This window comes from Physeter macrocephalus, chromosome 19 (genome assembly GCF_002837175.3).
Source record: "Physeter macrocephalus isolate SW-GA chromosome 19, ASM283717v5, whole genome shotgun sequence".
Classification (NCBI taxonomy): Eukaryota; Metazoa; Chordata; class Mammalia; order Artiodactyla; family Physeteridae; genus Physeter; species Physeter macrocephalus.
The window spans coordinates 4,983,549-5,053,130 of NC_041232.1; the positions used below are offsets into that span (position 1 = coordinate 4,983,549).

The window sequence follows — 69,582 nt, forward strand, 5'->3', positions numbered from 1 at the left end:
TATAACTCCTTATTTGCAGAATTGTCATCCAACATCCATCTGGTTACTGCCCAGAATGCACGGTCCATGGGGCAGGGACCCATTCATACCAGGTGCTCAGTTAACGAGCATTGCATGTCACTGAGTGCCACAAAGACAGCCCCCCTGCCCTGCCACTTCAAGCAGGGTAAATGGGGTTAGTTAATCAAGGAAAAGATTCTGGGGTGGAGTGGATGTGTGTCCCGGGGAGAGGGAAAGGGCCACCATTAGGATAACCATACATCCCAGTTTGCCCAGGATAGAGGGGTTTCCTGGGATAGGGGACATCTAGTGCCCAAACTGGGAAGGTCTGGGGTAAACTGGAATGAGCTAATCACCCTAGCTGGGGTGGGGGTGGAGATCTCGAAGCTGAATTTCCAGTGAGCCAGCCGCACTGGTTCACATGGCCTGGGTATGGAGACTCATCTCCCATCTCTCCCGGTCAGGGGTGAGACTGTGCTCCCAGAGGACCTAGTTTGATCCTCCTATCCCACTCGAATAGGGGGAGATGGGAAGACCATCTTAGAAATGCCTAGACCAGTGTGAGGAGGCTGCAGGTCAGCCCTCCCTTGTTTTCTCCAGCAGAGGTGGCCAGGAACACCAAGAATTTTTTGAGGACTCTCACCCTAGACCAGGAGGGCCAGCCCTTCCCTGTCCAGGGGTCCTGGCTTCCTGTGGCTTGATTGCCAAATGCCCTCCACCACATGGCCAATAAGTTGCAGTGCAGCCTCTGTTGGCACAATCCAGTGACAGGTCACCAAGGCTGCCCACTCCATTGTTAGGAAAGTATTCCTTGTACTGAGAGAGAAGATGCCTCCACATCATCTCCACCCTCTGATGACATGCGATGGTGCTGAACAATCCAAACCCATTCCTTCCTGGGGGCCCTTTCGTGTACTGTGCACACATTGCTTCCTCTGCCTGAGGTCTCCTTGCCCTGCTCCCTTCTGGCCCACTCTCCCTGCTTAGCCTTTAAAGCTTAGGTCTAAAATCAGGCCACCTGTGAGGCCCGATCAAGATGGTCACACCCACCTCTACACGCCTGCCACACCTGGTTCCTCCACCGCATGACACCAGTGACACGTTACTTGCTACACCTCCATCTACCCATCAGGGCTTTTCCTGAGTGGCTGTGTCTGGGAACCCTCCAATCATGCTGACTTCCAGAATGAGGAGCTCACTCTCTTTTTGTCCCTCTGATAAACCCAAGGAGCAACTGGGCCCAGCTGTGTCTTCTTTGTTAACACAGAGAGCAGGCCCCAGGCTCATGGCCCTCTGCCTTACCTACAAGGTACCGGTGATACTCTTATCTGTTGCAGTATCTGTTGCAAATACTTTTGCATTTATTTTGATGGTTCTGCCTGTGTTTAACAGTTGATTTCAGTTTTTAATTTATCATGATGATATACAGTATCCTTTTAAAATAAATCATGCAAAGAATACATGTTCATTGTAGCAACTTTAGAAAACACAAGAAAAAAAATCATAGTTCAAGGCTCACTTCCTTATAGAAGTTATCATTGACCCTCAAAGTCTATATAGGACCTCGAATTTTCTCTTTCCCACTCCCCATTATAAGTCCTCATAGCTCCACATACTTCTTCATAGCCTCTATCACAGTTGGCAAAAAATATGTTTGTGTATATTTTTCACTTATTCAGTAAATATTTAGTATGTCAGGCAGGAGAGGGGAGGGGAGGGGTAGGCCTAAGGCCTTTGCCCAGGAGGTTAGTACCAGTTTGATTTTGTCTCCCTGGCCAGGCCTTAAGTTCCAAGAGGGCTGGGGGCTTGTTCTGGACGCCTTTGGTGTCTCAGAGCTAACCACATGGCCTAGCCACGTGGACTCAATATTTGCTGAAGGAATCACAGAATCAAATCCTGTCCTCACTCCTCCACCCCAGGCACACCACGCTGACCGTCAGCGTCAGCCTCAGCGGGTGGACATTCTTTTAGGCACACATCCAGTCTCTCTGGAAGTTATTGGGCTCCTGGGCCTCCCTGTGGGGTCTGCAGGCCCTCTGCTCCTGCTGAGGTCTGTGACCTGGGGGACTGTGGGCCAAGAGGAGACTAGTTTGGAAGTTAGGCACAAGACCTGGGCAGAGCAGGAGAAGGGCGTGGGGCCCCAGGAGGCCCAGGCAGCGATGGTAGGGGGGATGGAAAGGGAAAAGGAGATGATGGAGAGAAAGTGTCCCTGCAACCCAGAGCCTTGTCCAGCTGTCTTAAATTGTTAGGGGTTTTTCCTTTCATAATGTGATAAACGCTATCTGTGCCGCCCCCCCACCCCCCGCCCAGGAACGCACAGGCGCACATAACTGTATACGATTTCAGGGGGCTTACTCACCCTCTGCCGCTCATCCTTGAGTTGCCCCGTTAAGAACCCCTGGTATTATTGTTCAACGCTCCCATTTTACCGGGGTGGACACTGAGGCCCAGAGTGGGCAAAGGGTTTGCTCCAGGTCATAGACCAAGTCTGTAGCAGAGCTGCAGAGGCTCAGAGGACAAGAATCCGGACTTCTGCCCAGCATCTAAATTGCTGAATGCACAGGAATTACACCCACCTGTCTGGGTGGAGAGGGGGCGGGCGACCAGGTGGGGCGGGGCTTACTAACGTTCCACCTCCTTTGCCGGGTTCGGGGGCGGGGCCTTCCTCTAACCAGCAGCGCTCCAACATGGCTCCGCGTCTGTGCAGCATCTCTGCGGCGGCTCGGCGGCTGCTGGGGCGCCCGGGGCCCGGGGGCCGGGACGTTGCGCCTGTGGCTGCAGCGCGGTATGAGCCGGGCCGGGCCAGGCCAGGCGGGGGCGGCGCGCGTGGGGGGTGCACGCGTGGGGGCCAGGGTCTGGGCTTGGGGGATGGGCAGAGACTCGCGCTTGTAATCTAGTGGTTAGAGGCGGAGCCATGGATAGGAGGTCTGGTCAAAGAACGGGGGAGGTGGGAAAGGTATGCGCAGGGTCTTTGTCCTACTGGGTGCCTGGCTCTGGGCTGAGAATGAAGGATAGGGTGAATGAGAGGGGCAGGTCCTGGGCCCTGGGGAGTGGGAGCTGTCAGAGGGCAGGAGGAGTGGCCCCTTCCCAGGCCTTTGCGGTGATTGTGAGACAGTTCCCCTGGGGGCTTCTAGGAGAGGCAGCACCTCCTTCCGGAAGTTCTGGGGGTAAGAGATATGGGGAGCAATGGGAGATCTCTAAAGGCCGTGGCTGCACAGATCCTTTGCTCCCCAACCCTGAACAGTAGAAGTGGGGCAAAGGAGGCCTGAGAAAGGATGGGAGTTGCCCAAGGTCACTCCCCCTGCCATTCTGTGGCGGCACTGGGTCTAGACCCAGGCCTCCTGACACCCCTGTGCTCTTTGCACCACAGCTGGTGGCCTCCTGGGAGAGGGAGGCTGGCTGGGCCATGGGCTGGGCCTGGGCTTTTTTTTGGTCCCTGCTCTGGGCTGAGGCAGGGCTGGACCTCCCTGACTGGCCCTGGGTGGCCCCTCCCTTCTCCGTCTCTAGCACTCTGTACTTCCCCCATCTCTGCTCTTACCACCCTGTACACACTTGTCTGTCCCTGCCACTAGAGCATCACCTCATATTTCTGTTTCCCCAACCCCTGGCATAGGGCTCACAACAGTGTATGCTCAAGAACATTGGCCAAAGAAGTGAGGACACCTGTCCCCCCACCTGTGGAAAGGAGGGGTCTGTCCTGCCCAGCAGCGCAGGCATGAAGCTGCAGACTTCTGTTAGGCTTTGCTGTGAGATGTTCTAGAGTGCTGTGCAGTGGGGGTCAGGGGAGGCTGGGAAAGAGGAGCCAGGCATGTGCCCCCAACCTGACTGCCCAGTAATTGGGGAGAAAGCTGATAACATGGAGAGAGCCTAGAGTTTGCCCAGCACCAGCACATCTAACTCAGCCTTTTTCAGTGGGGTGACCTTGCATGAGTCATTTGGCCTCTTGAAGTCTCAGATTCCTAATCTGTAAAATGGGGGTGATAAAGTAGGATGTATTTCATAGAGTTGTTGAGGATTAACAAGGCCATGCGACTTACCTAGCCCCTGGTGAATTTGCTGCAAATGTTGCCCCTCCCCCAAACCTGTGTCTCAAGCAATTTCTTCATGAGCCCCCAAGATGTCAGGGCTGAAGGGGCTTCTGGGAGATCACCTCCTTTGAGCCCCTTGTTTTCCAGATAAGGAAATGGAAGCTGGGGGCAGGACCACACTTCCCCCGGGTTACAAAATTGGTTGGTGGTAAAGCCATTTGTGTGGTGAATAGCCAGAGGCCACAAAAGGAGCATGGGACATGAAGGCAGTCTGCTGCTCCTCACTTATCTACTCTTTAACCTTGGATGGGGCACTGAACCTCCATGATCCTTGCTTTCCTTCTCTGTAAAGTGGGGATGGGGATCCCTGCCTGGTGTTTTTCGTAGGATTGCTGTGCAGGTACTTGGATTAATAATTATGAAGTCCCTAAAGGACTGCTTCAAAGTTACTTACTCCCTGGTCCCACCTTGGATACCTGGGAATCCTGCCGACCCTCCATCTGCCCCGTATCTCTCTGGAGTCACTAGAGGGGCCATCTGGCCTCTGAGCTTTGGAGTCCGCTGGGGTATAGACACAGTGTGGGCTTTGAAATCGGATAGACCTGGATTGGAATCCTCTTGGCCATTGATTAATTGTTCTCGAATAAGGCCTGGTACATCTCTGAGCCTCATTTTTCTCTATTTTGTTTTTGAGCCTCATTTTTCTCAACATATTGTGAGGATCAGTTCTCAGCACATAGAAAGTGCTCAGTACACAGCAGTTGCTACCGCTGCATCAGTAATGCTCTCATTAACAGAACTTTAGTTCTTCCGGTTTGTCTTCTAAAGACACACTTCAGGAACAATAAGCAGAAATGTGGCCCCTTTCTTTTTTAAAAAAAATTTTATTTATTATTTTTCGCTGCATTGGGTCTTCGTTGCTATGCACGGGCTTTCTCTAGTTGTGGCGAGCAGGGGCTGCTCTTCGTTGCAGTGTGCGGACTTCATTGCCATCGCTTCTCTCGATGTGGAGCACAGGCTCTAGGCACGTGGGCTTCAGTAGTTGCAGCATGTGGGCTCAGTAGTTGCGGCGCACAGGCTCTAGGGCACATGGGCTTCAGTAGTTGTGGCACGCTGGCTCAGTAGTTGTGGTACACAGGCTTAGTTGCTCCACAGCATGTGGAATCTTCCCAGACCAGGGCTCGAACCCATGTCCCCTGCATTGGCAGGCAGATTCTTTTTTTTTTTTTTTTTTTTAATTTATTTATTTATTTATTTTTGACTGTGTTGGGTCTTCATTGCTGCGTGTGGGCCCTCTCTAGTTGCAGTGAGCGGGGTCTACTCTTCATTGTGGTGTGTGGGCTTCTTATTGCTGTGGCTTCTCTTGTTGTGGAGCACAAGCTCTAGGCACGTGGGCCTCAGTAGTTCTGGCATGTGAGCTCAGTAGTTGTGGCTCGCAGGCTCAGTAGTTGTGGCGCATGGGCTTAATTGCTCCGCAGCATGTGGGATCTTCCTGGACCAGGTATCGAACCAGTGTCCCCTGCATTGGCAGGCAGATTCTTAACCAGTGTGCCACCAGGAAAGTCCTGTGGCCCCTTTCAGCCAACTCAAAACAGAAGAGTGTTTCAGGAATGTGCACAGAGCCAAACTTCCTAGCATATCGATCTAAAACATTCCAGAGCATTTTCATGTGGTGAGGCACCAGACCGTTGATCCCTATTGAGAGTGCAAATTTGTCTCAAGAGTTCTCATCTGGGACAGATATTTACTGAGCAACTCCCATGCTAAAAGCATTGTGCTGGTACCCTGAGGGGTGGAGAACGTCAGCTCTGGGCTTCCGGTGTGGCTAGGGAGACTGGCTAGGGAGATGAGGGCGAAATAGGAGAGGTTTTTTGTTTTTTTTTTTTTTTTTTTTTTTTTTGGCCGAACCCCACATGTGGGATATAGTTTCCCTGACCAGGGATCTAACCTGTGCCCCCTGCAGTGGAAGCACAGAGTCTTTTTTTTTTTAATTGGAGTATAATTGCTTTACAATATTGTGTTAGTTTCTACTGTACAGTGAAGTGAATCAGCTATATGTATACATATATCCCCTCCCTCTTGGACCTCCCTCCCTGCCCCCCCTCCAGCCCCTGAGCCACCCTACCCATCTAGGTCATCACAGAGCACCGAGCTGAGCTCCCTGAAGCACAGAGTCTTAACCACTGGACCCCCAGGGAAGTCCCAGGAGAGATGTGTTTATGGATGGGGGTTGAACTGGTTTTTCTAGGCCTAAGGGGCATTCTTCTTTTTTTTTTTTTTTAATTTATTTAATTTATTTTATTTTTTGGCTGCATTGGGTCTTCATTGCTGCGCGCAGGCTTTCTCTAGTCGCGGTGAGCGGGGGCTACTCTTCATTGCGGTGCACAGGCTTCTCATTGCGGTGGCTTCTCTTTGTTGCAGAGCTCGGGCTCTGGGCGCGCAGGCTTCAATAGTTGTGGCATGAGGGCTCAGTAGTTGTGGCTCGCGGGCTCTAGAGCACAGGCTCAGCAGTTGTGGCACACGGGCTTACTTGCTCCGCGGCATGTGGGATCTTTCTGGACCGGGGCTCGAACCCGTGTCCTCTGCATTGGCAGGCGGGTTCTTTATCACTGCCACCAGGGAAGCTCCACTCTTGGGGCTTAATATATTCTTAATATAGTTTAGATACCAGAATCTTTGGTGTTTCTGGGATGATTTACTGAGATTACATGAAAAAAAGAAGGAAAGAAAGTAAGTTGGGACTGCCTTAGAGCAGTGATTCTTGGGCCTGAGTGTGCATCATAATCCCTTGGCAGGCTTGTTAAAACCCAGATTGCTAGGCCCACCCCCAGAGTTTCTGTTGCATTGGGTCTGGGATGGGGCCTGAAAACTTCTAACATGTTCTCAGGTGTTGCTAACGATAGGGAATCTTGGCTCTGTGGTCACCAAATTTAAGAGGGAATTGGGGACTTCCCCGGCAGTCCAGTGGTTAAGACTCCACACTTCCACTGCTGGGGGCATGGGTTCAGTCCCTGGTCGGGGAACTAAGATCCCACATGCTGCATGGGGCGGCCAAAAAAATAAATAAATAAAAATTTTAAAAAAGGGGAATTGACTATGGAAAGCTTGGCAAAATAGATTAGAACTAGAATCCCAAGTGGAGACATCCAGCCTTGTTTTATGGGCAGTAGGGATCCATAGAAGATTTTCAAGTGGACGAATAGCATCACAACCATGGTGCATTACAAAATTGATGGCAGGTTAGGAAAAAAGGGAAAGAATGGGAGCCAGGAGTTCAGTTAGGAAGTTAAGTAGGAAGAGTGATATTAGCTGCACCGCCATGTCGGCCCCATTCTCTACAAGGAGATCTTATTGCTCGTATTTTATGGATGAGGTAAATGAGGCTCAGAGAGATGACGCTGGGCTGGGATTAGTCCTGCATTTGTCCAGAACCTGTGTCCTTAAGTACTAATTCTGCTGGTGGTGGTGGGGATGGAAAGGGCCCCTGAGTCCCGAGTCCACACTCTGAGCTAAGGTCCACACTTTCTCTCCTTTCTTACCTCTCAGATTTCATCATTTTCATGCACCTCTGTCTTAGCTCCCCCCACACGCCTGCACTCATTCCCCAAACGTGGTCTGAGCATGTGCCACATCCCCAGCACTGTTCTAGGCACTGGGAATACAGCAGGGATACACGAGACAGACAAGATCCCTATCCTCCTGGGGGTCTGCTTCTAGTGGGAGACAATAAACAAGGCACATAATAAGCAAAAAAATTCTATAATGTGTTAGAAGGAGCTACAGAAAAATAGAGAGCAGGGTGAGAAGAGTTGGGGAGTTCAGGGACAGGAGAATGTTGTGATTTCACTGAGAAAGTGAAATTTGAACTCTTGAAAATGTGAGCCCTCGGATGCTAGCTTCAAGTTCAGACCCTGCCCTGGGATATTCTTGGGGCCTGTAGAAAAGATCTTTAGAGATAGGCTGCTCTACCCTGCTCTTTTGACACGTGGGGAAACGGAGACCCAGAGGCAGGAAAGATTAGACAGTGGTGGGAGGAGATGGGAGCCCATCAGAGCTCCTGGACCCCCTCACTCCCCAGCCCCTGGGGTCCCAGGCTCTCTTTTCAGGGCCGGACACTTGGCTGTTTATCTTGGTCAGTGCTGATGTTAATAAATTACTCAAAGCCCAGTCCTTGAGCAAAGGTCTTGGTTGACATATAGTAGGAATGGCTGCCTTCCCTGTCACCACCCCTTCCAGTGGAAGCAGCCTCTCTACATTCAAACCAAAGGTCAGGTCCCTCTGCCAGTGGCTTTGTTAAAAACACCTGGTTCTTCACAGTATCTACCTGATGCTAGTTCCCGAGATTGGTGCCAGACCTGAGGTGGGGCTGACTTTAGAGGAAAGAGCTCTGGGTTCTTTCCTGAGCTCTCTGCCCCTGATTTGCTATGTGACCTGGGGACAAGTTTCTTAACCCTCCCACCTCCGACCTTCTATTTTCTCATCTTGAAAATGGGGGCATTAATAATATCAACATTATGATATCCTTACATAGATTCAGCAGGATCATGTTAAGCTGATCACAGGTCCCTGGCACAGAGGATATCCTCAGCCAACATTAGCCATAGTGAGGCTCCCTTATTCTGGTCCCAAATTTTTCACAGACTACATCGACCATCTGATGATAACTGTCTGTTTTTTGTTAATGAAGCAAATACACACAAAATGATAGAAAGCCTATGAATCTGGAAATACTTTAAACAGGTTTTTTTTACCTTTACAAAAAATTATAATGAATAACGAAAAGTGTAACCATCTTCCTCTTCCCTCTCCCAGGTAAGCAGTATTAACAGTTTGGGACTGGGAGTTCCTGGGCAGTTCAGTGGTTGGGACTCGGCACTTTCACTGCTGTGGCCCGGGTTCAGTCCCTGGTAGGGGAACTAGGATCCCACAGGCTGCTTGGCGTGGCCAAAAACCAACCAACCAACCAACAAACAAAAAGCAGTCTGGGACAGATTGTTACTTATCTTACTCTATGTTTATATAAATATTTCACCACTTTAAGATGCTTTTTAAATTTTATCAATCCCAGTACTTGCTCCATATTTTGGAGAAAAGCAGTACTTTGATTTGCAAAACGTTTATCCTAGCCACAGAAAAGGCTTGAAAAAGGAGAGGACTTGCTGATGGGGCCCCCACTGCCAGACTCCTTGGCTAGAAATCATCCAGCGGGAGGCTAATGTTTCAGACCTGGCTACAAGCTGTACCTTGCTGTTAAGTAAGATGATTTACCACCTCTGGCAGCCTAAAAGTAATCCCCACCCCTGCTGGGACCTTGTATGGGGAGTGCAGTTATGATCTGGCAGGACCTGGTGGTTGGACCCCCTGCTCTGAACAAGGCACGTCATTCATTCATTCATTCTCACAGCAACATAGCAATGTGCACAGGGCAGATATTTGTCAATTAAGTGTTGGCTGGATGAGTGAATGAATCTTGCCTTGTGATGCCTTTGACCCCCTCTACCTGCCTTTATCTGCCAAATCAGCCCTGGAGATTTGGAGACTGGCCAGATCACATCCTCTGGAGAGCCAGCCCAGACTTCCAGAGGCCAAGTTCAGGCTCACACATCTGGGCTCTCCCAGAGACCTCTGGCTGTAACTGTGTTCCAAGGTCCACTTCTCCCAGCAGACTGTGACCTCCTCAAGGACAAAGTGTGCTTGTCTTGGGCTCTCCATTTGTGGGGCTGGGATTGGGCACAGGCCAGGTGTAGTGTGAGCACCAGGGAGGACGGTGAGTGCAGCCCTCTCGTCAGAAGGGACAGAAATTGCAAAGAAAGCACAGAGTGAAAGAGCCTAGTATGTTCAGGGAGAAGCATAGCTGGAGAGCAGGATACACAGGTGGGGGATGGACAGGATGGGAGGCTGCCAAGGTAGGTTGGGCTGTCATGGGCTTAGGACATCAGGCAAGATGGGTGCGGGGTTGATCCTCTTGGCAAGGGATGCAGTTGTGTGGTCCAAGTGGAGGACCTCTTGGAAAGGGGTGAAGCGGAGGCAGGCTGGAGAGAGAGGCGGGAGGTGGGGCTGCCTCTCCTGGCCTCCTGAGGCTCCGCAGAGCTTCACGAAGCGAACTGGGCAGCCAGGATCTCTGTAGAAAGGACCAGCTGTGCTCAGCTGGCTCCAATGACATGACATCTTCTGGAGCTGCCATGGGATTCTGTGGCTGCATTCCCAGAAATGTGTGTCACTAGCCTTGGGGAGCAAGGCGTCTGAGCAGATGTAAGCAGGTCTCCCCCGAACTCCTCTGTCCTGCAGCTTCTATTCCAAGGACAATGAAGGCAGCTGGTTCCGTTCTCTGTTCGTACACAAGGTGGATCCCCGGAAGGACGCCCACTCCACCCTGCTGTCCAAGAAGGAGACCAGCAACCTCTACAAGATCCAGTGTGAGTGGCTGCTGAGTTGGCCAGCCCTCCCTCCCTGGGCCTCTGGGGGCCTGCAAGGCTCTGGCTGGGACTTGAGAGGGTCTGGGACATCCTGAGCTGTCCTGGGAGCCCAGGCCCTGTGGGGCTACCCCAGCACAGCTCCCCACAGACACCCTGCTCCCCCTCGCTTCACCTCCTGCTCTCTGTCCTCTGTTGCAGTTCACAATGTGAAGCCCGAGTGTCTGGATGCCTACAACAGCCTGACGTGAGCTGACCCTAACCCTAACCCTCCTGTCCCAGTCCCTGCTTGGGTGGGGGCCTCTATCCCCGCCCTGTTCTCCATGCAGAAATCCCGGGGGGTGTAGATTTCAGAGCCACAAGTCCTCTCATGCAGCCTCTGCATCTTAGAGATGGGGAGACTGAGGCCCAACTCTGCGGGCCTGAGTTGGAAGCCTCATCTCAGGGGCTCTGGTGGCTGATGTGAGCCCTCCCCCTTCTCTGTGCCCCTCCCACAGGGAGGCTGTGCTGCCCAAGCTGCACCTGGATGAGGATTACCCCTGCTCGCTCGTGGGCAACTGGAACACATGGTACGGGGAGCAGGACCAGGCAGGTGAGATGCCCACCCCCCAGCGCCACTGCTGCCCAGCCCAGGTGGCTGCCCTCCACTCCCTCTGCAGCGGCACCCCGAGGGGTCTTTCTAAGTGCAGCCCCCGTCAGCTCACTCCCCTGCCAAACATCTCTGGTGGCTCCCTCTGCCCTTGGGGTGCCCCCACGAGTCTCTCGAGCCCTTCCCTGCCCAGCGTCAAGCCTTGTCTCGCCACGTCCTCCTGCTCGCTGCACCATCCCACCCAGGACTTCTTTCTGTTTTTCAGATGGATAGTTTTTCCCTCTAGTTCCACGCTCTTGTTCATGCTGTTTCGTCAGCCTGAAGCATTCTTTCTCCCTTGCCTCCTCTACCTGGCTCACTCCTCTACTCACCTTTTATTTTGGTGTAGCTATCACCTCCTCCTGGAGGCCTCCCCTGATTCCCTCCACCCCAGCTGGGTGAGGCACCTCTCCTGGCTCCCCAGCCCCCAGGACTTGCCTCTTCACAGCCCTGATCATGTGCCCTGTTCTGTGTGTCTCCCCATGGAGGTGGTGAGTTCCAGGAGGGCGGGGGCCCTGCCTTTCTTCACCACTGAACCCCCGGTATGCCGTACATATTTGTGGAATAAAAGGGACTCTTGTCTGAGCGGGTTCCTTACAGCTTCCCAGCGGTACCCCAAGCACGCCCCATCCCACCCCAACATGCCCACCTCAGTTGGCACCAGCTGTGAGGACCCACACATGAATTTGGTTTACTCACAGCATCCCAGCCACTTACAGGGGCCTTGGCATTTAGATCTGCACTGTCCAGGAAAGTAACCACTAACCACATGTAGCTACTTAAATTTAAATTGGGTAAAGTTAAACAAAATGAAAAATTCAGTTCCTCAGTCACACTAGCCACATTTCAAGTGCCCATTGATAGAAATATGTGTCTCGTGGCTACCATCTTGGATGGCATAGCTGTAGAACTTTCCCATCATAGTAGAAAGTCCTTTTGGACAGTGCTGATTAGACTGCGTACAGCACAGGGAGCTCCTCTGGTGCAGCCCTGATAGAGGGTCCTCTATGCTTCCCTTGAACACTCACAGCTATGGGGAGCTCACTACCTCATAAGCCAACTTATCTCATCCTTCAACTGCCCTGATAATTGTATGTGTTTTGTTTGTTTGTTTGTTTTTTAAATCTGTGATCTGCAGTTAGGTAGATTCTCTTCATCATTTATTCTGTTTCAGTAGCAGTCACTGACTCATTGTTAGTGGGGTAAGAGAAAAGCTGTCTTCCGTTCCAGCCCCTACAGTTTTCCCATTTTAGGTACAACCTAATCAGTTCCAGCAGTACTTCTTGGATTCTTCTAAGTATCTGCTAATTGAGAAATGAACTTTGAGGAATGGGAGCGTGAATTTTAAAGCATGTCCTATATTTTGTGTATCTTGAGGGGTTGTCCCCTATGTAGAATCATCTGGGGAGCAGATCCACTGAGCCACCCCCTGGGAGTAGGGCTCAGGAATCTACATTTTAATGAATTTGTAGATTCGTTTTTTTTGTAAAAAAACCTCCAATCCATCTTCTAGATGGAACACTATCGTTAGAAAATTCTTTCTTCTCATGGGCCTTGGATGCCCTCCTTGTAACTTTTACCTCTTGGCCCCTAGAATTAGGCTAATGCCTCTTCCACAGGTCAGCATTCCTGGTCTTAATAGACTGCCATCCATACAGTACTTTTGCTGTTTCCCTTGGGAAAGAGGTCTTTAAACCACAGGGTCAGACCATTTTGCAGATGGGAAAATCAAGGCAGAGATGGAGTCAAAAGGCAGGTGAGCGACCAGCTGGGGATAAGTAACAAGAGTCTGAAATGCCAAGCCACTGGCCAGCCCAATGCTCTCAGCCTTAGCCTGCCCAATTGACCTTTTGGGGACCTTGCTCCCTTGGCCCCAGCCATGCTCCCAAGCATGATAAGACTGTTCCTTCTCTTGCACACAGACTAGGTTTCTTTATTACTGGAAGGTGTATCAGGGTTTTCCTGGGGCTGCTGTAAAAAGTACCAACTACTGGTGGGCTTAAAACAACAGAAATCTATTCTTTCAAATCCTGGAGCCCAGAAGTCTGAAATCAAGGTGTCGGCAGGGGCATGCTCCCTCCAAAAGCTCTTGGCGAGAATCTTTTCTTGCCTTTTCCAGCTTCTAGTGGTGGCTAGAAATCCTTGGCACTCCTTGGCTCACAGATGCATTGCTCCAATCTCTGCCTCCTTAGTCACATGGTGTTCTCCCTGGGTGTCTGTCTTCACGTGGTGTTGCCCTCTGTGTCCAAGTCTCCCTCTTCTTATAAGGACATCAGTCATTGAATTTAGGGCCCACCCAATATGACCTCACCTTAGCTTGACTACGACTAGAAGGACCCTATTTCAAATAAGGTCACATTCTGAGGTTCTGGGTTGGCATGAATTTGGGGGTGGGGGTGGAGGACACTATTTAACCCAGTACAGAGACTGTGATAAAAAATGCAAACGGTTCAAAGAGTTTGCAATGAAAAGTAAGCCTCCCTCCTGCCTGTGAACCCCAGGCCTCAGTTCTTTGCCCCAAGAGCATCTCCTGTCACAATCTCGATGGCTCTCCATCGAGACGTGGTGCATAGACCAGCATCTCTGGATATGTTCCTCCCCATCTAAACACATGTGGTACCATACCTCACATGCTGTTCTGTTCCTTAGTTTTCTTCCTTTAATTCAGTGTTTTGGAGGCATCCATCTCTGCCCATCAGACCTACCCCTTCCTTTGGCCCAGCCTGTCCCTCACAGGCCTGGTGCTCTGCTTTATGCATGCGCAGCTCCTAGGGTACAAGTTCACGTCTGATCCTCTTGTTGCTACTTAAAGAATTTTGGGTGGGAGCGTTATTCTCATTTTCAAGATGAGGACATTGAGGCCTAGAGGGGTCAAAGGCCACCTGGCAGAGCTGCAGCTCAAACCTAGGTCTCCGGGGCTTGTGTCTGGCTTTTCCCCCTTCCTAGAGCTGCCCCCGCCAAGGCAGAGGGAACTCAGAGAGTCCTGGTGCTATAGGGAACCAGGCTGGAGCCTCCCCTTTTACATACACACCTAACCAGCCTCGGGGTAAGCAGGGCAGGGTCCCCGCAGCCCCCTGACCTGTACCCTCCTCCCTGCCCCCCAACAGTGCACCTGTGGCGATTCTCAGGTGGCTACCCAGCCCTCATGGACTGCATGAACAAGCTCAAAAACAACAAGGTATGTTGGCATCCACTCGGCAAACCTCTCTGGGTGCTGGTTCTGGCTCAGCCCTGTGCTGGGGGGCTGCCTCCGTCACCCTGTGGGACACACCAATGGGGCCGAGGCACTTCCTGGCTGCCGTGCCCAAACCACCATGCCCGCAGGAGTACCTGGAGTTCCGAAAGGAGCGGAGCCAGATGCTGCTGTCCAGGAGGAACCAGCTGCTCCTCGAGTTCAGCTTCTGGAACGAGCCACAGCCTAGAGCCGGCCCCAACATCTACGAGCTGAGGACGTACAAGCTCAAGGTGCCTCCCCCGCCAGCTCCCCGCCTGTCTCCCACCCTTCCTGCAGCAGCGCTGCTTTCCTGATACCCTGAGGTGGGCAGGCCTGGTGCCCCAGCAACTAGATTGGGGCTTCTGGCCCCAGAACAGAGGTGTGTGTGCATGTGTGCACATGTGCACACCCAGGCGTGAGTCAGGGCCCCATGAATAAGGTGAAGCGGCTCCAGGAGCTGCAGAGACATGACAGTTTCCCATCCCCACCCAACAGTGATGCTTGAAATAGCAGAAGGGGGCTCATTCGCCTCCTCTGCTCTGGTTCTCTTTCAGCCGGGAACCATGATCGAATGGGGGAACAACTGGTGAGTGGTGGTTCTGGGGAGTTGGGGGAACCCTGCCCACCTGCCCCATCAAGGCCCCTAGTGGGCCACCTTTCCTAGGGCCCTGTAGCAGTGAACCTGTCATCCTCCATGCCATCTCCAGGAGATGGTGATGATCCAACCAGGGGGGTGAGGATCCTCTAGACCACTGTGGTAGAACACCCAGCCAGCGGCTACACCTCTGTCACCCTGGTCCCTGATCATTTCTGAGAGCCAAGGGCCCTACCTCAGGCTCCTCCCTTGATGTGTAACTGAGAAACACATCAAACACAGCCTGGGAACACCCCGGAGGGCCCTTTGCACCGGCCCTGGCCTCTGCCCCACACTTTTCTGCCATCCCCAGGGCTCGGGCCATCAAGTACCGGCAGGAGAACCAGGAGGCAGTGGGCGGCTTCTTCTCGCAGATAGGAGAGCTCTACGTTGTGCACCATCTCTGGGGTAGGCTGGGGACCCTCCAGGACCCTCTGTGGCCCCCTTTCTCCGCTCTCAGTCCATGTCAACAATGCGAATACATTAGTGCCCTTGTGGAGCTTACATTCCAGCAGAGGGAGACACCACCTCAGACATAAAGTAACAAAAAAGATAATTTCGGATTATTACAAATCATAAAGAGAGAGGGAGAAATAATGAAGAAAAATATGGGAAGCTTCATTGGCTTAGATAGACTAGAACACCTCTCTAAGGAGGTGAAATGTAAGCTCAGCTAAAGAATGAGGAGTCAGCTGTGAATTGCCAGGGAAGGGTATTCCAAGTAGAGAGAACAACATGTGCAAAGGCCCTGCGGTGGGGAAAGGCCTTCAGGGTTTTGAGGAGTGCAAAGGAGGCCTGTGTGGAGGGAGTGGGGAAGAGAGTGGGAAGATGTGGATCGGCCAGGTTAGACTGGGTCTTGGCAGGCTATGGGGATGAGATGAGTTGGGATTTATTCTTTTTCTTTTTCTCTTTTTTTTTTTTTTTTTGGCTGCACTGCGAGGCTTGAGGGATCTTAGTTCCCCAACCAGAGATCGAACCCAATCGCCCTGCACTGGAAGTGCAGAGTCCTAACCACTGGACCATCAGGGAATTCCCGGGGTTTATTCTAACTTCAGCGGCCGACTGCTGCAGCATTTCAAGCAGCATGAAATGACCTGATTTGTGTTCTAATGGTTCCTCTGGCTGCCATGTGCTTTGTTGGGAGCACTTTGTAGGGGAGCAAGAGAGGATGTGGGGCATCAGGAGATGGTTATAGTAGCTCAAGGGGGAGAGGATGGTGGCCTGGCCTAAGGTGGTGACAATGAGGATGCTGAGAAGTCCACAGATTCATTGGTCTGGAGGTGGAACCAATGGGACTGGTGGATGAATTGTCTGTCTGGGGTGGGGGAGGAAGAGAGAACCCCAGGACTCCAAGACTCCTGTTTGAGCAGCTCTGTGTTGCTTACTGAGACCCTTGGAGGAGCAGGTTGGAGAGTCAGGAGTGTACTTTTGGTCCTTAGAAGTGTTACCTTTGAGACACTGACACATCTGAGTGGAAATGTCAAGTGGACACTGGATAGTCGAGTTTAGAGCTCAAGGGAGAGTTCTGGGCTGGAAATACACAAGAAATGTACTGATTGGATGAGATTGTCAAAGCAGACAGTGTTTGCTAACAATTGGAGGCATCTGGGGAGGAAGAGACAGCAGGGCAGGGTTTGGGGCAACAGAAGGAGGGCCTTGTGCTGCGTACAGGCTCAGATCCTCTGTGCCTCAGGAATGAGCCTATGCCTTCCCCACAGCCTATAAAGACCTGCAGTCTCGGGAGGAGACCAGAAATGCTGCCTGGAGGAAGAGGGGCTGGGACGAAAATGTCTACTACACAGGTGAGCACCTCCTCTGAGGTCATCTGCCAAGAGGCCTATCTGAGGATGGAATCCCCTCTGCAAGTAGATCTGACCTCGTCTGATTACCTCTCGTGACGGAGAACTCACTTTCAGGACAATGAGTTAGTAGGTTCCTGTCCTGGCGGCATGCTCCCTGGGATGCAGGCTGTCCTTCGTGAGTGCTCTAAGGGGCAGTAACACAGCCAGGTGGTCCCTGCTTCAGAGAAGTGTTGTAGTTGAGCACACAGTGTGACCTTGGGCCTGGTTCTTCACCTCACTGATGCTGTTTTCAATCTGTAAGGTGGCAGTGGTGAGAATGCCTCCCTCAGAGGGCTGGAGGGAGGGTTCCAGGAGCTAATTTATGAAAAGTGCTTGGCCTAGACTCTGGCGCAGAGGAGGCGCACAGTCAATTTTTTCGAGCAAGTTTTTTGCCTATAGCATTTGCCACTTTGCCAGGACCCCTGGGAACCACCTGGAGTCAGTAGGTGCTGGGTGAGCACTCACTGTGTACCAGGGACTGTGGTGGACGGGAGTTGGAAGGCAGAGAATGCCCTGCCCTTAAGGAACTTTCAGCTGAGCTTCCACACTTACCAGCTGGTGTGTGGGAGAATGCATCTCCTGAAGGAGTTAGCGGGAGCCTCGCTCTTCCAAGTGTGGTCCCAAATGACAGTGTCAGCATCCCCTGGAAGCTTGTTAGAAATGCCCAATCTCAACCCCCTCCCTCCCTGCACTGAATCAAGATCTGCACTTGAACGAGAACTGTAGGTAATTTGTAAGCACGGTAAAGTTTAACTGCACTGAGCAGGAGGAAAGAGTCTGACCTTCTGGGTGACCTTGAGCTGACCCGCTCTGGGCTGCAGCGTCCCCACCTGTAAAATGAGTCAGTTGAACTAAATCAGTGTTTTTCAAACCTTAGCCCCTTGAGGACACCCTCATAGCTTTTGTCCTGCCAGTTTTCTTCTGCTACAATTATTTTCTTGACCTCTTCCTTTAAATCCCCCTGCTTTGTTCTTCACCTAGATTTGTCCTAAGCAATAATATCTGTGAAATCACTTTTAAGCTATGCTGGTTGTTTTTTCACATACATAGGAAATAAATATATAATTACGAAAAATTTTTTTAAATAAATTTATTTATTTATTTTTGGCTGTGTTGGGTCTTTGTTGCTGCACGCAGGCTTTCTCTGGTTGCGGCGAGCCGGGGCTACTCTTTGTTGCAGTGCGCGGGCTTCTTATTGCAGTGGTTTCTCTTGTTGTGGAGGACAGGCTCTAGGCATGTGGGCTTCAGTAGTTGCAGCACGCAGGCTCAGTAGTTGTGGCGCACGGGCTTAGTTGCTACACAGCATGTGGGATCTTCCCGGACCAGGGCTCAAACCCGTGTCCCCTGCATTGGCAGGCAGATTCTTAACTACTGCACCACCAGAGAAGTCCCAATTATGAAAAATTTTAAAAGCTGCCTTTCATCACAGCCTAAGTCCCCTCATATCCCACAGTTTGGGAGATGTGGTGCTCTCCATGGGCCATACCAGGAGAGCAGTGGGGTTTCCCTGTCTCAGCATCCCAGGCCTCCTCCTCCTTCAGGGGCTAGTTTTTCGGGGTTGGCTCACCTCAGCCCCCTCGTGACCTCTGCCTCTCTCTCTGCAGTCCCCCTGGTTCGACACATGGAGTCTCGGATCATGATCCCTTTGAAGATCTCACCTCTCCAGTGATGCTGCTGCTGCCTCCACCTCCTCCCACCTCTCCCTCAGGGTAGCCATGGACAGAGGAGATCCCAGCCCTGATGTCTTGGTTTTCTCTCAGACTCTGTGGACTCTGGGGGTAGTGCTCAGCTCAGAGAAGGGGGAGCTGAAGGATGATGGGGTTCTGAGGACTCACAGCCCTGTCCAGACCCTTCCCACCTTCCCCCCTCACCCGTTCCCCTTGCTGGAAGCAGTTGTTAATTTCTCTGAATGAAGAACAGCAACCTTTTGTGTCTTTTCACATTTTCCCCTAAGATTCCTCATCTCAAGGCCACCAGTCCATAATCATCACCATGGAAATCCTCAGCTTTGCTTAAGTTGCACAAAAGGTAGTGTGTCCAGTGGTTAGAGGTGGGGTGGAAAGGTCAGACCAGGCCAGGCTCTCAGGAATTCCCTGGCCTCTACTGGGCCACCCACTTGCTGGACAGTCTGAGGCAAGTCCTTTCTGCTGGAGAAAAGCCTAGAACTGCCTCAAGAAGCAAAAGGGAAAACCCTCAAGTTAGCTAAGTCAGCAGGACATCCACATATTCCACCCAGAAAGGCTGGGAAAAGGGATGGGAGCTGGGAAGGACCTGGGGGAGGGAAACAGAATGGAACAGGAACCCAGAAGGTAGAACTTAGAACTCAGAACTTGGGTTTGAACTGAAGAATTTGGAATACAGAATTGGGAAGATAGAACAGAGATGACAGAAGACCACTTGGGGAGGGGTTCCTAATACAAGACAGTTGGAGAGAGGTGCATCTCTTTCTTCCCACATAATGAGGTTGAGAACTTGAACAAGTTGTTCCAGCCCTTCTGTGCAGGGAGTGTCTTCTGCCCTCCCTACTGCCCTCCTGCAAGCAGAGTTACGGGCTAGGTCCCGTATTTCCCTCACCCCGCATTCCTTTTCTCCCTCTTCACATTCTTTCAGCCCAACCCTCATTCCACTGGGCCATCAGGTGTGTTGAGTGGGGTCAGTGACTTTGGGGACCTCCTCAGTGACCCCCACACCTCATGAACTTCTGAGTAGCTTGATTCTGCCTCCGTTTCAGGAAAACTAGTGCTGGAGTCACTGATGGAACCAGTTAAATATTTACTATAACCATGGTGTCTTTTCTTCATCTGCAAGGAAATTTGGCAGGTGCCCCAGGCAGGGCCAGCTTCTCAGGTCCACCTGGCTGATCTACCCCACTGGAGGCTATTGCGTTCCCTGAGCTACTTTTGGGGAGTGCCTCCTTCTACGGCAGAAGGAAATACACTGCATAACCAGGGATTCAGGACATCAGTGTTTCTACCTTCAGTTGAGTAGGATTTACTGAACCTCATCAGTACGATTCGTACCAGGGGTAGAAAATACTTGAAGCTGTCAAATGCTGCATTAGATTTCTGACTCTGCCCTAGGGCAAATCGGGCCTAAAATGGGGATGAACTTGTGGGGGAAAAGAGGCCGGATAAGATGGGATTAATGCCCACCTTGACTTGCTGCTCTCGCTAGTGTGGGATGTTCGGGTGAGTATGACAGTGGTTAAGAATCCAGGTTATGGAAGCAAATTCACAAGTGTCCAAATCATGGCACTACTACATTCTTGCGTTATCCTGGGCTCTCGACAATTCATTTAACAAATACTTGGCTGAGCACCTACTTGTTGCTGGGCATTGCTTTAGGCGCTGGGGAAAGAATGAACGAGGCACATAGTCTTTGCCCTTGCAACTTCGGTTTCCTGCTTTCAGAGGGCAGCGTGAGGTTGCTGGCCGGCTGGGACCCGCCCAGACAACCCAGGTGCCAGCATCTCCTTGTCCCCTCGCAGCCCAGCAGCAGCTCGCACCGCTTGGTGCCTGCGTCTGGACCCTTCGCGCTCCGCTTCCTGCCTCCGCGCCTCACTTCCGGTCGGCCGCTCCTTCCTTCCGCTTCTCTATGGTGCGCGAGCCGCGGGAAGTGGCTTGCTGGCCGGGGCAGGTCGGGCCTGCAGTGTGGTGAGGAGAGGAGCGGGGTGGGGCTGGGCGCTGGTGTGCGGACCTCCCGAGGGCGTCCCCGGGCTGGGGTCTGACCCGGGTTCTCCGTCCTCATTCTCCGGGGACCCCGGCCGCTCGGCGCCGCACTCTCAATTTCCTCCTGTAGAAAATGGTGGCTGCAGCATCGTCAGGCCTTACAGGGCAGATTCTAGATAACGACCACCACGGTGGTGGTGATATCAGCTCACATTTATTATGCGCTTGTGTGTGCCAGGCACTGTCTACTGTCTTGCCAAAGTCAGGATTTCCCACACTTAACGTTTTTCGGGTCCCTCTGTGAAAAATCAACTTACCTTGTACGATTGTTTACTAAAGGCTTTTAATTGAGTCACTTTTAAAATTTAAATTCACTTTAAAAGAAAAATTTAAATCTTTACTATAAATAGAAAACTTTTCTCACTTGTCCTATGCAGAAGGTAGTGATAAAAATTAATGTATTTAATATGTAAAGGTTAATAATTGTGGCTAGATTTCATTGTCTAAGGATCTGAGATAGAGTCATTTTGTTAACAAAAGGACGTTGGCATTCATAGATGTTCAAGACTAACTAGGGAAATGACACGTTCTCCTTGAAGCAATCAGAAATTTCTAAAAAGAAAGGGATTAACTTTCTCCATAGGTGTTTAACATTATTAACCACTCGTGTACCATCTAAAGCCCTGCTCTCAGATCATCTTCATCGCCTGCCCCAGTGGAGCGCCTCCTGCATTAATGTCCACAACCACCTCTGAGGTAGGGATGGCTGTTTTCATTTGATCTGGGAGGAAGTAGATGCAGAGAAAAGTGAAGTGACTTGTCCCAGGACTCATAGCCATGAAATAGAGGACTGGAGACTCCAGCCCAGGGTTTCTCTGACTCGACTCTGTTGAGGCATTGGCTCCCTCAATAAGTGTTGGTGACAGATTCACTGGGGTAGGGGGGTTAGTGCTGCCCACCTCAGGGGCTGCTGGTGACAGTCAATAGAGGTAACAGAGAGAGGATGCTTTGTGATGGTAGAGGCCCATGAATGTATGTTCTGTTCTTTTAAATTTTTTATTTTCTATTTTATTTTATTTTATTTGTATTATCTTCTTGGCTGTGTTGGGTCTTCGTTGCTGTGCGCGGGCTTTCTCTAGTTGCGGTGAGCAGGGGCTACTCTTCGTGGATTCTCTTGTTGTGGAGTATGGGCTCTAGGTGTGTGGGCTCGGTAGTTGTGCCTCGCGGGCTCTAGAGCTCAGGCTCAGTAGCTGTGACGCATGGGCTTAGTTGCTGCACGGCATGTGGGATCTTCCCGGTCCAGGGCTCAAACCCGTGTCCCCTGCACTGGCAGGCAGATTCTTAACCGCTGCGCCACCAGGGAAGTTCCTGTTCTGTTCTTTTAAATTTTTGCGTCAACCAGGGAGTTGATGGCATCGCCAGATGACATGGTGGCAACACTACAAGATACGGTAATGTAGTTGTCAGGAGCACTGCTGTGGCATGGGTTGGACCCTAGCTTTAGCACACTAGCTGTGTGACCTTGGGCAAGTCATTCACCTTTCTGACCCTCAGTGTTCTCACCTGTAAAATGGTGCTTGTTCATATCTGAGAGGATCCTTGTTATAAGAACCAAATGAGAACATACCCTTGAAGTGCTTAGATCAAGGTCCAGCACACAACGATCAATCGGTAGTGTTGAGAATGGGCTTATATGCCTGGCTGAGGAGTTTGGTTAGTGGGGTGGTGGTGGTGCCTTTAAAGGAGGTTGAGATCATTTTGAACAGGCTGAGGGATGATTCCGCTTTTTTTTTTTTTTTTTTTTTGTGGTATGCGGGCCTTCCTCTGTTGTGGCCTCTCCCGTTGCGGAGCACAGGCTCCGGACGCGCAGGCTCAGCGGCCATGCCTCACGGGCCCAGCCGCTCCGCGGCATGTGGGATCTTCCCATACCGGGGCGCGAACTCGGTTCCCCTGCATCGGCAGGCGGACGCGCAACCACTGCGCCACCAGGGAAGCCCCGATTCCGCTTTTTACAGAGAATTAAATTGAGGCTTTGGAGGGTTGATGACTTTTCTTGAGTTACCAAGAGTGTAAGCAGGCACAACTGCTAGTTAGACTTCAGTATTCTGACTCTAGGAAAATCTCCAGTTCCAACTATGGAAAAGCTCAGAAGCTTTTTCCTCTTAACAGGTCTCTGCTGTTTCCTCCTGACTTCACCAAACAACCATGTCATCCGAATCGAGCAAAAAACGAAAGCCCAAAGTGATCCGAAGTGATGGAGCTCCAGCTGAAGGGAAGCGTAATCGTTCTGACACTGAACAGGTAAGATCAGCCAGGGCTGCTCTGCTGCTGATAAATTGCAGCTCGTGGCCAAACACCTGGTTGTGGGTTTGCAGTAGCCGAGGGTCATAGGCACAACCTCCCAGGAGGCCTCTGTTTGACCAGGTGCCTGGAATTCCCTTGGCTCTTCAAGACCTGAGTATCCACATCAGATTTAGCTGCAGCATCCCAAGAACCAACAAGCCTGTATTGGACACGATTAGTGCCTGAACAGAGAATGCATTCTAGTATGGTGTGTGTCTCCAGCTTTCCTGATGGTCAGCAGAAGGCAGTCCATCCGCAGCAGGCCCCTAAGGTTTTGGAGATGTGACATCCCTGGTCTGCTACCAAGACAGTACCAGAACCATGTAGCTAAAGAACGTCTTCTGAGGCCTGAATGCTCTTGTAGTCAGCAGGTTCTTCTTGTGCTGTTTCTCTGTCCTTGAATCTGTCAAGCTAATTTATGACTTAACTATTTTTTTCTTCTCCATTATGGTTTATTACAGAATCTTGAATATAGTTCCTTGTGCAATGCAGTAGAACCTTGTTGTTTATCCATTCTATATATAATAGTTTGCATCTGCTAATCCCAAACTCCCAATCCATCCTTCCCCTTGGCAACCACAAATCTGTTCTCTGTGTCTGTGAACCTGTTTTGTAAGTAAGTTCATTTGTGTCATATTTTAGATTCCACATGTAAGTGGTATCATATGATATTTGTTTTTCTCTTTATGACTGAATTCACTTCATACCTAATCTCTAGGTCCATCCATGTTGCTGCAAGTGGTATTATTTCATTCTTTTTTATGGCTGAGTAGTATTCCATTGTCTATATACACCACATCTTCTTTATCCATTCATCTGTCGATGGACAGTTAGGTTGCTTCTATGTCTTGGCTGTTGTGAATAGTGCTGCTATGAATGTTGAGGTGCATGTATCTTTTCTAATTAGAGTTTTGTCCGGCTATGCCCAGGAATGGGGTTGCTGGATCATATGGCAACTCTATTTTTAGTTTTTTGAGGAACCTTCATACTGTTTTACATAGTGGCTGCACCAGTTTACGTTCCCACCAACAGTGTAGGAAGGTTCCCTTTTCTTCACTCCCTCTCCAGCATTTATTTGTAGACTTTAATGATGGCCATTCTGACTGGCGTGAGGTGGTACCTCATTGTAGTTTTGATTTGCATTTCTCTAATAATTAGCGATGTGGAGCATCTTTTCATGTGCTTCTTGGCCATCTGTATGTCTTCTTTGGAGAAATGTCTATTTACTCTTCTGCCCACTTTTTGATTGGGTTGTTTGGTTTCTTTTTATTGAGTTGTATGAGCTGTTTGTATATTTTGGAAATTAAGCCCTTGTTTGTCGCATCGTTTGCAAATATTTTCTCCCAGTCCGTAGGTTGTATGACTTAACTGTATTGATTTTTTGGTTGGTTGTGGTTTTTGTTTGTTTTTTAACTAGAATAGAGAAACATACCAGCTTCAATTTAAATGGAAGATGATGCTTTCCTCAGATTTAGGAAATTAAAAGTAATGAAGAACCTTATCCTTTGGGAGGTATTGATTCCGACTCTTTTTTAAAAAAATTAAATTGAGGTATAATTGGTGTATAGCATTATATTAATTTCAGGTGTACAACATAATGATTGATATTTGTTTATTTTGTGAAATAATCACCGAAATAAGTCTAGTTAACATCCAATTCGTTATATAGTTGTTACAAAAATTTTTTTTCTTGTGATGAGAACTTTTAAGATCTCCTCTCTTAGCAACTTTCAAATATGCAGTACAGGGGCTTCCCTGGTGGCGCAGCGGTTGAGAGTCCGCCTGCCGATGCAGGGGACACAGGTTCGTGCCCTGGTCCGGGAAGATCCCACATGCCGCGGAGCAGCTGGGCCCGTGAGCCATGGCTGCTGAGCCTGCGCGTCCGGAGCCTGTGCTCCGCAACGGGAGAGGCCCGCGTACTGCAAAAAAAAAAAAAAAAAAAAAAAAATGCAATACAATATTTTTAATTGTAACTGACTCTCTCTTAAAGAGATGTTTGTTTATTCCAAAGTCTGGGAGACCAATTAGGATAATTTAGTTTCTGCTAAAGCTTGATTTGACCATCTAAACACCCATCGGTAGAAATTTGGTTAAGTGAATTCTGGTTCATCTATATGTAGCCGTTTTGATGGAGATTTATATTTATTGTGATGGGAAATTGCACTAAATAGCATTAACAATATGATCCCATTTTATTTTTTTTTAATGTATTTATCCACAATACTAACAATGGAATTACTTCAGGCTGAGAGGTGAGATTATAGGCAAGTTTTCATTTTGTTTTTGATACTCCTCACTATGTTCTGAATCTCTGACACCAAGCATGCATTACTTTATAATCAGAAAGAGGAAAAAAGGAATTCTTTTCCATTTTGAAAAGAAGAAAAACATTTGATTTGCAGACCAGATCCTTTAGAGACCTGATTTGGGGCTTCATTGTTACTTATCTCAGCCTAGTGTCCCTGTTCCAACAGAGAGACTTTTACTCTCCATCCAAGGCCTGTATCCTTGCCTCCACAGGAGGGTAAATACTACAGCGAGGAGGCTGAGGTGGACCTGCGGGACCCTGGCAGAGACTATGAGCTATACAAGTACACATGCCAGGAGTTGCAGAGGCTCATGGCCGAGATCCAGGACCTGAAGAGCAGGGGAGGCAAGGATGCGGTAAGGAGTGGGGCTGGCGGGACACGGACCTGGTGGGTCTGCATGGATGGACCTGTTTCGCACCTATCAGAGCCCTTCTTTATATTGGTCTTACATCCTGCCATCATCAGGGGGTTAGAGCCTGAGGGCTCCAGAGACCTGCCTATTAATTTATTATAACATCACCACCCAGTCATCAATTACAGTCATGAAAGTACAGGATAATTAATTTTTTCCATAACTGTAATTTGATAATTCATCCAAATGATATTTATTAAGTGCTGGGTGTGGAGAAATTATGGTACATGTCAATCACCATTGCTATTAAAAGGCTAGATATGTACAAATAAATCATAGAGACCAAAAATTAAAGTATTAATATTAAATGGAAAAAAAGGTTTCAGGGCAGAGAAGCAAAACAGTGTGACTGAAAACTAAATGGGTAACTTCAAAACAAAACAATCCATATGTTTCCAGGAATCTCACTTATTTGTGCTTATACTAGCCAATATCGTTAACATTATTACATTCTATTTTACTGTAGTCAAGTTTTACAGCTGTAATTCTATTTTCATTTAAATTATTCTATAATGTTGTTTATAGAGGTCAAGTTGTATGGCATGATGTTGCGGTTGCTAGGATCTCTGTGTACGTTGTGTAGAGACAGCTATTGTTTGCATTGGCTGCCTTTGCTCCATCTTTGATTCCTGTTACTTTGGTCCAAGCAGAAATTAGTCTTTTATGCCTGGGAACCTTAAGCATTCCCTTATACAGTCATTCTTCCATTTCCCCCTGACACTTCTTATGGTTCTGAGCTCCTTCCAGTGTCTGTTTTTGACTCTGGATGAGGATGAGCAGCGAGGGGCTGAAGGAAGCTGAGCCAGCTCCTGTTTTCAAGGTCTTTACCACTGTTTTTGGCCTGTAGGCAGTAGAGATCGAAGATCGGAGGATCCAGAGCTGTGTGCATTTCATGACTCTAAAAAAGCTTAACCGATTAGCCCACATCAGGTTGAAGAAAGGAAGAGATCAGACTCATGAGGTAGGAGCTGAGAGATTTAACCCTCCTCTTCTTCCTTCTCATCCCCTCTTTAATCTCCTTTACCCCTTTTCTGAGTTTGCTGCTGCTCTGCTTTGCCCCACACCACCCCGACTTGCCCCACTCACCTCTGACCTCGTCCTCCTTTCAGGCCAAGCAGAAAGTGGATGCCTATCACCTGCAGCTCCAGAACCTGTTGTATGAGGTGATGCACCTGCAGAAGGAGATCACCAAATGTCTGGAGTTTAAGTGAGTTTTGGAGCACAGGGCTTTGGCAAGATGGTCTGTTGGTAACTGCTTTTTCCTACATAGCTCAGTGTGAGCCAGTTTCTTTAAAAAGAAGTCAGATGCACTTGGAGACTACAGGATCTGGCGGAAGGGTGAATAGATCACTTTGAGTGGGAGAATTGGAAGCAGTAGTTCCAGCTGCACAAAGAACCTCAGAAGCCTATCTGACCCGTTTGAGTTTTGCGCTCTGAACCTGGTAAAAAACAGTTGTCTCTCCCCAGCAGGCAGAGCATTTGCGTTACCAGTTTGATTCCTGAGCACCCTGTATGGAAGCAGCTCACTTCCAGTTACATCTTTTTAACCTTTTGGCCCAGCTTTCCTCTCTAAAGTTCCAGCAATTCATTTTTGCAAATGGATTTCATTATTTGGAACCTGAACCTCTTGCTGCCTAGCTGCCTTTAGGTGAACAAACTACAGTTTGTCAGTGTCCTTGAACTCTGATGCCCCTTGGCAAATCCAAGCTGAGAGATGTGAAAGAGGAAGGAATAGACAAAATAAGAGAAGGGAACGTGTTCTTGCTTCGTCACATCTATTTGTGTAAACTGAAAGGAGTCAGGTTTTATTTGTAATAAACTTGGGATGAGGGGGACCACGTTAGGCATTGGGTCTGGTGTATGCTGATTTTTGAGAGGTGTCTTTATCTGCTTCACAAATCCATCCACATAATAATATTTAAATACTAATAGAAGTGAAATTCACATCAGGTACCTGAATTAATAGTATCGTACAATTGTCAGTTTCCTAGTTTTGACAATGTATTATGCTTAGATAAGATATTATCGTCGGGGGAACCTGGGAGAAGGGTTCATGGAAGAAATAAACTCTCAGTTTAAGACTTACAAGAAGTTTCAAAAATAGTACTATTTAAAAAGAAGAAAGATATGATGCTCCACTTGTAACCGTTGTTCAAATGAAAGCCAGCAAACCCTGTAGCGAGGCAGGTGGCCATGTGGAAGGATCAGGGGCCCTGGAATCAGACAGCCTGTGTTCAAATCCCAGCTCTGCCTCTCCCTAGCTGTGTGACCTTGGGCAAGCTGCTTACTAATGGAAGCCTCTATCTCATTTGAAAAATGGAGATAAAAATTCCCGTCTCAGGGGCTTCCCTGGTGGCGCAGTGGTTGAGAGTCCGCCTGCCGATGCAGGGGACACGGGTTCGTGCCTCGGTCCGGGAAGATCCCACATGCCGCGGAGTGGCTGGGCCCGTGAGCCATGGCCGCTGAGCCTGCGCGTGCACAGCCTGTGCTCCTCAATGGGAGAGGCCACAGCGGTGAGAGGCCTGCGTAGTGGAAAAAAAAAAAAAAAAAAAAAAAATTCCCCGTCTCAGTTATTGTGTGTCACTGTACATCAACAGTTAGAGCATCTAGATCTTTTCACATCTGGTCATACTATGTTGGATCTTTCCCATGCTATATTTAGGCAGTTAATAATTTGAACTTAAGTGTAGACTCTTATGTTTATTCCTGTTAAATGGCATTTCTTGGTTTCAACCTGACAGTCTAGACCTAGACCATGGTGTTTTTATTTGATTCTTCCAGCTCTTAGCTCTCTTGCACAGCTTGGAGAGGTCTGTAAATTTCATAAGTGTATTTTTAGGTCTTCAGCTAAATCATGAATACAAAGCTTGGGCAACATGGATAAGGATCCTGTGGCATGTCACCAACTACCTCTCTTCACACTGAAACACCTGCTAATGAGCATTTGTTGAGAAGACTAGATTCTAGGTTCCTGGATAGCTGTAGGCTAGGGCTGAGTTGACGTACACGGGGTGGAACTCTGGGCCTGTTTAAGCCACCGTTTGGGTTTCTGAGGGCAGCAGCTTGACATTGAGTTTTTCACTGCAGGTCAAAGCACGAAGAAATCGATCTGGTCAGCTTAGAGGAGTTTTATAAGGAGGCTCCTCCAGATATCAGCAAGGCGGAAGTCACCATGGGAGACCCTCACCAGCAAACCCTTGCACGTCTGGACTGGGAGCTGGAGCAGCGGAAAAGGTAGTGTTTCCTCCTTCCTGACCTCGTTCACCTGTGCAGACACGGACCTTTATCCATGAGGGACAGTGCTTTTTCCTGACCCAGGATCAGATAGCAAAGCACTGTGGAACCAGCAGAATGGTCTCTAAGACCAAATCCCGTTTTGTGATTAATTCACACTTAGCAGTTCACACTTGACCAACTGTATCATAAGTGGCGTTGGAATTGCTTAACGCCGTTATGAGAAAGAGTAACCTTTCCTTTAAAATTTTTGTGCCTAAGACCTAAATACCTTTTGTATTATTAATCTGATTTTTTTTTTTGCCTTTTCCCCCACCTGTAAGCATATTTGTGTGGCATTGCAAAGCTTTGCAAACATTATTTTAGAAGGTTGTGCAACATTGCAGGGTAAATTGTAAATCACATAATTGTTCCCGTATTGAATTGGACTTATAGGTTGTTTGCATTTTTTTGGTATCATAAATAATGCTTTGAGGCACCCCTTTATATATAAAACTTTTTGTACTAATAAAGAGCTTTTATTTATTAACCGTAAGTAGAATGTCTATACTATGTAATTTAATCTAGATCTTCCTTAGAATATGGTATGTATATTTTTTTCATCCTGGACTTTTTATGGTTGCATCCCTTCCATCATGGTGACCTTTTTCCCTTTCATGTTTGTACACGAGTTCCAGGGCTTTTGGTTGGCACATTGTTCTGTTTTCTGTCAGAGAAGCTGCTGTTTTGCCAATTCCTTGCCTTTTTCTGTTGTTGAGTGTATTTTGTGCCTTTGGTCTACATAATGAATTTAATAAGTACTGAGTTTGGATCTTAGGGTTTTTTAGCAGATGGGGCTGGCCTGTCACACCCCTGTCCAGTACATCACTTGCCCTTGGCTAAGCCATTAAGTGTTCCATTCCTGTGGCTCTGGTCTGGAATCTATCCCCACTCTGCCCCACTCAGGTCCATGGGCCTCATTTGTGTCCTGTAGCTGCTGAGTCCATATATTTGTGAAAGTTCTGGGTCTAGCCTCTGAGGCAAGAAACGGAGCAGTAGGTGACACCAGTGGTCACGGGCAAGGCCTCTGGAGCAGACAGGCATGGGTTCAGAGCCCAGCTCTGTGCTTGCTCTTACTGGATGACCTTGGGCAAGTTATCTACCTCCCTGAGCCTTCGTTTCCTCCTTCGGGGGTAAAGTCCCTATCTTCCAGGATTTTTATAAGGATTAAATGCCATAATGCTTGTAAACCATTCTCCAAAGTGCCTGGCACATAGTAAGTGCTAGGTAAACATTAGCAGATAATCGTGACTACTGTCATTAGGTAGAGTCTGATAGTGAACAGGTGTGTTGGGGTGTCCCTGGAGAGCATCAGGCGACAGAGCTCTGTCTTCCCCCAACAGGCTGGCGGAGAAGTACCGAGAGTGCCTGTCCAACAAGGAGAAGATTCTTAAGGAGATTGAAGTAAAGAAGGAGTACCTGAGTAGCCTCCAGCCTCGTCTCAACAGCATCATGCAGGTGAGGGTCTCCCCACACCCCGCCACCTGCTCAGCTTTTGCTTTGCCTTCACCTCTCAGTGACAGATTGCTGACCTGAGGCCACCAGCAGCCACATCACCCTGTGGGTTTTGTCGGGTCTGTTACCCTAATCAGTGTTAGAGCACAGTGCAAGGATGGTCCCGTCTGCATGCCCACAGCAGGTGTGATAAGGTTGTGTCCTGTGTGGAGGAATTGCTGGCAGGATTGGCTCTGGAATGTATACACACACGTACCTCGGCGTTTTCTTTTCACCCAGCGCCTATTCCACGTAAAATGCTTCCACAAACTGTAAGTTTAGTTTACACCTTGCATGATCTTCACCAGCCCACAGTCCCAGGGTATCTAAGCATGCTTCCACAGATGTCTATTAGATCCCCCTGACTGTACCTCAGGGGCCAGCTGCTCAGCAAGTCTACTCGCTCTGAAAAGAACTTTACTCATATTTGAAAACCGTTGGGTACCTTAGGAGGAAAAGTCCCCACTTTACCTGTAAAATGTTATTTCTTTCTACATAGGTGACCTGATTTTTGTTTGCTTTGTGAAGCCAGATTTGATCTAAATCTTTACAGTTTTATAAAGCAGGGTAAATGGCTAATATGGAGGAACTTTGTAAAAGGACCCTAGTGAAACGGAAAATTCACTTTTGTAGGATTTGGCAAGATCTACATTTCTTCTCTTCAACTCCAGGCATAGAATTAGAGTTAACAAAATATGCTCAGTAACACTTCATATAGGACAAAAATCAGAAACCAAAAATTTTGGTTGTACTTAAATTTTTCCTGTTAACTGGAAACACTCTGAATGCTCCTAAATAGGGTACAGGTTAAATAAATTCTTGTGTGGTTCTGTCTTACACCTATAATGGAAGTATGAAGCATCCTGTTACTGACAGAATAACTGGACAGAAAGATCTATTAAATTATGTAATCAAAAACTGCAAGTTGTAGAACATGTAGTATAATCCCATTTGTATACCTTCATTTACAAAGTATTCGAATGGCTGTATATATGTGTAAGTCATGTATGTGCTTAGGAAAGTATGTTTTCACACCAAACCATTAACAGTTACCTTTGGTGGTTGGGAACTGGGAATTTTTGCCTTATAAACTAGAATACAACTTTTTAAAAAAATGTACATATACTACTTTAAAAAAATAATTTTATATAAAGAAAAGCATACAACTCGTAAGCATACTCACAGTTCAGTGCATATTCACTGTGTACACATTTGTGAACACATCTGTGTAATTAGCACCCAAATCAAGAACATTAGCAATTTTCCAGAAGTTACTTTATTCCCCTCCCAGTCACTGTCCCCCCACCCCATAACCATTAATCTTGACTTCTAACATCACAGGTTAGCTTGGCCTGTTTTTGTTCATTTGTTTGGTTTGTTTTTTTAATTAATTTATTTTTGACTGCTACGGGTCTTTGTTGCTGCGCGCGGGCTTTCTCTAGTTGCAGCGAGCAGGGGCTACTCTGTTGTGGTGTGCGGGCTTCTCATTGTGGTGGCTTGTTGCGGAGCATGGGCTCTAGGCACACGGGCTTCAGTAGTTGTGGAACACAGGCTTTAGAGCGCAGGCTCAGTAGTTGTGGTGCACGGGCTTAGTTGCTCCACGGCATGTGGGATCTTCCCAGACCAGCGCTCGGACCCATGTCCCCTGCATTGGCAGGAGGATTCTTAACCACTGTGCCACCAGGGAAGTCCTGGCCTGTTTTTTAACTTATATAGATGGAATGATATAGTACATATTCTTTTGTGTCTGGCTTCTTTGATTCAACAGTTTGTTTGTGAGATTTATCTAGGTTGTTGTGAGTACCAGGAGTTCATTCGTTCTCATTGATGTTTAGTGTTTGATTTGGGGTGTTTCCAGTTTGGGGCTGTTGTGAATAATGCCACTAGGAGCCTTCTTATATGTGTCCTTTGGTGTACATGTGTACACATTTCTTTTGAATATGTACCCAGGAATGAAATTGTTGGATCGTAGTATGCTATGCGTATATTTAGCCTTGGTATTCAGTGAAACAATTTTCTAAAGTGATTGTACTGATTTTTGAAATTCCCACCATCACCATGTGGAAGTTCTAATTTTCCACATCCTTGTCAACACTTGATGTTGTCATTTTTCTTGATTATAGCCATTCTGGAGTGTATCTTTTATGGTTTAAATTTCCATTTCCCTGGGGACCAGTGACGTTGAGCACAGCATGTTTCATATACTAATTGGCATTTGGAGTACCTCATTTGTGAAAGGCCTATTAAAGTCTTTTGTTCATTATTCTCTTGGGTTGCCCGGAATTCTTTATATTTTCTGGAGATGAGTCTTCTGCAGATATCTTTCCTTTTCACTTTCATAATAGTATCCTTTAATGAGCAGATGTTCTTAATTTTAAAACGATCTAGTTATCAGTCTTTTCCTTGCTCTGTCCCAAGGTCATGGAAATATTCTTGTATTTTCTTATAGAGCCCTATTGTTTAACCTTCCACATTCAAATCTATAGTCTTCCTGGAAGTGAATTTTGTATATAGTGTGAGGTGAAGGTCACATTCTTTCCCCACATAGGTATTCAGCTGATTCATTTATTGAAAAGACCATTCTTTCCCCCACTGTTCTGCAGTGCCATTTTTGTCATAAATCAGATATCTGTATATGTTTGGGTTTGTGTGTGCGTGATCTAGTTGTCTGGGCACCAATATCACACTGACTTATTACTCTAGCTCTATCAGAAGTCTTGATGCTCAATAATGTAAGCCCTCCAACTTAATTTTTCAGGATTATCTTTGTTATTCTTGGCCTCTTTTATTTACATATAAGTTTTAGAATCAGCTAGTGTATTTTCATCTGCTGGGATTTAGATTGGATTGCATTGAATCCATAGATACTTTGGGGAGAATTGACATCTGGGCAGTATTAAGCCTTGGAGCCCATTAACATGGCATATATCTCCATTCATTTAGATCTTTCATTTCTCAGGTGTTTGTGTAGAGGTTGACACACTTTTGACATTTAGGTATTTGATGTTTTCTTGATGCTAGGCGAAATGGTATCTTTTTTTAAAGTTCATTTTCTTACTGTTTTTTGCTGCTATCACTTTCATAAATAAAAAACTGTATGCTAAGTAACTAAGAAGCCACATGTTCCTGTGTGGACTGCCTATAAAAGAAAAACAAAATCCCTTCTTCCTTGCTTGCAGGCTTCCCTACCGGTGCAGGAGTACCTGTTTATGCCCTTCGACCAAGCTCACAAGCAGTATGAGACAGCCCGACACCTACCACCTCCCCTCTATGTCCTCTTTGTCCAGGCCACTGCATATGGGCAAGCCTGTGGTGAGTATGGGGGCTGGTCAGGGAGGGGCTGTGGGAGCAGCAGCTGTGGCCAGTTGAGTCATTTGGAAGTACCTCCTGCTGAGGAAAGCTCCCTGGCCCTACTCAGAAGCCCTCAGGGGTAGGGCTTCTGATAGTTGCTGCCTCCCCTCTGCACTGCCCGGCATGGCTGCTTTGACCAGCTGACCTGAGGCTGGACTAACCTGATGGGCATTTCAGAATGGATGGCTTTGAATCTTTGATGAGCCTGACTGGTCGGCTATTGTGTTCAGTGCCCAGGCAGCCTATCTGGCTTCCCAAGCACTCACCCCATCAAGGCACACTTGGCAGGTGGATCAGTGCCTCCTGCTCGCTTCAGAGAGAGGGTTTGGTGAACACAGGTCCCAGCCAGCTGTCTCAGGCTTTCACCACGCCCTGGAACAGGCTGCATGTCCTATCAGTGAATTACAGAAGGAGAGGAGGTGTCCTCACTAAGCTTGAAGGCAGCCCATGACTCCACTAGGATTTTGAGAAGCTTTTAGAGATCCTGCCTTTTGCCCTACTGCAAGCTTTCACCCAGCACCTAAATTTTTCTTCCCTACGCCCACCCCACTGCATCAGACAGACACACATTGCGCCAGTGCATGCCTCTCCTCCCAGCCATGGGCATCAGCACATTACTGTCTCTCTTCTTGTGTCTTCTTGGTCCTTTTGATCTGCTCCTTCCCCTTTCTTCTCCCTCCTGTTTTCATCATCAGTTTATATGAAATCCTCCCAGCCCCCTAGACAGGGTGAGTAATTTTCTTTTCTTTTGTGTTTAAACCCCAGCCTGTTTCCATTCCCATTTTACTGTAGAATTCCAGGAATAAACTAGTCAAAAGAACAGTCTAGCATTTGCCAGTGTTAATGGGGGCAGCCAGCTTGTTTGGGATGAGGTGTGATGGTTCATGAGGGTTGTCAGAGACAAGCAGTGGTCAGCCACTTAGGAATATCTCAGGGGCCTGCCACTTGGGGGGAAGTTAGTCATCCCTATTTATGCACTTGAACAAACCCTTTCAGGCTCCTGTGACTATCTGCGACTCTGTATACCCTTTTTTCTTTCTTTTTAGTAAATTTATTTATTTTATTTTTATTTATTTTGGCTGCGTTGGGTCTTTGTTGCTGCACGCGCGCAGGCTTTCTCTAGCTGTGGCGAGGGCTACTCTTCGTTGCGGTGCGCGGGCTTCTCATTGCGGTGGCTTCTCTTGTTGCAGAGCACGGGCTCTAGGCACGCAGGCTTCAATAGTGTGGCACGTGGGCTCAGTAGTTGTGGCTCGCGGGCTCTAGAGCGCAGGCTCAGTAGTTGTGGCGCACAGGCTTAGTTGCTCCGCGGCATGTGGAACTTCCCAGACCAGGGATCGAACCCGTGTCCCCTGCATTGGCAGGCGGATTCTTAACCACTGTGTCAGCAGGGAAGCCCTGTATACCCTTTTGAATGGAGAAGGAAGGGTGATGGCCTGTCTGATCTCCCAGCGCTAGACCCACGGAGTTGCACAGAGGCAGGCCCAGGCATCGCTCATTGAGGTGTCAGGCCTGGTGCAGGGAGCACGCCACTTAGCTTTGTGTTTGAGACACCAAGCTCAAGTTGAATAGACTTGGTCTTGAATCCTAGCTTATTTACCTCTTGGCTGTTGTATCTAACTTCCCTGAGCCTTAATTTTCTCATCTGTAAATGGCTAGAGCAATAGTATTGCTCCTATAGGATTGCTGTGAGGATTAAAAATTAATTTTTAAAAGTAATTTTATAATTAAAATTCAGTCCTCTTAACCAGGCAGCCACCGTTTGTCAAGTCCCTGTTTTATAGATGCAGAAACTGAGGCTCAGAGCAGTGACATAACTTTCCAGGCTGTAAGTTTGGGAGTTGGTTGAGCAGAGACTCAGGCCGGGACTGGACTGCAGGTTCCAGGTTCCTACCCACTGTCCTGCTGCCTCCCAGTTAAATGTTAGGGTACCAGGCAGGTGCCAGGTGCTTGGTGTAGTGCAGAACAGAGAATAAGAACTGAGGGGAGAGCTGTCGTTTCCAGAATGTGCACAGTTACAGGTTCTGGATGAGAACCTTTAGGACAGTTGGTAGAATTGTGCCGTGTGGCTTTAGGCCATCGGTTTGGATTTCTGCGCCTTGGTGTAAGCCTGAAAAGAGAGGCATTCACCCCTAGTCTCAGGTGATGCTTGGCCAGCAATCTGCATTTTGGGTTCCTTGTTTTCAGTAAATGATGGGAAAAAGACTTAGGTTTCGCACCTGCTCCTCTTCATCTGGAGAAAGGACTTTTGCCCTCCAGCCCCGGTCAGTAAGAAGCTGTGACAGAGGCAGAGGAAGTGCAGCCCCAGGGTGGGCCTGATCGTGTAGCTTAGCTCCTTCTCTCAGCAACTTTCACAGGAAGCTGTTTCTTGCTCCTAGATAAGACATTGTCTGTGGCGATTGAAGGCAGCGTGGATGAGGCTAAGGCTCTGTTCAAGCCTCCCGAGGACTCCCAAGGTAAGTGGTGGTCAGGATCCTCCCCCATGTCTACCGTAGCTGGTTCCAGGAATGCCAGGTCACCACCCAGGGCCAGTGCTGGTCCTTTGGTAATTAGCCGTACTGGTTCTGTGTGGCAGGGAGCTTAGCTTTAATGTTTTAGTGCTTGGGGTAGACAGGGAAAAGCACTGCCTTTGGATTTCAGCCTGCCTCTCACTAGCTCACTGATCCTAGGGAAGTTCTTTAACGTTTCGGAGCCTCAGTTTACTCTCCTGTCAAAACAAGATAGTAATACCTCATGTAGAATTATTATGTGGATTAAATGAGGTCATGCATGCAGAGCCCTTAGCATCGTCCTCAGCACACAGTAACCCCTCAAATTATATGAGCTTCTGTTATTGTTGTTTATACTACTGTTATTACTGCCACCACCGCCACCAGTGGAGGAGCTTGTGGTCCATAGGATGACATTAAAAATCACTGGAAAAAACCAGGGGTGATAGGATTGTATGTCATTTTTCTTTTCATTGCATCACTGTTTTCTATACTGAATAAGAAGCAGCAAATTTATTATTTATTCTAAAGAAACCCATTTACAAAAGCCTGGGCCCTATTATGCGCCCTGGGTTGAGGTGCTCTCAGGAGAATTGGGAGCCCCCTCACCTCGAGCTGCCTTCTCTCTGTCGCTGCAGATGACGAGAGTGACTCGGATGCTGAGGAGGAGCAGACCACGGTGAGAGTGTGGCGAGTGCCGAGCGGCTGCCCTAGGGACCCACTAGTTGGCGGGTGCCATCCTCCCTAGAAGCAGAGAAAGAGGTTTGAAAGAAAGGGAGGCTGGGATCCTGGCAGCTGGAGAGCTGAAGCACGGGTCCCAGTGGTGAGGCCCTGGCCAGCAGGGAGAGGGGGACGGGGGAGATTCCCGTGAGCAGTGCTTACCGGCTTGACCCTTTCCTTTGTTCAGAAACGCCGGCGACCCACACTGGGAGTTCAGCTGGATGACAAGCGCAAGGAGATGCTGAAGAGGCACCCGCTGTCCGTCATGCTGGACCTGAGGTGCAAAGGTCTGGCTCCCCTTGGTCTGGGGGATCTCGTAGCGCTTAGGAGTGCAGCCAGCTGCCGCTCTGCGGGGTCCAGCAAGCTGATGCCGTCTTGCCCAGGAAAAGATTCTAGTTTCATATTTCTGTTTTCCTTTGTTGTTCTTCATGGAGTTTGATTTTTTTCCCCCTCCTAAGCCATAACTTTGAAAACATAGCAAAAACATCAGACACAGTAGGGATGCTTGATGGAACTACACCTCTTTCTGAACTTGACAGGTTAGATACACAGAACAAGTTGCCAAGAGTATGCAGGCTTTGAGTAATATGACCAACCTGCTTAATTTAATAAATATAAGTAGAAATTTGTATTTTGCAGAAACGATGGGTTTTGAAACTGGCTTCATATGGGTAAAGGAGCACATGGTAAAGCATCCCAGCAGGATAAGAGTTAGCAGTCAGATGTAAGTTTCCTTCTCACCCCAGACTTTAGACCCTGGTCCTGGTCATTATCTCCAAGGGCAACCATTGTGACAGTTTCCTATGTATTTTCAAGAAATAAACTATGCATTTAGAAGCTTTTACACAAGTATATACTTATCCCCTTCGCCTTTTATTTTTTACCTAAATGGGAACACTCTACACACTTGTCCTCTCTTTGCCTTTTTATAAAAAATTTTTTGAGATAATTTTAGACTCAGAAGCGTTTCAGTGATGATACAAAGATTTCTCACCTGCTCTTCACCCCAATATCAACATCTTACTTAACCACAGTGCAGTTATCAAAATCAGTGTCAGTTTCATTGGTACAATACTATTAACTACCAAACTTATTCACATTCCCCTGGTTTTTCCACCAGTGTCCTTTTTCTCTTCCAGGATCCAATCCAGGATCTTACGTTGCATTTAGTCGTCATGCCCCTTAGTCTCCTCCAGTCTTTGCTTGTCTTTCATGACCTTGACACTTCGGAAGATGAGGTTTATGTATTATGTAGAAAGACTCTCAATTTGGGCTTGTCTTTTGTTTTCTCCTGATTAGACTGAGGTGGTAGGTTTTGGGGAAGGAATACCACAGGTGGCAGCGTTCACCGTCACGTCTTATCAGGGGTCGGAGGTATCGCTTCGTCTTGTTACTAGTGATGTTAACCCAGATCACTTGGTGATCCCTTGATCGCTTCCTTTCCATGTTGTATTAGTTAGAAGCAGAGTCTCTAAGTCCAGTCCACACTTAAGGGAAGGAAATGAAGCTCCACCTCTTGGAGGGAGGAGTAGCAAATAATTTGTAGAGACTCTTTTTTTACTCAATGTTAAGTTGCCATCAAGTTGTTTTTGTAGTGAAAGATCTTAAAAGTCTTATTGACTTTCCTTTCTGTAATACTGTTGACGCTCTTTTAGTCTTTAACTCATAAATGATGTCTTCTTTTCCTCCTCCCCTCCAGATGACAGTGTACTGCACCTGACTTTCTACTATCTCATGAACCTCAACATCATGACGGTAAAAGCCAAAGTGACAACCGCCACAGAGCTGATCACCCCCATCAGTGCAGGGTATTGGACAGGTGCTGCGGGGGGTGGGGCATGGGAGGGCAGGGTGGTGGGAGCCTCGGTGCTGGGCTCCTCTCGGATCCTCCCTCATCTGGCTCTGAGTGGAGTTCATGGCCACACTGGCTTCTGTTGTCACGTCCACGCAGCCCAGAAGTCCTGGTACATCACAGGTATTTGGGAAGCACTCACTGACTTGAATTGGTGAAGTCCTCTCACTACACAGCAGATGCTAGAAGTGACTACAGCCTGTCCTAAATTGAGTGGGCAGGGCACCAGCTTTTACACCAGTGGAAAGAGTGTGAATGTGAAAGTGAGATTTGGCAGACCTTACCAGGTTGACAAATTTAGGCCTCTCTTTTTCTTGTCTCTTTCTGTCCCAAGGTGCTGGGATTTCACTTTGCAGCTCAGCTCAATCCCAGGTTGTCCTTACCTGGGCAGTGGAAGGAAGACTGGCGGGTCCCTGTGGGGGTTTTGAGGAGAGTGAGCAGAGGCACGTAGTGGCAGCCACAGGTGGAGCATCCCCAGAAAGGCCCTGACCATGGCTGCTTGTTCCACAGCCAGTGTGGGAGGAAGGGAGAAGGACCGAGAGGGCCTGGGGGTGAAATAGGCTCACCTGGCCTGGCACGCCTCCCGGCCCTGCCCCACCTGCTTCCAGTGAGTCCTCACGTCAGGTGTAGAAAGATCAGTGAGGGGGCTTCCCTGGTGGCGCAGTGGTTGAGAGTCCGCCTGCCGATGCAGGGGACGCAGGTTCGTGACCCGGCCCAGGAGGATCCCACGTGCCGCGGAGCAGCTGGGCCCGTGAGCCATGGCCGCTGGGCCTGCGTGTCCGGAGCCTGTGCTCCGCAGCGGGAGAGGCCACAGCAGTGAGAGGCCCGCGTAACGATGGTGGCGTTTCCCCTGGGTTTTCGAGTCCACACCCCCTTCAGGCTGCATCCTTGGTCCTTGTGCTTGAGAGTGTTGCTGGACCACCCCAAGCACGCTGGATGGAATTGACCTTGCTCCCACCTCACCCCAGCAGAGGGAGCCCAGGGCTGGCTTCTTCAGAGTACCCAGTTGCAGTGCTGGTCCAGTGAGCAGCTCGAGGGCCCCATGACGGCCCTGGCCACAGTGGAGCTCTTTGTCGTGATCGTTCTGCCTGCTCACTTCTCAGATGTCCTATCGGCTAAGTCACGGGGCTGCAGGCTGGCCCCAGGGTGCACTGAAGCCCACTCCCCTGCGGGGTGCTGCACATACAGTGATAGGGGCAGGACTGCAGACTGGCTATGAGCTCCGCGGGTCTCCCCTCACAGCTGTGTGTGCACCTTTAGCCAGATTACCTGGCCTCTGAGTCTGTTTCCTCACTGGTTAATTAGATCCCCTCCCAGGGTACCTGTGAGTCAGGTAAAATGCTTAGCATAGGTGAAACACTTGGTAAATGATAGCTGTGTTTGTCATCATCAGATTTAACTCTCACAGTAGCTCTACATGGTGAAGAAACTGAGGCTCTGCACAGTTAAGAGGCTGCCCCAAGGTCACGGGTAGTGCATGGAGAGCGATGATTCAAAGCCAGCCAGGCCTGTGTACCATGATACTACACTACTGTCATTGCCCTCGTCCCCAAAGAGGGAGGAAACACCACCCTGAAGCCAGGATTAGCTCTTTAGGGCCTTCAGGTGTTGTCTAGCTCATCCCCCTATTTTACAGATGGAGAAACTGAGTTCAGGGGCATATGTCCAATTATGGAAGTGCTGGGCTTAGACTTCAGACTCCCAGCCTAGAGGCCTTTGCTCAAGGCTGCTTTGGCCCCATGGAGACACCATGGTGTGTGGTTTTATTTATTCATCAGCTAAAACAGGGATACTTTTTAAAAATTTCAGTTTAATCACAGTATGACACTAATTCCTTAATATCAATTATCTAGTCGGAGTTCAGATTTCCCTGATTGTCTCATAAGTGTTCTTTGTTAGTTTCGTTCTTACAGTTTGGGTTTTGAATCTGGATCTTTTTAAGGTCCATGTGTTGCAGTTGGATGAAGCTTCTTTCAAGTGTCTTTCCATCTGAATGTCCTGCCATCTTTTATTTGTTGAGGAAAGTAGGTTGTTTGCTCTGTAGGTTTCCCCTAGGCTGCATTTTGATGATTGCATCCCTGCGGTACAATTGAACGTGTTACTCTCTCCCCCTGTATTTCCTGTAAATTGTAGGTAGAGTTAGAGATCTGATCAGATTCCATTTTTAGCGGGGGAGGTGGGTGTGCAGCACTGTGTCAGAGACGTTGCGTGATTTTATCAGGAGGCACAGGCTGTCTCTATTTTTGAGATGTTAGCAGCATTGACGACTGATGCCAGGATCTCTTAATTCATTAGGAAATTCATGTTTTTATTATAAACATTTTATTCAGAATTATATGAACCTTGCTGAATTTTCCTCAAGAAGTTGTTTTCCGGAATGATCTCCATTAGGCCACTTTAATTCATTAATCAGTTTTTCATTAAGGCATTGAATTATTTTTAATTATTTTCCATTTCCACTTTACAAAGATTTTTAAAATGTCTTTTAAAACTTTATAACAAAACCTGAGTAACTGAATAGTTTTTTGAATAGGTTTTTTTGTTTTTTTTTTTTCTTTTGTGGTACGCGGGCCTCTCACTGTTGTGGCCTCTCCCGTTGCGGAACACAGGCTCCGGACGCACAGGCTCAGCGGCCATGGCTCACGGGCCCAGCCGCTCCGCGGCATGTGGGATCTTCCCGGACCGGGGCATAAACCCGTGTCCCCTGCATCAGCAGGCGGATTCTCAACCACTGCGCCACCAGGGAAGCCCGAATAGTCATATTTTTATGAGTATATAGCCTTATCTTTAATGGCCATTATTTTTTACCAAATTCAGTTGTCCTGAGCCACATATTGCAGATGGAAATTTTGTCGAGAAGATTTGATTCTTCCATCAGGTTTTGTCAATTTAAAATCCTAATCTTGTGCATTTTTAGCTGTTCTGTTTCATTTTGGCTGATTCTGTATGTTAGTAACAGTCACTAAACATTGGCTAAAAGACTGACAATTAATTCATTTTCTAGCTGGTTCTCTGTGTGAAGCAGCAAAGGCGACAGAGACCCTTGGGGGTCGTGGTGGTGCAGGGAGACGCTGTCAGGAGAGAGAGTAGGGCAGAGCCAGAAGCTGCCACCCTCCCGGTGCTAAGTTCCTGGAGGCCTGCTGGCTCAGAGCAGCAGTTTCCGCCTGAGTCACTCCTGATGCTGTCCCTGGAAGGCGAAAGGGAGCTCCCGTTTGTGAAGGGAAAGAATGGGCCTCGTTGACCTTTGTGGTCAAATTACTCCATTCTCTCCCCATCTCTTCTCTAATTGTCATGTTTAATTACATGTTTAACCATTGTGAGTAGGTGGCTGTGGCATCACCGTGTCTCTCTGCTTACAGCACTAGGTCACCTTGTCTCTAGTCTATGTGATATATCTTTTTCTGAGAATTTTAAAGGGGACCTATTTCTGTGATAGCATGAGATTTGGTAAAAAGTGAGATAGGCACAATATCAAAGCTTCACACTGGATCTCTCTGGGGTAGAAGGAATCTGTTTTGCTCCTGTGAAAATTCTGATTATTCCTATTGTGTCACAGGGCTTTGCTCCCCTGAGGAAAAGGCTCTGGTCACCATGTAACTCTTGAAGGGATAGGTTTCTTAAAAAATTGTTGGTTAAGAGTATTACTGTCTTTGATGGAATAGAGTAAATCCTGGCTCCAGCACTTACTAGCAGTGTGATCTTGGACAAGCCATATCTTTTAAAGCCTTGATCTTCTCCTCTGTAGAATGGAAATGATGATACTCCCTACCTCATAGGGTTATGAGTATCTGATGACCTCAGGCATATAAAGGGTCTGGCTTTGATCATCAGTGAGAGGGGGCGTTACCACCGCCAAATGACCACGTCTGCATGGAAGCAATGGGTTGGCCGGCGTTCTCACTGCAGTGTTTTTTCCCTCTTCCAGTGACTTGCTGTCTCCTGACTCAGTCCTGAGCTGTTTGTATCCTGGGGATCATGGAAAGAAAACTCCAAATCCAGCCAATCAGTATCAGTTTGATAAAGTTGGGTGAGTCAGCAGCATTTTCTCCTCTCCCAGCCTCTCTGCTTCTGAGTTTCTCCTGTGGCTCAAACCCAAAGCTGGAGACCTGTTAGGGCCAGAGGCCTCCCAGCAGGCAGGGGAGGCGGCGGGGCAGGAGGGAGTGCTCTGTCCGGAGAAGGGAACACATACCTTTTCCTGCTTATGAGGCCATGGAGGGTGGGGAAGGGTGGAAGGATCAAAACTCTGGGAACGTGATAATAGATGTATTTAACATTTTAATTCTCTGAGGATTAAAATTTTAAAAATGTTTTATAAATTGGTGGACTGATGAAGAGATCAAGTACACTGCCTTTTTTTTTTTTTTTGCGTTACGCGGGCCTCTCACTGTTGTGGCCTCTCCCGTTGCGAAGCGCAGGCTCCGGACGCGCAGGCTTAGCTGCCATGGCTCACGGGCCCAGCCGCTCCGCTGCATGTGGGATCCTCCCGGACCGGGGCACGAACCCATGTCCCCTGCATCGGCAGGCGGGCTCCCAACCACTGCGCCACCAGGGAAGCCCCGACACTTCCTTTTTATTGAGATTTGCTAATGAGTTGAAGACTGTCAAGGGAAAAAGAGAAAAGTGACTAGGAGAGATGAAATTCACAGTAGGGAACTGATGAAGTTAAGAGGCTTTGCTGGCAGCCTGGCCATGGGTACAGCTGAGCCTGTGGGACCGTTCTGTTTTGGGGGGATGAGAAGGTGGGAGGAGGGGTATATCCGGGGACCACTGCAGAAATGACTTATAGAATCATTTCATTCTGTGTTCTTTTCTGCAGCATCCTGACTTTGAGGGACTACGTACTTGACTTAGGGCATCCCTATTTGTGGGTGCAGAAGCTGGGTGGCCTCCACTTCCCCAAAGAGCAGCCCCAGGTGTGTCCACTGATCCAGTCCCCTCGGCTGAGGACCTCTATTCCTCTCCTCCCATACAGACTCCAGAAGGGCTTTGGGACTTTGAACTAGCAGAATGCTATCCCTCTGGGCTGTGATCTATCTTCCCTCCACTCAGGATACTAAAATGTCCAAGGCCTACAAGTGTTTAGGTGCCTTTTGCGTTTGCCATGAGCCTGTTAGCCCTCTAGGTCAAAGTAACTTGGATCCTTGCCCTGCATGCAGTGCGGCTTCAGGTGCTGCTACCCCTTGGTCTTATGTACGAAGGTGCCAGAAATGAACCCTAGGGGACCTGGCACCTTAGTAGAAGCCTTCCTTTTCCACAGTCTCTCAAGATCTCAGCAGTTTGTATCATTCCTGTTGGGACTCAGCCTCTGGCCTGTCACAGCAGGGAAACCCTGCTGTCCCCAGAAGGCATCTCAGGACATGGGTGGTCCAGGCTGCCACAGGCAGGCAGGTCCTAGGACAGAGGGGTGCCTGGAGGAAGGGATGGGGAGCTACTAACATGTGTGCCACTCGCTGTCCTCCACAGCACACTGTGATCGCTGACCACTCGCTGAGCGCCAGCCACATGGAGACCACCATGAAGCTGCTGAAGACCAGGGTGCAGTCCCGCCTGGCCCTCCACAAGCAGTTTGCCTCCCTGGGTAAGCTGGTGCTAGTTAGGGCTGTGGCCTGAGAGCCACTCAGACAACACAGGGACAAAGACAACGGAGCCCTGCACTCAGATTTCTTGAATCCTGATGACAAATCAAAGCGGGCTGGCTTTCTGGCACTTGTTGAGCAGAGGTGTTAGCTGGGCCACTGGGGAGAGCTGTAGGCTGCCAGGCAGAGGTCTGAGCTCCCCTTAGGGCCACCAGGGCTGTCTCAGCCCAAAGCCTTTTGGGGGCAGAGGTTAGCAGATTGGTCAGGAGCATCATGCTAGGTCAGTGCACATCAGACTTTGATGTGCGTTTTATTTATTTTTTTAAAAAATACTTTTATTTATTTATTTATTTTTGGCTGTGTTGGATCTTCGTTGCTACATGCGGGCTTTCTCTAGTTGTGGCAAGCGGGAGCTACTCTTCGTTGCAGTGCACAGGCTTCTCATTGCAGTGGCTTCTCTTGTTGCAGAGCACGGGCTCTAGGCACGCGGGCTTCAGTAGTTGTGGCTCGCAAGCTGTAGAGCACAGGCTCAGTAGTTGTTGCACATGGGCTTCGTTCCTCTGCGGCATGTGGGATCTTCCTAGACCAGGGTTCGAACCCGTGTCCTCTGCATTGGCAGGCGGATTCTTTTTTTTTTAATATATAAATTAATTTAATTTAATTTATTTATTATTTTTGGCTGCATTGGGTCTTTGTTGCTGCACGTGGGCTTTCTCTAGTTGCAGCGATCAGGGGCTACTCTTTTGTTGTGGTGTGCAGGCTTCTCATTGCGGTGGTTTCTCTTGTGGAGCACGGGCTCTAGGCACGCGGGCTCAGTAGTTGTGGCTCGCGGGCTCTCAAGCTGTAGAGCACAGGCTCAGTAGTTGTTGCACATGGGCTTCGTTCCTCTGCGGCATGTGGGATCTTCCTAGACCAGGGTTCGAACCCGTGTCCTCTGCATTGGCAGGCGGATTCTTTTTTTTTTAATATATAAATTAATTTAATTTAATTTATTTATTATTTTTGGCTGCATTGGGTCTTTGTTGCTGCACGTGGGCTTTCTCTAGTTGCAGCGATCAGGGGCTACTCTTTTGTTGTGGTGTGCAGGCTTCTCATTGCGGTGGTTTCTCTTGTGGAGCACGGGCTCTAGGCACGCGGGCTCAGTAGTTGTGGCTCGCGGGCTCTAGATCACAGGCTCAGTAGTTGTGGTGCACGGGCTTAGTTGCTTCGCGGTATGTGGGATCTTCCCGGACCAGGGCTTGAACCCGTGTCCCCTGCACTGGCAGGCGGATTCTCAACCACGGCACCACCAGGGAAGCCCCAGCAGGCGGATTCTTAACCACCGTGCCACTAGGGAAGTCCTGAGGTGCGTTTTAATAGGAGCCTAATTCATTCCAGGCAGCCAGAATCGTGCAGGGAGAAGAGCCATGAGCACAAGACAGAGCCCTGCTTTTGTGGAGCTTACGCTGAGCTTACTTGAATACAGCTGTCCAGGGATCCACGCCTCATCCCTCCCCTGACATCTGAGCTGACATCCTCCAGGGTGGGGCTGAGCCCCTGTGATTTCCATAAGGTCCCAGGTGATTCTGATGAGCCCTTGACCAAGATGGTGGCCATGTGGGGCTTTTCATTTGTTCATTCTGTAAATACTTGTAACAGCCTACCATGTACAAGGGACTTGTAAGGAGTGAGGGTTAAGATCTTTCTGATCTAAAAGAGCCACTGTCAGGAAAGGCGTTGAGTTCCCAGGACCTGTCTGGAGGCCTCACGTGGACCCTGTTTTCTCCAGGGCAGCACTGCTTGCTCCCCATTAGCATTGCTTAGTTTGTTTTGTCCCAGGGTTGGGTGATTGTCATCCTGGACAGCATTTACCGTGTTGCCACGTTTGCTTATTGAAACGCCAGCAGGAATTCACCCAGGAGCAGTCCTCCTGCTCTTTTCCCTTAGAGGAACCAACACAGAACACTTCAGTCCTTCCTCCAACAAGGTCAGCTGTGAGAACAGCCCTCTTGGCTATTTGGTCTAATTAACAGTCACTGCTGTAGAGACACCGTACATCTCTGATTCTGGCTGCAGGGGGTTTGTTTGTTTGGCAGGCCATCATTTGCATTAAGGATAAAGTGCTGTGAATGCTGGTGCTGGGTCCGGCCTCAAGCACAAGCACTGGGTAAAGGTCAGGTTGGTGTGCCTTCGTTTCTGGCACGTGTTGACCTGGGCACCTGAGTACCTAGTGTACCTGGACAGCTGGCAGGGCCATCTGAGCCCTGCAGAGGATGCTAGTTACCCAGCTGTGACAGCTGATTTCTACCTGTGACACCACCTGTCCTGCTCTCTTTTAGAACACGGCATTGTGCCAGTTACCAGCGACTGCCAGTACCTCTTCCCTGCAAAGGTTGTCTCTCGCCTGGTGAAGTGGGTGACGATTGCCCATGAGGATTATACGGTAGGTGGAGGGGTGACAGGCCACTTTTGCTGTCCTGGGGACTGCAGGCCCACGTCACCTTTCAGCTCCTGCTCCTCCACTAGAAGGGCAAGGGATTTGACTAGAGGAGCCAGCAGTTCACCCCCTGTCCTGGTGACTTCTAGGAGCTGCATTTTACCAAAGACATCGTGGAGACGGGACTGGCTGGGGACACCAATCTCTACTATATGGCACTCGTGGAAAGGGGCACAGGTAATTGCTCTGCTGATCACAGTTGCTCTAAGCAAGGGGTGCCGCTGAGAATAAAACATTCCTGGGAGTTGCCCAAAGGAAGCAAAAGATCCTGGAATCCTGCAGTGGGGACTTAGCAAACTTTAGTCATGGTTGTGAGAGGCAGCATTCAGCCAGGACTTGTTCTGCAACAGTCATGTCTGTGCTTTATCAGCTAATCCTCAGGACAGTCCTGGGGCTGGTGATATTCCTACTTTGTAGATGAGGAAAGTAGGGCTTAGTCACAAACCCGGTCTGACCTCTGAGCCTGAGCTCTTAGCCCCTTTGTTTCATTGCATTTTAGAATCAGATGCCTGCTTGTCCCCCTCTTCAGGGAAGGGCTGTCACTCTCAGGATGTGAAGTGCAGGACCCTCCTCCCTCTCTGCAGTCCCTGCACTCACTTGGGAGGCATCGAGAGCTGTGATTCCTCACAGTTGTCCTGGCATCTGATCGGCCAAGGCTTCCTGCTGGAGCCACCCCGATGCTGCCTGTGGTGCTGTCATCTGGCCCCAGCCTTGGCAGGTCTGGCACAGCCTGCAGGATCCCACCCCAGGGGCTCAGTGCTGAGGCCACAGGGCGGAGGAAGTTGTCTGTAGTTCCAAGACAGTATGAGACATGTCAGGAAAGGTTGCACTCTTTGATGTTCAAGTTTCTCTATTTCTTCCCTTCTCCTTTTCTTTTCTTTGCATGTTTTTAGAAATATTCTGAGGAAATTAAATAATTTCAGATACAGTTGAGGCTCCTTGATCCCACTTCATTCTCACCCTGACGATAGGTGACTGCTATTTGGAATTTTGCATTTGCTTTCCATCCTCTCCCCTTTTAAAAAATACTTTAACCTCATCCCTAAACAACAGAGTGCTATTTTGAAAGGGCACAAAATATGCATCCAGTAAATTTACAAAGCCCCAAGGGTGGGAAGTCATTGGAAGACATCACTTCTGCTTCCTGGTTGAGCAGAAGAAAGCTTGGAAAGATGATAAGTACTCTAGATTCGTACACGGAATGAATGTGATCATTTAAATTTTCATTAGATGCATTATAGAATTTGAAAAATTAAGAGTGAAATTTAAATGAATAAGTGGACAACAAGTACATGGTATGGGTTAAAAACAAAAAAGTAGTGAACAGAGATAAACCCCAAAATATGTGCAAACTGTTATGGCAGAAACAACAGGAAAGTGTCACTTTTTAATAAATGTTGTTGCTACTGTCAGGGAAGAATTGGGTTTTTTTGTTGTTGTTGTTTTGCGGTACGCGGGCCTCTCACTGCTGTGGCCTCTCCCGTTGCGGAGCACAGGCTCCGGACGCGCAGGCTTAGCGGCCATGGCTCACGGGCCCAGCCGCTCCGCGGCATGTGGGATCTTCCTGGACCGGGGCACGAACCCGTGTCCCCTGCATCGGCAGGCGGACTCTCAACCTCTGCGCCACCAGGGAAGCCCAGGGAAGAATTGTTTTAACCTACACTGTCTTGTTCTCTGTTATTTATTTGAATTACTGGTGGGTCAGAGAGTTTTTTTTTTCCTCCATAAATAATGAAAAAGGAGTGGCTAAGTGCTTAGCCCATTGATGGAGAGGACAAATGTCATCCTATTGAAAAAGGCAAAGGCTATCACCAGAGAAAAAATGAAAAAGTTAAAAAATGCAAATATTTCATTTAATGATTATGAACACAGCTTTGGCATCAGGTAGTTCTGATTAAACTCAGCATTGCTGCTTTGCAACTGCTTGATGATCTTAAGGAAGTTTCTGTCAGAGCCTCAGTTTTTTTATATGTAAAATGGGATGATAATAATGGTACCTACCTCAGAATCGTTATTAGGATGAAATAAAATGTGTGCAAAGGGCTTACCACAGTGCTTGGAAAACAGTAGGTAGTCATTAAATGTTAGCTGTGAAAAAGCTGCACATAACAAAATAGATAAAAATAAAGAACAGAATAGAAAAAACATATTTGACTAATGTAACAGCTAATACCCAATATTGTTGAAAAAGAAAAACAGATAGGAAACCTTCACATGGGAAAATCCTTAACTTGCTGGCAAATAAATGCCAGTGAAAACAAACTTCTGTCAAAGGAGTAAATAGAACTCTTGGGCAAACTCATTGTGGACCAGACTCTGGGGAGTCCACACAGCTCTGTGTCCTTGGAGGGACCAGAGTCACAGGACCTCACATTCTGCAACCTGGCAGTTCCACTTGGGAGACTCTAGAACAAAAGTAAAAGTCAGTTAGTACCAGAATGTGCTTGGATTAATGTGAGACACAGAGCTAGCCTCAGGGGTCCAGCGGGGAGGGTGCCTCGGCTAACAAGCCAGGTCTCAGAACTGAGTTTTCCTCCCTTCCCGTCCCTTCCCAGCTAAGCTCCAGGCTGCCGTGGTGCTGAACCCCGGCTACTCCTCCATCCCACCCATTTTCCAGCTCTGTCTGAACTGGAAAGGGGAGAAAACCAACAACAACGACGACAATATTCGGGTAAGGACCTGCTGGGGGTGGTGGGAGGAGCAGGGAGAGCCTCCTTGGGGAGGTGGGCAGTGGCAGAACCTGCCGCAGCTGAGGGCTTGGGCACTGGCACAATTCCCGGGGCAGAGGGGCCTGCCGGGATTTGTAGAATTTGCTGGAGGGTGCATGACATAGTAGCAGAAAGAGCTCAGACCCATCTCAACCCCTTATCTAGCTTGGGGTCCACAGGTTCACCCTATTTATGAAATAGGGATAATATAAATACCTGCCGTGAAAGGTTGTTGTTTGGGCTTCTGTGGAAATGAGAATAAACTCAGATGCACAGAAAGTGCTGGAATGAGATGATGTCCGAGATCATTGCACCTGTTAATTATTGTTATTACCTGTGGATTTGATTCAGTAGTCGTGGAGCATGTTTTTAACCTTAACACCTGATTTGGATCTTATCTTGAGATTCCTCTTCTACACATCTTCGTCTCTGTCTGTGGTTGTGCAAGGCAGGGAAAGTTCTGAGTCAGGATCAGGAAGAGCCCATTGTCTTGAGGAGAGGGAGCCTCAGGACAAGTCAGTCCGGCTTGATCTGCAGAGGCCCAGCTCCTGCGGAGGCCAGGGTGCAGTTCTTGTGAAATCATCAGACCCAGCTGGCCTTAAAGTGGTGCTGAGTTTCTGGTTTTCCCACCCATAGGCCATGGAGAGTGAGGTCAATGTGTGCTACAAGGAGCTGTGCGGCCCCCGGCCCGGCCACCAGCTCTTGACGAACCAGCTGCAGCGCCTGTGCGTGCTGCTGGACGTCTACCTGGAGACGGAGAGCCACGACGACAGCGTGGAAGGGCCCAAGGAATTTCCCCAGGAGAAAATGTGTCTGCGGCTTTTCAGGTAAGGGGAGGGGCGGGGGTGCCGGGCCCAGGGACCTCCAGCCCTGCCTCTCACAGGGACCTGGGGCAGAGGTGAGCCTGGCATGGGAAGCACGCACGTTTCCCGTTGCACTAATCTCCATTCACCGTGGAAATTAAAATCCTGCTGCCAGATTTCCTGGGAAGAGCTTGCTCCCTTCTTCCTAAAACTTTCCCTGTGGCCCCCATCCTACCAGCCTGGTCCAGTTGTCCATCATGAACACCCCCCAGAGGTGGGTCACATGCCAAGTGAGCAAGAGGATTTGACTGAACTTTCCTTTCTCTACTTTCTGTGGAAAACAGTAGGTTTGCTTTTCATGGTCCAAACGAACTTTTTAAACTATATGCATCCCACCAGTCCCCAGAGTCTGCTGTACTTCCTAAGGTACTCACACATCTAGGGGGATTGCAGCTATAGGCAGTCAGGCGTCACAGAAGGAATCAGCTTTGAAGTAACACAAACAAGTGCAGATCTCTGCTTTCCTGCTCACCAGCTGTGTGACTTTGGAAGAGTCACTTCAGCTCAGCTCTGAACCTTTCCCAAAGGTGTTACCTTCTAACTCATGATGAAGTAGAGAGAGTTCATGTAAGGCTGCCAGAATGGATCCTGGCACAGGCGGAGGCTCAGAAAATGCCAGCAGGTCCTGACAGCTTGGTATTTAGCGTGTCTGCACGCACAGCACTGCTAGCTGCTTTTCCTTTCGCCTTGGTGTTGGGTCCTTTCCCTTTCATCCCTTAACTAGTGTTCTTAGAGCCAGTTTCAGAGCTCTAGAGTCCACACTGCTCAGGCATCCCTTCCCTTTTGGGCAAGGGGTTGGGGAGGAATGGTGTCTGCGAAGGGCTAGCATCTGTATCTAATCAGGACATCCCTTTGTTCTCTATCTGTCTAAAAGGTGCCTTACCTGCCCCTTACCTTCTTCTCACACAGCCAACTTCAGCTCCTGAAAGTGGCCTCAGCATCCTCCCTCCTCCGTCTGGCACCTCCACCTGGCCTGGTTTGTCATGCTAGCTGATAATAACCAGCTGCAGCCCCGGAGTGGCTGCTGACAGACAGAGCTGGCGGCTAGATGTTGGTGCCTTCTATTACTTGCTTTCCCTGGTGTGTCTGCGTGGGAACTCAGCTCTTAACCCCGCTCTCAGCCTGCTGTAGCACATTTCCAGGGTGGGAGTTCTCACACGGCCAGTGTTTATATTCTGTCATCTAATGGTTCCCGAAGGACCCATTTTCTGGAGTGGTTGGTATGTCTCCCAGGCTGAGCTCCTCTGGCAGGACATTCTGGGAAGGTGCTCCTTTGGCTACCCAGATCCAGTTAATTCCATGACTGATGAAATGTGGGATGTGAGGTTCTTGGCCTGGAATTCACCTGACCACTGGGATCAGGCCAAGGGGCTGGGCTGCAAAGGGCTGGCCTGGGCCGCAGGAAACGCAAGGTCTGGCTCTGCCCGTGGCTGGGTACCTTCAGGCTATGGGGTCTCCATCAGCTGTATGCCTAGGCTTACCTGGATGACTGCACCCTTCTGATGTCGGGGAGGTACATGACGTCATGGCTAGGAGCAGAGGCTTTGGGGGACTTTCCCTGGTGGTCCAGTGGTTAAGACTCCGTGCTTCCAACGCAGGGGGCTCGGGTTCGATCCCTGGTCAGGGAACTAAGACCACATGCTGTGTGGCACGGCCGGAAAAAAAAGAGCAAAGCCTTTGGGGCCAGAAAGGCCTAGGTTCAAATTGCACCTCCAGCCTATGTGATTAGGGTCTGTACTTAACCCCTCTGAGATTCAGATTCCTCATCCCTAAAATGGCATCCACTTTAGGTGTTGTTGGGAGGATGAAATTAAACCAGGCAGAGCATGTAAAGTGCCAAGCACAGTGCAGGCAGAGTAAGCCCTCCCTTAAGTAAGTGATTGCACACCCCTACACACACACACACACACACACACCACACACTGCCTCTCACCCTCCCTCAGACCAAGATCCAAGGTGTCACCTCCTGGTTACCATTGAATGTCAGTCATTGGCAGATAAACGAGAGGCCCTTTAGCTGGATGTCATTCACTGTGGAGTTGTATGGAAAAGAACCCTGTGTGAAGTTTTGCTTGGGGGGCTCAGGATTGGAGCTGAAGCACCTAAGCTTCGCAGGGTCCAGGCTTTGGCTGTGATTGTCAGCCTGCCTGTGGCCAGCAGGCTTTGGCATCAGACCTGGTTTTGAATTTGTGCTGTGCTGGTTTCTGACCAGACACTGTCTGGGCAGACAGTTTACGTCCCTAAGCCTGTTTCTTCATCTTTAAAATCTATAAAATGATAGAAATAGCGTCTAAGTAGTGAGTATAAAGCACGTGGCCCTTGGCAGGAACTTTGTGCAGATTCTTTTCACACCCAGACTCCTACCTGCATGGGAATCTCCCTGCAAAGGAGGATTTTATGGTTTTTCTTTAATCATAGAAATAAAACATGTTTGTTGTTAAATATAACAACAGTGAGCAGTTTTGTAAAAACACTAAAAAGTGAGGGTGCCCAAGCCCTGTCCCCCAAAGTGCACGTCGTCAGTGAGGGCCCTTCCAGGTTTGTGTTCATGCCTTTGCAGGCACATAAAGACATTTTTTCAGAAGTGTGTCACACCTTTCATATTGTTCTGCAGTCTGCTTTTCTTACAACATTCCTTTTTTTTTTTCCCTTAACAGCTAATAGTAGTCCCTTGTGTGGATGAATTGTAATTTATTTTATCAGCCCAAAGCCTATGGTATTAAAACGATTCTCCCTTCTCCTGTTTCTCTAGGGGCCCCAGCAGGATGAAGCCGTTTAAATATAACCATCCTCAAGGATTCTTCAGCCATCGCTGACCTCCCACTCGGCCTGTTGTTTCCCCCCAGACCCAACTGCTGCGCCTCTGCTTTCTGCTCCAGCGCACATGTGGCTCTTGATCGTCTCCAAAGACAGGTTTTCTATTTCTAGCCTATTAAAGTGTCACCTGACCATGTGGCCTTTGTCTGTGTCTCCTTAGGGAAGAAGGGGTGGCTTTGCAGTCTGGATGGGCAGGTGGGAGCCTTGGCACAATGTGAAAGAGCATGTGTGGACAGGCTTTCTCTAGGTGGCCAAGAAAAGCAGAGTGAGAACAATTCACCTTGCTTTGGCAGGTCCTCATTATCTTGGTATTTGTTATGCTAAGTCCCTGCTATTAGCAGGTGGCAGGGGAAGCCAAAGTCGCATAGCACAAAAAGCAAAAGGTCTTTTTTCCCCTTCCCCTCACTCTTTCCACTAGACCTTGTCACTGTCTCTGATGGCCAAATTCTCCTGATTGGTGGCTGTTATAAACATCTGACAATGCAACGGAAACAGACAAATACATCCCAAAGAATAATTTTAAATCTTGCAGGATTTCATGAAGTTGATGAGAGTGATGTTGGAGAATCACATGCAGAGCTACTGTCCAGTGATGCTCTGGCAGAGTGAGACCAGGTGACATCTGAGGAGAGACTTCATGGTGATGACATGATAGGTACCTCAAAAAATAATGGTTTGACTCTCAGAGGATTAAGAGAAGTCCTGTGACCAAATGTAAAATAGATAGCTAGTGGGAAGTAGCCGCACAGCACAGGGAGATCAGCTCAGCTCGGTGCTTTGTGACCACCTAGAGGGATGGGATAGGGAGGATGGGAGGGAGATGCAAGAGGGAGGAGATATGGGGATATATGTATATGTATAGCTGATTCACTTTGTTGTAAAGCAGAAACTAACACAGCACTGTAAAGCAATTATACTCCAATAAAGATGTTAAAAAAAAAAGTCCTGTGGAAGTAGATAACAGCCTTTAAAATGTTTGAAAAATTATCTTCTTTATAATTCTGCAAAAGTCAAACAAAATGAAAGATAGCATAGAGTGTTCTTGGACAGTTTTGTCAGAAAAATTATACCCCATCCCCCACCAAAAAGTCAATCCTCAACTCTTAATTCATTTTAAGAAATAAGATATAAAGTTGTGAATATTGAAGAATTATTACACAGTTGCAAGTATAATCTAAAGTTCGCTATTTACAAAGTGAAATAAATTTTATTTTTCCAGCTCTGTTGAAATATAATTGACGTATAACATTGTGTAAGTTTAAGGTGTACAAAGGGAAGATTTGATAGATGATGTATTGTGAAATGATTACCACAATAAGGTTAGTTAACACATCCATCACCTCACAGAGATATGGAGGGGATGGGCGTGGGGGTAAGAACTTTGAAGATCTCTTCTCTTAGCAGCTTTCAATATACATAAACTTTGTTTTCTGTGACAGTCCCAATCAAATGGATTTTTTTCCTCCCAAAACATGCTTTGAAGTTTGGTTCCCAATGTATATGTATTCACTCTCAGTGGAATTTTAATGGTTACCCTTGGATAACGTGGACCTCCGGTATGAAAGCTGTTTCTTCCTGTCCTCTCAGCTGACCATTGAGCATCCCTGTGGCAAGGATTTTCTGAGGCAGAACTAAGAGACTCCTAGTCCTGCCAGGACCCTGCACTTTATAAGTGGAAGCCTGAGCCCAGTGAGGAAAGGAGAATGGCACCTCTGGGGGTTGTTAAATAACCACCACCACCTGTGCCTTTCCTTCCCCTCAGTCTGGATCATTTCTTTGAATTCTAGACCTAGATACTCTCCAGCCCTCAGGTCCTTGAACTTTATTGTGTGTGAGAGTCACCTACCCTGGGAGTAGGTTGGAAACACACATCCCCACTCTAATATTCGGACTCAGATGACCTAAGATGAGCCAGGGAGGTATATTTTTAATGAGCTCCCCAGGTGCATGTTGCCCTAGTCTCTTTTTGGAAGTCGCTGAACTTTCCTCATTTTTCTTGGTGACTCCTCAGGTAATGCAGGAGGGCTGATTCTCTGTGAAAAGCTCCCCTCTTCTGTCTCTTGCACCTTGGACGGCAACTCGAACCTCTGGGAGCTTCTTTCTCTCCCATAGTGAGATTTCTTTGTCTTTTCCCTGACCTACTTGCCTGGGACTCTGTCTCCGCCAGCATCCCCTTGGTCTGGCCACTTTCAAGCCTAGCATCTCACGGCCTGTGCTGAATAAGATTGAAATGGAGCCTAAAAATAGTTCCTTTAATGGCCCCTGCATTGCAGCCTCCACTGTCTTCTTGGCTGGAAGGCGGCCAAACTGACTCAGCACACAAGCTCGTCTCCGAGAGCTGGGACAAGGTTGCAAAGACAACTTGTGAGGGCTGGGAGGAGGCTCTGCTTCCAGGGCAGAGGATATCAGGGCCTGTCGCCCTCCAGAAGAGATTTTCCCTCTTGAAAGGAGCAAGCCGAACAAAAGAATCCTTTGGCCTTAAGGAGTAAGGTTTTAAAACTCGTGAGAAGTCCAAGGCAATCCAGCCCCTTTGAGCTACTGAACTGAGCCTTTTGTGTCACCAGTGGGCAGATTAGGGGGAAAGGGCCTGGCTTAGGAGGACCTCAAAGCTTCCTCTTCAGCCTTGGCCTTAGCCTTGGCTGGGGCACATCCCAGATGGCAGCCCCCTTCTGTCATCCTCCCACACCTGGGACTCAGCCCCGTTTCCTTGCCTTTTTAAAGCTACTACCCATATTCTTGATTTCTCTGTGTCTCCTAGTCTCTCCCTTTTTCCAAGCTTGCCCTCCCCTAATTGTTTTCTCTGCAAATAAATGCAAAGACCCCTCTTATTTTAAGGGCATTCCTGATGATCACTGGGGAAACAAAGCTAAAAGCCCCATCCATGGGATGGAGCAGAGCTGCCAGGCTTCCAAAGGAACTTTCTCCCTGTCTCTGTAGCCCCAACTCTGGCCTTTCCATGGTGTTCAGCAGCCTCTCTGTTGAGCTCAGATGTCAAGCATCGACTTTGGGTCAGGCCCTGTGCTAGTCATGATTTTACATTCACTGTCCTATTTAATTACTGCAGGCTGCCAAGGGTACACATTCCCTTCATGTTTACAGATGAGGAAACTGAGACTCAGAGGGTTAAATGACTTGTCCGTTGCTCACAGGGTTCCTGAGCTGCCCACCCAGGATGCGAGCCCAGCGAGGTCTGTCTGCCTCCAAGGCTTTCCTTTCCACAAGAGTAGCTTCAGGCTCAACGTAGCTTCAGGCTGGCCCTCTTTCTGGCCATTTATTCATTTCAGCAGCACAAGTACACCAAGAGTACTGTGGTGGTCAAGAGTTACAGCCTGGTATCAGACTGACCAGCTGGGTCATGTCCCACCCCTGAGCAGCTGTGTACCCTGGGCTGATTGCATGAATCACTCGAAGCCTCAGGGGTCCTCATCTGCAACTAGAGGTGACAGTCAACCTTTCTCCCAGGGTGGTTGTGGGAATTAAGAATCAACTCAGCACCGTGTCCAACACCAAGCACCGCTCAGTAAAGGGGAGCGATTCTTGTCTCTGCCTCCAGGTTTCCGCCTGGTGAAGAGGCCTCCTGAGTGAGGAAGGCCTTACCTTCCTGATGCCCTTTCCCCTGCTGGAGGGTTCCCAGGCTCTGGAAGCCTCGCTCTCTCTGGCCCTGTCCCTCCTTTCCGACCGCATGTCCACCAGTCAGTGGCCAAGCTGGGCTCTGTCCTCAGCTGGAGTCAGGCTCTCATTACCCGTCACACTAGGCCAACCGCAGCCCGTTAGCCACACATCTGTTCCCTGCTGTCTGTGGGCCTGTGTCCTAGTCCCCACCAGAGGATCACCTCAACTTCCTGGGCTCTCACCACATCTTGTTCTAACTTGGCTTTCCCCCACTTCCGCAGATGACCTAAGGTGGGAAAGGAAACCCAGCACTCCCCAGTGGGGCTGGTGGAGAAGGACCCTCAGAGTATTTGTGAAATGAGTGAATGGATGGGGGTCCCAAAATATTTCGAAGATGGACCCAGTGTAACAAGTTGAAATGTAAAGTCCTACAGAAAGACCTAAAATCCAACCACTCACCCATGTGCTGGGATGTAACAACAGCTTGAGTTAAAATATGTGAGTTTGGGTGAACAACTGGTTTAAAATGCCTGATGGGGCACCTGTCCGGGCAATGCAGAGAGTTGGTAGACCCTGAAATTATGCTATTCCTTCCCTGATTCCATAGAACCAGTACAATATTTACTTCCCACTGTATCCAGAATAACCACTTATAGGCTAGATGTTTTCTTTTTTCTGATTTCATACATATTTATTTTCTTACTAAACTTGGATCACAGTGTACAAATCGGGTTTTTTAAATTTAATTTTTAGAATAAGTAAGACATTCACAAGCTTCAAAAACCAGAAAGCATAAGAAGTGAAATACAGTGAAAGGTTTCACTACCAATCTTATCCCCCACCTGCCTAGTTCCCATCTCCCTCACAAATAGGGAACCAAGTTGCTTAGTTTCTTTCATATCCTTTCAGATTCTTTAAGCAAACACAATTATTTTTGCACACAAATATCATACTATATGCATCTTGATTTTTTTTTCATATCTTGGATATCTTTCCTTATCAGTACAGAGATACAAAGTTTCCTTGTTCTTTTTTAGAGCTGCATAATATTCCATTGAATGGATGTATTATAATTTATTTAGTCTTATTAATGGGTATTTGGTTACCAATCTTTGCTTTAGTAAATAACCTGTGCACAGAGCCATTTCACCCATATGCTAATACATCTGTAGGTTAAACTTTCAAAAGTAGAAATACCAGAGTAGAGGGTCTATGTTTTCATAATTTGGAAGGATACTTCCCAATTCTCCTCCATGAGAGATATACCAGCTTATGTTCCCACCAGCAACCTATGAGAGGACTAGTTTCTCCACAGCCTCACCAAAATATTATTAAACTTTTGGATTTTTGCTGATACAATAACTAAAAAATTACATTCATTATAGTTGTTTTTTCTGTTTGTTTTTCTATTTTTAAGCAAAAGAGAGAATTAATTGACTCAGGAAACTAAGAAGTCCTGCAGAGGAAGACTTCAGACATGGCTCGATTCAGCTGTTCAAACCGTGTCATTGTCACTTGAACACTGGCAGTAATTCCAAGGTGCTGTCTTCTCTGCTGCTATTTGTTCTCGGGGTAGCCTTTGGTAAGGCTTCTCTGCACCAACAGCTCCCACAGTATCATTGAAATTGGCTCTCATTGGATAAACTTGCATCACATGTGAATCTGTGAACTAATCACAGAGGCCAGGGGATAGCCTATGATCCGCAATGCCTGGAACATGTGCATCTCTGAGTTCTGGGTGCATGGGGTCACCCAAACCACGTGGCCTGTATTAGGTTTTTGTGGCTGCTGTAACAAATTACCACTAACTTGGTGGCCTAAAAACAACACCGATTTATTCTCTTACTATTTTGGAAGCCAGAAGTGCAAAATCAATTTCACTGGGCTAAAATCAAGATTTTGGCAGGGCTGAGGGCTCCAGGAGGGAATCTATTTCCTTGCTTTTTCCAGCGTCTAGAGCTAGCTTCCTGTTTTACTTGGCTTGTGGTTCCTTCCTCCATCTTCAAAGTGCATCACTCCAATCTCTGCTTCCATCATCACATCACTTTCTCCTCTGACTCCTGCTCCCTCTAATAAGGAGCCTTGTGATGACATTGGGCCCATCCAGGTAATCCAGGGTAATCTCCCATCTCAAAATCCTTGACTTAATCACATATGCAAAGTCCAGGGATTAGGACTTAGACATCTTTGGGGGATCATTATTCACCCTACTACATGGCCTGAGAGTGGGGACGTGTGGTTTCTCTTTTTATCAGTAAAAGAGAAAATGGAAGCTAGAGTGGCAAAAGCCAACAGAGACCCACAAGAATGCAACATACAACCAGTTTTATTATGTAACCCTTTGTGTTTTACTCTTCTATATTTGTTCTCCTACTAGACTGCAGGCTCCAGAAAAGGCAGAACACACTTCTGTCTTGCTCACCTCTATATCTCCAGGATCTTGCACAAGGTGGGTACAGTAGGAGATCAATAAATATCTCTTGAGGGGCTTCCCTGGTGGCACAGTGGTTAAGAATCCTCCTGCCAATGCAGGGGACATGGGTTCGAGCCCTGGTCCGGGAAGATCCCACATGCCACGGAGCAACTAAGCCCATGCGCCACAACTACTGAGCCTGCTCTCTAGAGCCCACGAGCCACAACTACTGAAGCCCGTGTGCCTAGAGCCTGTGCTCCGCAATAAGAGAAGCCACTGCAATGAGAAGCCTGTGCACCGCAACGAAGAGTAGCCCCCGCTAGCTGCAACTAGAGAAAGCCCGTGCGCACAACGAAGACCCAACGCAGCCAAAAATAAATAAATTAATTAAAAATATATATCTCTTGAATAAATTAACACATAAAGCTTATAGTCTGTAAGGAGAAGATTAAGGTAAAATGGTGTTAAATTTAATGAGTAAACTCAGATTTGGGATAGCAAGAAAGGCAGGAAATTATTTTTATACTCATTAATATACTATTTAAGGCTGACATTCACATATATATAACTGTTAAAGAATCTCCAGCCGTTAGCAAAAACCATAGCAGCAACAAAAATCCCTCCCTCCCTGTATCTCCCTCATCTGGGTATTACAACCTGCAGGATAGACTTCTCAGAAAGAAGCCAGACACCAGAGGTCACATGTTGTATGATTCTGTTTATAGGAAATGTCCAGAATATATAAATCCATAGAGACAGAAAGCAGATTAGTGGTTTCCAGGGGCTGGGGGGAGGGGGAAATGGGAAAGACTGCTTAATGGGTAAGAGGTATCTTTTTGCAATATTGAAAAGTTCTGGAACTAGATAGTAGTAATAATTGTACAACATTGTGACTATACTAAATGTCACTAATGGTGAATTTTATGTGTATTTTCCTACAATAAATTTTTTTTAAAAATCCATTGAGGTGAAATTCACGTAACATAAGTTAACCACTCTAAAGTGAACCATCCAGTGGCATTTAGTACATTCACAATGTTGTGCAACCATCACCTCTACCTATCCCAAAACATTTTCATCACCCAAAGAGGAAACCCTGTACCCAATAGGCAGTCAGTCCCTATTTCTCCCTGTCTCCAGTTCCTGGCAACCACCAGTCTGCTTTCTATTTATTTAGCCATTGATAGGAATTTAGGCTGTTTCTACCTTTTGGCTGTTGTGAATAGTTCTGCTGTGAACATGTGTGTATATTTTTGTTTGAGTATCTGTTTTCAATTCTTTTGAGTATATAGCTAAGAGTGAAATTGCTCAGTTACATACTAATTCTATGTTTACCTTTTGGAGGACCCACCAAATGCTTTCCACAGCGGCTACACCATTTCACATTCCTACCAGCAATGTATGATACAAGGTTTCCATTTTCTCCACATTCTCGCCAACACTTGTTATCTCCCATTTTTATTTTATTATTATTTTTTAAAATATTTATTTATTTATTTTGCTGTGTCGGGCCTTAGTGGCTGCATGCAGGATCTTCATTGCAGCATGCGGACTCTTTAGCTGCGGCATGTGGGATCTAGGTCCCTGACTAGGGATCGAACCTGGTTCCCCTGCATTGGGAGCTCAGAGTCTTAACCACTGGACCACCAGGGAAGTCCCTCCATTTTCAATCCTTTTAAATTTATTGAGGCTTGTTTATGGCCTAATCTATATGATCTGTCCTGGAGAATGTTCCATGTGCACTGGAGAATAAATGTGTATTCTGTTGTTGCATGCAGTGTTCTATAGATATCTGTTAGGTCTCGTTGATATAAATTACTTTTAAAATTAAAAACTTGTTTCTTGGGCTTCCCTGGTGGCGCAGTGGTTGAGAGTCCGCCTGCCGATGCAGGGGACACAGGTTCGTGCCCCGGTCTGGGAAGATCCCACATGCCGCGGAGCAGCTGGGCCCGTGAGCCATGGCCGCTGAGCCTGCGCGTCCGGAGCCTGTGCTCTGCAACGGGAGAGGCCACAACAGTGAGAGGCCCGCGTACCGCAAAAAAAAAACAAAAAAACTTGTTTCTTTTTTGCAGCAACATGTTTACTAATACAGAGGTAATTTAGGGAATTCCCTGGTGGTCCAGTGGGTAAGACTCCATGCTCCCAATTCAGGGGGCCAGGGTTTGATCCCTGGTTGCGGAACTAGATCCCACATGCATTCTACAACTAAGAAGTCCACATGCCGCAACCAAAAGAACCTGCATGTCTCAACTAAGACCCGGCCCAGCCAAAATAAATAAAAATGAACAATAAATAAATAAACATTTTTTAAAATGAGGTAATTTAATTTATTTAGCCAATCTCCTATTGTATATTCAGAGAATTTTCCATTTTTCCAAAACATAAAGCAAAGTGAATATATTTTGTATTTGAATATTTCTGTACAGACCTGATCGCAACTAAGACCCGGCCCAGCCAAAATAAATACAAATGAACAATAAATAAATAAATATTTTTTAAAATGAGGTAATTTATTTAGCCAATCTCCTATTGTATATTCAGAGTATTCTCTTTTTTTTTTTTTTTGGCGGTACGCGGGCCTCTCACTGTTGTGGCCTCTCCCGTTGCGGAGCACAAGCTCCGGACTCGCAGGCTCAGCGGCCATGGCTCACGGGCCCAGCTGCTCCAAGGCATGTGGGATCTTCCTGGACCGGGGCACGAACCCGTGTCCCCTGCATCGGCAGGTGGACTCTCAAGCACTGCACCACCAGGGAAGCCCCAGAGTATTTTCCATTTTTCCAAAACATAAAGCAAAGCGAATATATTTTGTATTTGAATATTTCTGTACAGACCTGATTATTTAGGATACATTCCTAAAAGTGGCATACTTTGGTTAGAGTGTCTAAGCTTTTAAGGCTTTTGATATGTCTCATTATGTTGCCTTTCAGGAAGCTTTTGTCAGTTTTCATTCCAATCATTAGTGTCAGAAAGTTCAAGTTTCTCTGCACACCCACAAACACTGGGTGTTACTGCCTATCTGGATCTTCTGCTACAAGCACTCAAGCCACTGTGGACAGTTATCATTGTTGCTGTCCAGCATCCACTCCTTTTTCTTCTGCTAACCATCCTCTAATTTTCTTTTGGAACCACACCTCACAAACTCTCATTTTCAGTTTGAGGGGCCCAACGAGAATCAACCCCTGGGCTTTTCCTGGAATATTGAAAAAGAGTTCTTTTTTTCCCCCAAAGTTTCCTAAACAGGTGGGATGTAAGCCTGAAGCTTCTGGAGACCACATGGAGAGGTCCTGCCTGAGAATGAAGCCTACACAAAAGGAAACAGCTGAGAGATGAAGAAACGAGTGACAGGATCTTGGGGAATATTATTTGAGAATTCCCCTGGCTCTAGCTGTATCTGAAGCGAGTCAACCTTCTTGAACTCTTTGGTTATGTAAGCTAATATGTTATATCAATCATTATTATCAGTAACAAGTATTTTGCTTAAACTAGTTTGATTCTGTTTGATTCTGCCTAAAAGAGTCCCTACTCTTCTCCCTCCAGGCACTTGGTAGGACTGCTCTGCCCATCCCCTCTGATGTTAGATATAACTGTGTGGATTGCTTTGGCTGATGAAATGTTGTCAGAAGAGACCTGTGTCACTTCTAGGTAGAAGTTTTAAGAGCCTGCGCGTGGTTTGCCACATCCTCTCGCCCCTGCCTTAGTGAACTTGGAAGCCTGGGTCTAGATGGATCCCCTATTAGCTTGGTCTTTGAATGACCATTATGAACAGAGACCCCTGCCGACCTACCCAGAGTGTATAGCATAAGTGAGAAAGATGCTTTCTTTGTGTTAAGTTACCGAGATGTAGTTGTTTATTATTATAGACAGAACCTAACCTCTTCTTTCTGAAACAATCCCCCTGGGAAAAAAATGAAGGATGGTTTTCATCAGCTCAGCTGTATCTGCAGAGCCAAAAGCTAACCAGCAGGAAGGGCACATCCTAAAGCAGTCAGCTCCTTCCACATTTCATCTCTGTCCCCCAGGCCTCTAACATCTGACAAGCAATTCCATAGCAAATTGACTCTATTGGTTTTTCCTAAGGTTTGTTATCCTCCCAGAGGGAGGATGATTTTGTTTGGCAGATGGTTAAAGTCAGTCTGGTTGGTATCTTGCCAGCGAATCCTGCCTACAGCATTGGGTACACGTCCAGTTAGGGCAAAAAAGGAGGGGCATCCTGGTCAGATCCTCTGCCCTGCCTGTGCCACTTAGGGCCACCATGAGAATGATATCATCCAGGAGGGCTGGAGCTTTTGGCATTCTAAATACCTTCAGCATCTGGTTTAGGGGTGGCCATGTAATATGTCCGTGGAGAGGATGGAGGCAGGATTGCAGAGTAAGGACGAGCCTGGGTTCTGTGGTCAGACAGGCCTGAATTTAAATCCACGCTCCACCTCTTCCTGGCTCTGGACTTTGGGCAAGGTCTGCTTCTCTGAGCCTCAGTTTCCTCAACTGAGAAATGCAGGTTCAATAGTGCTCACTTCATTGGGCTGTTTTAGACTGTGGATATAAAGTGTATAGTCCAGGGCCCAGTCCTTGGGGATGCTCAGTAAGTGGTGACCATGGATTCTAGTCTGGACAAGTCCCGTCTTTTCTTCTGTGGACATCAGCTGAGACAATGATTCATGAGAGAGAGCCCTTGTAGCTCTAATACCTTCATGTCTTCCCTGTGGTTTCAAAACTGAGAAAATGTAGATTTTCTAAGTAAGGGTCACTGAGGATAATATATTAAAAAATCAGATTCTTAAGAAAATTAATATCCATGTAATTCATGTTTTCTCTATAGAACAAATAGGAAAATGTAGCTCTGCTACCAACTGGCTGTTGGGCCTTAGGCAGGCTCCTGTCTCTCTGGCCTCCATTTCCTCATCTGTATAATGAATTGGACTAGATGCTATTTGGGTCCCTATTTGCTTTGACTGGTTATGATTTACTTATAGTAATATACAGGGGCCTTTGCCTTCTCTTCCCAACCCCCATCTATTCTTATTTTCTTTCTTATTTTTAAAGTCTTTATTGAATTTGTTACAACATTGCTTCTGTTTTATGTTTCGGTTTATTGGTGGGGAGACATGTGGGATCTTAACTCCCTGACCAGAGATCGAACCCACACCCCCTGCATTGGAAGTCAAAGTCTTAACCACTGGGCTGCCAGGGAAGTCCCTATTCTTATTTTCAACCATAGCTCTTAGGTTTTGGTATTTACCTCCATGTTTTTAATCATATACAATTTATCGATATATCAGTTTTCTTAAACTTTTTATTTTGAAGTAATTTTAAATTTACTGAAAAGTTGTAAAGACAGCATAGAGAGCTCCTGAAATGTCCTCACCCAGCTCCATCTCATGTTAACATCTTACATGATCATGGTACACTTGTCAAAACTAAAATTAAAATTAATGTTGGTACATTACTATTACCTGAATTACAAACTTTATTTGGAGGTCACCATGTTTTCCACGAATGTTCCAGGATCCAGTCCAGGGTTCCACATTGCCCTGTGTCGTTATGTCATCTTAGTCTCCTCTAGACTGTGATAGTTTCTCAGTCTTTCTTTTATCAATATTAAGCATTTTCTCCAGAGGAGTATAAGAGATGAGTATTTTTGTCAATTACACACTCCATTTTCCCTTTCCCATTTCTTATCTTGCTTTTTGGTATAATCCATATTCATTGCTTTTGTTATTTTTATGTAAATATTGTCACCTGTTGATTTGACTAATGTGTTATAATTACACTTCCTCTTATAATTTTTTTGTTTGTCTTGGAGTTATTTTGTTTTCTTTGAAATTGATTAAATCTTCCCACACTCTCCAATAGTTCAGTAAAGGGCTTTCAATTCAATTTTATACATGGTGGATCATGTCAAATAATTTATCAGTTTAATTTTTTTCTTGGAACCCCCTCCTTCTCTCCCCAGACCCACTCTAGTCTAGATAGGTCTGCACAGCTCTTGTCCATCAACTCTTCTTTGTCATCATCCTGGGGATTCCCTTCTTGTCTCTTCTTTGTTATAGTCCCTGTTTTCTGTATTCTTAGATTTTCTATTTCTTGGTTTATAGTCTCCTGTTGTTGGAGCATGTCCCCCTAGTGATTTCAGAGAAAGGGTTTATGGGAAGTAACTTTTTGGGACTTTGTATGCTTTAAATTGCCCTTTATCTACCCTCACACTTGATTTATCAGTGTAGACTTCTGGGCATTTCCCATACTGAGAAGTTTGGGACCATTCTTGTTCTTGATCCTTTTTTTTTTTTCCTCCTCTCTCTCTCTCTAGAAGATTTTAGAATCCTCTCTATCCCTGGGTTCTGAAATGTCAGGTCCAGTTTATATAATTCAGATGGCTGACTCCACCCTGGATCTAGAGTTTGACATGTGACCCAGCAGGTCCGATTAGTATGTTCCATTAATTTCAGGATGGGCACATAACCTGACCATGTAATGAGACTCAGTTCTCAGACTTCGGTTGAACTGGTGGGGACACAATCTCTCTCTCCCTGATTTGTACCTGGAAGGGTGTAAGCCCATAGCTACTTAGGATCTCCATGAAAAGAAGGCCTTCCTGAGCGAGAAGCTGTATTAGTTATCTATTTTATTTTATTTTTATTTTTTGGCTGCGCTGGGTCTTCGTTGCTGCAAGCGGGCTTTTCTAGTTGTGGCGAGTGGGGGCTACTCTTTGTTGTGGTGCACGGGCTTCTCACTGTGGTGGCCTCTCTTGTTGCGGAGCACAGGCTCTAGGCACGTGGGCTTCAGTAGTGGCAGCACGTGGGCTCAGTAGTTGCGGTTCGCAGGCTCTAGAGCACAGGCTCAGTAGTTGTGGCACACGGGCTTAGTTGCTCCGTGGCATGTGGGATCTTCCAGGACCAGGACTCGAACCCGTGTCCCCTGCATTGGCAGGCGGATTCTTAACCACTGTGCCACCAGGGAAGTCCAGTCATCTAGTTCTATGTAACATATTACCCCAAAACTTAGTAGCTTAAAATAACAAACATCTATCATCCAGGTGCCGTTTAGCTGGGCGCTTCTTCCTTAAGGTCTCTCAGAAGGCTGCAGCCAGGGTGTTGTCTGGGGCTGAAGGCTCAGCAGGGGAAGATCTGTGTCTATGCTCAACAGTGTGGTTGTTGGCAGGATTTGGTTTCTTGTTGTACTGAGGACCGCAGTTCCTCACTGGCTGTTGGCCAGGGGCCTCTTTCAGTTCCTGGCCATGTGGGCTTCTTCTTCCATTGGAATGAGCAAGTAGAATGAGCCAGAGAGAACAAGCAAAACAGAAGCCAGAATCTTTTTGTAATCTACTCTCAGAAATGACATCCCATCACTTTGCCATATTCTAGTCATTACAAGTAAGTCATGAGGTTAAAATTTTACAGTAAAGACCCCACATAAATCCACAAGAGCACCACAGCTTTCAAACTCATGTCTGGAGAAGCATGTTGGAGTCCAATTAAGTGACTATTGACAAATTGTTCCCAATAGTGGTGACTACAGTCTTCACTACAGGTGAATTAGCTACATATGGCCCCTCATTCAGAAAGCTCATCCCTCCTTACAAAAAAGGACACATGCAGAGCTCTTAAATAGATGGCTCAATGTCCTCAGGACCTCACCTGTTCCCAGACTTCAGCGTGCATTAGAATCAAGTGGGACTTGGTGAAGCATTCACTGTCCCAGGCCTACCCCTCAGATTCTGATTCAGTGGTCTAGGGTGGAATCAAGGAGTGTGCATATTTATAAGGCTCCCAGATGATGCTTATGTAGGTGGTCCATGGACCTCACTGAGAAACCACACACCAGGCCACCTGTCTACAAGATTTTAAAGATAAAGCACCGAGCATATTGCCTGGCACATGGTTTGTGCCCGGAAAATAACCCAAGAGAGGCCTTGTAACTGGTCCCAGACCCGCACAAGACCTCTGATTCCCATTCAGTCCTGTGCATTCTTAAGAGTGAGATCAAGCTCCCTTGCCCATCCCCCAGCCTGCCCACGGGAAAAGAATAAATAACAACAGCAGCATTTTCATTTTATAAGCACTTGGTTTTATTGCACAGAAGCAATTGAAAGTGGACTCCAGTGGAAAAGTGCGCCCTGGCATGGTTCAGTGGCCAGCGCCCAGCCCCACCTGCTCCAGCTCTTCCAGGATAGAGAGCTTTGGGCAAGGGCTCGACCACTCCTTTGGAAAACAGAAGGCATTCAGGAATAGGTTAAGACATCTCAAGCATAATGTGTTTCTAACTGCTCATTCATTATTGCGGTCATCTGTCAGTTGCACATACAGGAAATAAATGCACTTATTTGGAGAGGAGGGGGCAGTTTTTATAGTCAAGTGTTTACATGTGGCATTCGGCATATATCACATTCGGCTACATAAGCTATCATAACATAATTGTCCATCACCTAGGGAGGGTTTGGGGCGTGGGGCCGGGGGTTGGGAGGATCCTCTCTTGCTAACACATTGCTAATAGAAATTCCTGTTTGGTGAAGGAGGGCCCATAGTCTAAGCAGAGTTTCTTCTTAAGGAAAAGCGAGAAAAAATGAAAATTCGTTATACCGACCCTTGAGCTCCCAGACCCTCCTGAGTTTCTTTGGCTGCTCTGGATGTTCCTTTCTCCCTGCCTTACTTCTCTCCCTTGGTGGCCTTGTCTTCTGTGGCCTTCTCTGGAGGCCTGCTGTCTTTCTGGTCTGTGCTAGAGGATTTCTCAGCCTTTTCTGCCTTGGCATTGCCTGGTGTGGAGGCCTCCTTGCTGGGCTCCTCCTTGGCTTGGGCCTCTGCTTTGGGTTTCTCCTCAGGCTTCTTGGCCTCTGTGGCCTTCCCCTCCTTGGCGTCTTTTTTCTCAGGTGCCACTGGCGTCTCTTCCTTCTTTGGCTTTTCCGGCTCTTTCTCTGCTGCTTTGCTGGGTTCTTTGGCCTTGGCATTATCTGGTTCCTTCTTGGCCACCTCAGTCTTCTCTTTGGGTTTGGCTTCTTCCTTCCCCTTGGCAGCAGCCTCCTTCTCTGGGGTGGTTGCTTTTTTCTTATCTTCAGCCTCTTCCTTCTTGGCTTCAGCTTTGGGTTCTTTGGGCTTTTCCACAGCAGGGTCCTTCTTCTCCTGGACCTCGGGCTTTGGAGCCTCCTTCTTGGGCACCTCATCTTTCTTGCTGTCCTTCTTCTCCTCAGTTTTCAGTGTGGCTGGAGCTTTCTCTTCCTCTGTCTTCTTTGGGGGCTCTTTGGCTTTCACCTCCTGGGGTTTCTCTTCCTCCTTCATGGGGGACTTTGCCTCCTCCTTCTTTGGGACCTCCTTCTCAGGAGCCTTGGCCTCCTCCTTCACAGGAGACTTGACCTTCTCTGGGGATTTTGCCTCCTCCTTGACAGGGCTTTTGGCCTTCTCCGGGGACTTTGCTTCTGCCTTCACGGGAGACTTGGCCTTCTCAGGGGACTTCACCTCAGCTGGGGACTTGGCCTCTTCTTTCACTGGGGATTTGGACTTCTCTGGGGATTTGGCCTCTTCCTTCACAGGGGACTTGGCCTTCTCTGGGGACTTCACCTCCACTGGGGACTTGGCCTTCTCTGGGGATTTGGTCTCTTCCTTCACAGGGGACTTGGCCTCTTCCTTCACAGGGGACTTGGCCTTCTCTGGGGACTTCACCTCCACTGGGGATTTGGCCTTCTCTGGAGATTTGGCCTCTTCCTTCTCTGGGGATTTGGCCTTCTCTGGGGACTTCACCTCCACTGGGGACTTGGCCTTCTCTGGGGATTTGGCCTCTTCCTTCACAGGGGACTTGGCCTTCTCTGGAGACTTCACTCCTTCTGGAGACTTGGCCTTCTCAGGAGACTTGGCCTCAGCTGGTGATTTTGCTTCTTCTTTCATAGGGGACTCAGCCTTTTCTGGGGACTTGCCTTCTTCCTTCACTGGGGACTTGGCCTCCTCTTTCTCTGGAGATGCAGCCTCTTCTGCTGGGGGAGATTTTGCTGCTTCTTCTCCCCCTTCCTCCTCCTCTTTGGCCTCTTTCTCTTCTTCTTCAGTCACTTCCTCTGTCAGTTGGACCTCCTCTGTCTGTTCCTGCACAATCACAGTTTCCTTCTCTGACTTTTCTACCACCTTGATCTTCTCTTCGCTTTTGACTTTTATATGAGTGGATATGGTGGGGATTTTGGGGAGTCCTTCTAGAAGGGGGAAAGGACTCGGGCCAAAGCCAATCCGACACTCTTCACCCTCCAGGAGTTTTCTGCAGAATGGATAATGGAACACATTACTATTAACTCAGAGCCGATCAATGAGTTAGGGGGCTTCCTGAGTTACTATGAAGTTCCACCGCATCCAGTGATATGCACTTTGGTGGAGGAAGGGATGTGAATGGTGGGCACTTTGACACTGGAGAAGGTCACTTAGCAGATCATCCCAGGGACCACCCAGAATCCACACCCCAATGGCACTGCTCTTGTTTAA

At 47.8% G+C, this 69,582-nt stretch overlaps 3 protein-coding genes across 7 annotated transcripts in view; 2 read left to right on the forward strand and 1 right to left on the reverse strand.

The window, feature by feature from the left end:
* Positions 1 to 2,679: 2,679 nt before the first annotated feature.
* Positions 2,680 to 18,700, forward strand: NIPSNAP1 (nipsnap homolog 1). The gene is made up of 10 exons (XM_007122066.3): positions 2,680 to 2,785; positions 10,317 to 10,444; positions 10,643 to 10,688; positions 10,939 to 11,033; positions 14,177 to 14,247; positions 14,394 to 14,534; positions 14,838 to 14,869; positions 15,231 to 15,325; positions 16,636 to 16,719; positions 18,363 to 18,700. Exons 1-10 carry the CDS (start codon positions 2,688 to 2,690, stop codon positions 18,425 to 18,427), a joined length of 855 nt encoding a protein of 284 aa, XP_007122128.1. The 5' UTR covers positions 2,680 to 2,687; the 3' UTR covers positions 18,428 to 18,700.
* Positions 18,701 to 20,329: 1,629 nt separating this feature from the next.
* THOC5 (THO complex subunit 5) lies at positions 20,330 to 53,242 on the forward strand. Of its 5 annotated transcripts, none has more exons than XM_028480179.2 (22): positions 20,330 to 20,411; positions 21,108 to 21,182; positions 21,829 to 21,877; positions 22,596 to 22,727; positions 25,290 to 25,433; positions 26,338 to 26,451; positions 26,600 to 26,697; positions 28,578 to 28,724; positions 30,107 to 30,221; positions 33,437 to 33,569; positions 35,984 to 36,061; positions 36,733 to 36,773; positions 37,002 to 37,101; positions 38,514 to 38,622; positions 42,592 to 42,693; positions 43,483 to 43,579; positions 44,130 to 44,244; positions 46,561 to 46,664; positions 46,808 to 46,895; positions 49,274 to 49,389; positions 50,063 to 50,253; positions 53,042 to 53,242. In XM_028480179.2, the coding sequence occupies exons 4-22, from the start codon at positions 22,632 to 22,634 to the stop codon at positions 53,103 to 53,105; spliced, it is 2,052 nt and encodes a 683-aa protein (XP_028335980.1). In that variant the 5' UTR covers positions 20,330 to 20,411; positions 21,108 to 21,182; positions 21,829 to 21,877; positions 22,596 to 22,631; the 3' UTR covers positions 53,106 to 53,242. The 5 variants fall into 5 exon arrangements, with proteins under 5 accessions (XP_028335980.1, XP_007122126.1, XP_054936348.1 ...); XM_055080373.1 differs by having other exon boundaries at positions 20,331 to 20,411; positions 21,070 to 21,182; XM_007122064.4 differs by lacking the exon at positions 21,829 to 21,877.
* Positions 53,243 to 67,230: 13,988 nt separating this feature from the next.
* Positions 67,231 to 69,582, reverse strand: part of NEFH (neurofilament heavy chain) — a 9,956-nt gene continuing 7,604 nt past the window's right edge. The window contains exon 6 of the mRNA XM_028480176.1: positions 67,231 to 69,057. Coding sequence (XP_028335977.1) covers positions 67,774 to 69,057 — 1,284 coding nt within the window. The 3' untranslated portion in view covers positions 67,231 to 67,773. The remainder of the gene's footprint in view (positions 69,058 to 69,582) is intronic.

What these genes read in the sequence shown, in the direction of transcription:
- NIPSNAP1 (XM_007122066.3), top strand. Translation starts at nt 2,688, where the DNA reads ATGGCTCCGCGTCTGTGCAGCATCTCTGCGGCGGCTCGGCGGCTGCTG. An exon ending in GCGCCTGTGGCTGCAGCGCG is followed by an intron (nt 2,786 to 10,316) that starts GTATGAGCCGGG and finishes TCTGTCCTGCAG; the next exon opens with CTTCTATTCCAAGGACAATG. An exon ending in TGAGGACGTACAAGCTCAAG is followed by an intron (nt 14,535 to 14,837) that starts GTGCCTCCCCCG and finishes GTTCTCTTTCAG; the next exon opens with CCGGGAACCATGATCGAATG.
- THOC5 (XM_028480179.2), top strand. Translation starts at nt 22,632, where the DNA reads ATGTCATCCGAATCGAGCAAAAAACGAAAGCCCAAAGTGATCCGAAGT. An exon ending in CTGAGGAGGAGCAGACCACG is followed by an intron (nt 36,774 to 37,001) that starts GTGAGAGTGTGG and finishes TCCTTTGTTCAG; the next exon opens with AAACGCCGGCGACCCACACT. An exon ending in ATCACCCCCATCAGTGCAGG is followed by an intron (nt 38,623 to 42,591) that starts GTATTGGACAGG and finishes TCCCTCTTCCAG; the next exon opens with TGACTTGCTGTCTCCTGACT.